Genomic DNA, 72,089 nt, shown 5'->3' on the forward strand with positions numbered 1-72,089 from the left:
AAAAAGTTTTTCTGTGCAAAACAAATCAGTGATTCCATGCCAAGATTTAGATTTTCCCCTTCTAGAGAAATGTTATGCAATAATTAAGACATTTTTTTCTGAGGACTAAGAGATGATGGTTTAAATTACTGCAGGCAGGAGTATTTGAGCTGTGGTCTTTCACATTGTGCCTGAGCATTGTATGTAACCAGGGAAGTAGTGAACAAAAAGAGGAGGCTAGCAGATCCCTCTGATGTTTTGTGTGACCGGACATAGCCTTACAGGTGTGCTGACTGGGTTATGGTGTATAAATGGGCTTGAAACTTCAACAGCCTGACAGCACTTCTCCAGGTTTACAGCAGAGGCTCTCAGTTAATGACATGCTGAACAGCGATGGCCAGTCAGGAAAATGTATAAGCTCACACATTGCTGGCTTGAGGGGTGGACAATAGGTTACAACCAGTGTTTCAGGAATCTTAATACCAGCTGTTGCTTTGGTCTCTTTAAAAATATCAATAAGTAAGAGCATCAGGAAAAGGAAAGAAAAAAGTTTCTAAAAATTTTTAAGTTAAAAGTGCATCTGAAACACTTGATCCTAAATGGTTGAAAAGTAGACTTAGATAATTTTAAACTAGGATTTAGAAGGTTTTGGACTATGAGAGGGTTTTTTTTTTTTAAATTTATCAGTAGATTTAGTGGGGACCCGAAGACTTCCTAAGGCCTTCCCGTGCCCGTATTCCTGTAAATATCTTAGAGGTGTATTGAAATGAATATAACAGGAACCATTTGCTTTTAATGTATTAATCCAGGCTTCTATATATTGAAATGATAATTTAGAAAAAATATACAAATCTGTATGATCTAGCCCTTACAGGATCTAGTAAAAAAAGAATGGCTAATAAATCACCCTCGTTAATCCTGATAGTCCACTATGTTATTAGATGCCATAACCTCACTGCTATTGCCGTGTAGGCATCATGTGTGGTTCTTGTGAACATATTGGGGTCTAGTAATGCCTGAAATTTTGACCTTGACATGAGCATTTTTAATAAATAATAGAGCCTAACTTACACATTCTATACTTAATTGCACAGAGATTGTATGTTCTGAAAGCTAAACTAGTGTGCAGAACTACAGAGCTCCTACAAACTCTCATTGAACTGAAAAACAGATAAGAAGTTAGTTCTGGCAGAATTGAAGGGGATAACACTGAATTATTCAGACTATATCCTGAAGAGGTTCTGGGAATTTAATTTGAATTTGTAGAGTACCCGAGAGAATGAGACCACCATTCTCAGTGAAAATTCTACTTATGAAGTAAACTGGATAGGGTTTCTTTTGTACCCTCTAGCTAAACGGTTTGTAAATGAAACATGAAATTAGGCTGGAAGCCTGAGTTCTTTAGCTGGTTGGCAGACGCAGGAGTTTTGTTCTCTTTTGTTGGAACACGAGACAGCAGCTCTTATCTCTAGTTAATATCCTTTCTTAATCTTCTTCCAGAGAGACTATATGCATCAAATTGAGGCCAGAGTGATTCAGAGTTAAAAGAATGTATGTAATAGAGATGTGTCATGTTTAAATCCACTCCTTAGGAACACAAAACTTGATTAGGAGTATGGTCTGGCAGACAGTGTAGAAAAGGATAGTGAAGAAATTAACTTCTACTAAATTAACCAGAACTTCATCAAAACACAACGTGTAGTTTAACTCTAAATATGGTGTAAACAACTTGTGAAAAGGAAAGTTTATTTGGGGTACAAGTTTTTTGCCTGGACAGGGGAAGCTAATATACTGTACAGAAGTGATAAAACACAAGTGGAGATAAGATTTAAAATATGACTCAGAGAAAAATATCAGATATGTTATATGGGGTTTTCTCCCTCAAAATTTTCATGTATTGAGAGAAAAAGAACAAAACAAAACAAAACACCACCAGAAACAAAACAGATTTGAGAAAAATATTTTCAGAAGCCACAGCCTTTTTTTTTTTTTAATAAAACCAGAAGACATTTATAATGATTAAACAAAAAATAGCTTTCAGTGAAGGATGTGTTGTCAGAAGATGTGTGGATCTGAAAAATATTACAGCACTTTGTTCCACCACCTTTTTCTTTTGCGAGGTAATCCTCAAATCTTCCCTAACCTTCAGAAGGTAACAACAGCTTTAAAGCATTATTGTGCTTGCTGAGAGTCAGAAAGACATGGTGATGCTGAGAGCATAGTTTCCTTTCACCACTGCTTCCCCTTGCTGTTTGGTCCTGCTTAGGCTGACCACACCTTGCCCAACTTCAGGACAAGCAGCCTGTCTCTATGCCATCTGTACATTCCTCTATAGTGAAGTGATTCTCCTGCAGCTGTCTTCAACACTTCTCAGTAATAATACTACAGCATGCCATGAGTCCAGTGGAGGTTCACAGCATTTTCACTAAGAGCAGAATGGGGCATTGGGAGCACAGTCCTGCTCCCTGTGTGTGCCTGAGTGGAGAAGGGAGAAAGTAGGCAGGAGGGAGGGCAGAGGTTTGAACTACAGCTGAATAAACTGTGGCTGCATGGAGACTTTATTCACTGTTTACACCTCATGTTTGCAATTTCCATTGTTCTCATAAGTGTATTTGCTGTGGTTGTTTAGACAAACCAGAATAACTAGCTATTGGTATTTCTTCGAAGTATTTAAGTCTTATGCAAAAAAGATTCTGAAGTAGTCATGATTTTGAAAAGCTTTTATCTCAAGTATAAGAAAACAAGAACTCTATTGTGATACTTTGAAAAAGGCTACAAAAGTAAGTCCAGTAGGCTGAAAGAAAATTCAGAGGGAGAAGCCTTTTCTACATTCACCAATAGAAATGAAACCACTGCCACACTGGAGATCTGTCTTGATGAGTCTATTTGTTTCCACCCCTATCTTTTTCTTCATTTCCACTTTATCACAAAAATAATTTACCCTCACACTGTACGCCTAGACAAAATGGCAAAGAGTCAAAACTCATATATACAGGGCTGAAGTATTGAATATTAGCCACTTCAAATTAAAAATAGCTCAAATAACATTCTTTTGCTATTTATTCACCTCATGCTCACCCAGCTTTAAAGCAGAATGGCCTAAGTGCACAGACCTGGAGTGGAATCAGCTCACTCAACGTAGCTATCCAGAAGTTATGAATCTGTTCCAAGCACTTGCCCTGAATTCCATCTGCTATCACTGGGGAGTGGTAGGTGTGTTCCAGGGAAAACTTATGCCAAGCTACAATAGACACCTAAGATAAGAGAAATGTGGGACTATATGAGACAACTAATATTTTTGACAGCTGAGATGAACCCTATTTTTGGTAAAATAACAGTTGCATCAAAATACATAAATTTAGGCTGAGGCAAACTATTGGTTTGCTATATGAAAGCCCAGTTAAATGTTTTTGTGCCAAAATCCTCAGTATGCCATGGGAAACAAGGCAATCCCTGCTATTCCAATCTACAAGGCTAGGGACCAGGGTGCATGAAACACCCTGTAATAACTGTTTTAATTTAGAACAGTTTATAGTTGTCTTAAAGTGAAAAGTGAAAATAAAGGTACAGACTAATATCTTCACAGAAATGCAAAGGTTACTTTTCTTAAAGTACGCTGGATGTGATTTAGAGTACATTTCATGTACTGCCTGTCTTCTCTATGGCTTTTTCACCTCGAAGTTCACAACTGAAAGAAGCATCTAGGACTGCCCACCAAACTATTATATAACCCTTATTTCAATCACAGGTTTTGGTAGTTGATATAGTACTGATTGAATTAAATTTTGTGGTTTGCAGCCAAGCAGAGGAGCACATTATTTAAGCACATTAGTCTTCTTTCAAATCTGTAGTTCTGTTATATAGCTAGTGGTTGAAAAGGATCCTAATGGATCAAAACAAGACACATACATATATATGTATAGATATTTGTATAGTTACCGATATCTATTAGTTGCTTAGCGCTCAAATGAAGGCACACGGGAAAGGAAGAAGGATTCCTTCATCAGAGATAGAAGTTGATATGGTAGAAAGGTCCATACCTGCCATTCTGCAGATACACAACCAAAAACTTTCAATGTGCCTCTGAAACTTTAAATCTGGAAACAGACCTTGGTTATGTGAATCTTTTTGGCACAAGATTTCTGATAATTAGGAATTTTAAATGATAAACTCATTCTGGTAGCACTGTTCTCTGTTCCTAATTATCCTTGATTTTGGGGAGACTTTTGAAATCCCACTAGACATCAGTCTTCATTTTTTAATATTAAAATACTCCTTAAAAGCTTAAGGACTTACTAGAGTTGCAGTACGGAATACATTAAAAATTGAAAATGTGGTTCTTAATTTCATGTTTCTAAAATGGAATATTCCCTTATTCAGTGAAGCGTAGAAAACATAAATTCATGTTTATGAGACACAGAGATATATTATTATCACTAGCTTTGCATTAGGAATTAAATGTGAAACAATAGGTTGACTTCCTGAGAAAATAACCTGAAGTGAGAACTTCAAAGTCCCCAGACTATTTGATTACTCTAGTATGTACGCAAAGAAAAAAAGAATTGCTAGCATGAACGTGACAAAACTCTAAAGAACTGTAAAATTTCCACCTGATATACTAGTTTAAGTACTCAGAATTACTGTTCTTTAATCAAGTAGAAACTAGAACTCAATTTTTGCACTTTTTATTTCTTAAAAAATACCTGTACCTTCTATGATTTAGAGAAGATTTTTCTTCTGTCAGGACTTTTATCAGAGTGTCCCCAGGAGAGGATCGACCCCACTGCTCCCAAGTAGGGCAGGATGCATGAGAGGTGATGGTGAACCTGTGCCTGTGGTGCCACTACTCGGCTGCTTGGCGTTGCAGGAGCATCCCAAAAAGGAACAAGGCAATTTCAGACCAGGCAGTAGACTTAACTGGGGCAGCTTTTTCTCTCTTCACCTGGTATGTAGGTGTTTAGGAAATGTACAGTGCTAGAAGGCAACAGTTTATTAGAACTGAACAGGAAAACTAAATGGTCTTAGCATTGTAATACTGGAAATCGAAGTAATGCATTCTCTGAAAGATTAGACACTGATAGCGTGAAGCAAATGTGCTCTGTGATAAGGGAAAAGAAATGGTTTTATTTTTTTAGTAACAATACATTTTTTTTTTCCTAATCTTCAGCTTCTTTTCAGCCAGTCCAGAGCCTTGTAGTTACAACTGATCACATCTGCATGCATCTTTGCCTTAGCCACTCTGGTTGCCTTTCAGGAACACTCATACAATTTATAGTACAGTCTCTGCAAAACAATTCAGTTTCTGGCTATTGTCTTATATGGCTATGTTTTGGCTGGTCTGTGGGGTGGATATTAAGGATATTTGCTCTCTAATAATCTGAATTTAGAACCTGTGTTGCTGAGTTTAATTTTCCATCCACAGCACGGAACAAGGCAGAGGAGCAAATGCATGCTGGATCTCATTCTGCCATGGAGTCTGACTACTGTTCACACTTGAACTGCAAGCATTTAAATTCTTCCCACAGGTCAGTTAGACACAGCCATAGGGACCAGTTTCCATGTGCTATATGTACCTTTGAAGAGACATTTATATAGCATAAATTGTACCTGTGATTTGAAGAGAGGTGATTCACAGTTTTCTCCCACGTAGGCTTAGCCCATGTTATTAACTACATATACAATAATCATGTATCACAAGGGAATGGACTTAAGGCTGACACAAGGCTTTCAATAACCTCAGCAAAACACAGAGTATTGCATGCTGTACATACACATTCCTCAGTAAGAACTCAATACTGTAATTTCCAGTGAAGTAATTCTTGTGGTTAATAGTGCCAATATACTGTTTTAGACCACTGTGTGCCCTGCAGTGTGTAAAACAACTCTTCAGTGATATTGCTGCTGCTTGAACACTTTGCTAATTTTGGTTCCTGATACTTGTAGTCTGAGCCACCCAGCCTGGGCTGCCACATCTCCTGTCCCAGTCCAGCCATTCTTCTTGTACTCAGACAACAGGCTGCAATAATATCTTCTCCAACTTATCTGTCTTGAGGACGATATACTAACCTAAAGTCATCCAATGTCAACTCATTTTCTCTTCTTGGTTTTGAAGTAGTGACAGCTCTCTGCAGCAAAATGTCATCAAAAACCTGGCAACCTTTTGTCTTGGAAATAACAGGTCTCTTTACAGTGAAAAAATGTCATTTCACACCATGTTCTGGGTTTTGTTTTGTTTTTTTCCCAAAAAGTGTACAATGAGGGAGGGACAGGAAAGATCCCAGCAGAAGCTTCAAAGAGTGGGTCCAGGAAGTGCATACAGTGGTGTCGAAAAAATGGTTGTGGATCTAATTGGAGCTTTTCTGTGGAGTCAAACAAGGAGGTAGAAAGGGATCTGTACTATCTTAGAGTGTTTCATTATATATTGTAAGCATAAATAATAATTCAGATTTTCTATGCAGTTCTTTCTCAATCAACTGATTGTTAGTATTCAAACTACGGGATTAGTAGTTGCAGGTTGGAACTCCCATATTTTCTTAAACAGTTCAAGTTTCCATTGCCATTTATTTCTTCCAAATAGTAAAATAAAACTAGATTGTGCTTCAAAATGTTACTTTCCCTTTGTTACAAAATAAACCTTTAAAGAAAGTGGTATTTATTACTGGTTTTCTTGAAAATGAAAATAGGTGTCAACATTCTTTTTGTGACTGTGTTTTGAAAATGGGAAAGAACTACATGCTAAAGAGCTATCAACGGCAAAACCCGAAGTTTTGTAAAAATAAGTGGAAAATAGTGTTGACTCTTGCTTCTCATGGAAGCACTGCAAGCATTTAATTCCCCTAGGTCTTACGTCACATTTTGTGATGTCAGATGACAGCTAATGAAGCTGATGTTTTCTGAGGGAATAAAGGGTGAAGAAAAAACCATGTTTATTTTTCATTGATAAAGCTTTATTTTAAAGTTGAGTTTCCAAAACTTTCTCTCCCTTCCATAGAAAGCTATGTTTTCTAGTCTATTATTTCCCATTTCGTGCACTTTGGGAGAGAGAATGTTTACATTTACTAGAGATTGTCAATTTTATATATTTTTTCCATTTTTTTCAGAGAAATAAAAAGAAATTTGTGAGGTTTTCAACAAAACCCAAAGCCATTTCACTGAGACCCTATGTGTTTTTTATTGAATTTCCTCCAAATCAGATTATTATTATTATTATTATTATTGTTGTTGTTGTTGTTGTTGTTGTTGAATTAGTCAAAGTTGTAATTTTAACCAATGAATGATGAAATTTTTATTTCATCTTTACTATTATTTGCCTGCTCTGTGTAGCTAGTCTGGCTAATTGAAAACTAGATGGTACTTATATTTTTTTGGCAAATTTGTATTCTCAAATCATAGCTGATTTGGATTCCACACATATATTCTTATATCTAATTCAAAGCCACATATCCATGACACATGAAAAATATCTTTGACAGGAAGCCCAATAAAATGTGTTTTAAATTGCAAAGATATCAGTAGAAAGTACTTTTTTTTTTTTTTTTTTCTCATGGTGAACATCTGCTAGCAGCCAAATTTATAGCTTATTCCCACGGTGCACATCAAAGAAGTACAATGGTCAAGCAGCAATTTTTTAAGACTTTGAGTTAACAGTATCTTTTGTTACACCCTCAGATATCAAGTTGCTGGATACTTGTAGATACCACGACAGAATCAGGGGAAACTATGCTGATATTTTCAACAAGAAAACGGATAAGGACCACAATAGAATTGTCAGAAGAGCAGAACTGAAAGTTTTGTTATAGGAAGACAAAAATATTAACATACTAACCACAGGGATTCATTTGAATAGAAGCGATGGAATTATCAGGTCAAGCTCATTTCTTTTGTCTCCCCTAAATAATATTACAAGTAAAAGCAGGTGAAGTGTTTTTGTCTTCTCCTAGGAACATGATGTGAGCATAAACTTTTAATATTTGTGTGTTTTTCCTTATAGAAATCCATAAACAAAGGATTTCACCACTCTAAAGGTTACACAGATTTTCAACAATAGGTTTAGTTGATTTGAATAGCCTTTTGGCGTGTTGATTTATGCTATAAGAGTGGCCAAGGTTTTTAACAGTTTAAACAGGATAATGGAGTAGAGAAAGCATGCTGAGCAAAATGCATTCCAAGATTTAAGGACTTAAAATGTCTGAATTAAACTAAACTGACATGTATTCATTCTTAGCAAATTTACTGTAATTATATCTGGAAATTCTGAAAGAAGGCTGAGACCACCTGCCAGTTGATCTGGGGGGATACTGGTTCCCATTATAGGAAATACATTTCAAGCTGTTGGCCACATACCTAGACATTAAGTAAATGGTGCAATATCTCAGTTAGAATAAAAGTGTTTCAGAACTGAGGCCATTTCAGCTTTGACCAATCTTTGCTGAAGATACAGGTGGGCATATATAAAAAATTATAATAAAAAAATAAGTAGACAAAACCAAAACATGCTAAGTAACACAAAAACATGTTACTGAATTAACCTGTAATCAGTACAATAAGATGGTGCAATCATGCATTAATCGTGCTTGTTGCTATATGCTTTTATAACGAAGTCACTCACTTAAATATCTGAGAAAGTCTCAGAATTCTGAGAAAAGAAATATTTGTTCAATGGATAAATATAAACAGCTATAAAAGAAATGACTTTGTATTTTAACCAGCGTTTTATTGCCCTCTGACTTGAACAATCAGTAAAAGTTCGGTAAAGCTCTATTAAATCTGGGTCATCTGGAAAGCTATTTCTCTTCATAATCTCATCCCATGTCCTCTGTTAACATTTTTCATGATCTCTGTTGTTTTCCTCTTCAGAGAAATTTGGTGATCTCCAAAATTCTTCTTCCTGCAGCATCTTTTAGGAAACAACCCATAAGGAGTTCAGATCTGTTGTAACAAGATGTTTCACTACTCTGCACTGGGACATTAATAATGCAGGGACTAACCCAAGATGCTATGAGAGAAATCGCTTCAGGAAATGGGCTGGAATTTCTCAGGTTTCTCAGTACAAACCATGTTTAATTTTTTATCTTGTATATGACTCCCAGGTGAGTCAAAGCTGTATGAACTATATGGTAATGTGTGACATGCTACTTACATGTTGATGGTTTCTCTTGTCTCCTCTTCCTATGGTCCCTGGCTGTTTCAGTAGCAGCAGAGATCCCTTGGTATTTAACAGACTTGATTTATTCTTCTGTAATGCTTACAGTTCTACAGATAAATTGCTCCCGTTTTTGAGGATGGGAGCTGTAAATTGCTAAAAGTTTGCATACGATGCAGGATTTAGCAGCAAGGGCACGGAGAAAGATTCTTATGTTTGACATTTCCAATACTAGACACCTAAATCCTCACTCAGACTCTGAAGTATATGGCCTCTTTGTTGAGCAGCTGCTGTTCTAGCTGACATCAGTTGACACTATCGGTGAAAAAGAGCTTGAGATATTGGAATCTCTAAAAATTGAGGGAAAAAAATAAAAGAATAAATGAAGGTGTACTTTTAGCAAGTATAAAACATTGTGGTTAGGACTAACAAAACAAAACTTTTTTTTTTTTTTCCTTTTTTTTAGTAAGAGGTTGGATTTTCAGCTTAAGGGAGATTTTTATGAGGATGCATCTCTCCTGACTTTATTCACTAGGCAAGCCTGGCTGACCGGCCACAGATATCAGGTTGACCTGCTGTATGAAGGAAGACTTTGGTACTGTGCCTCCAATAGGCGAGATAAAGTTTGATTACTGGGTGGTGAGATACAAACAAATTCCAAATCCCTGTCACTTAGTGCAAGAGTTGACAAGACTGGAAACAGATGAACTCTCAAATTTTGAAATATCAGTATTAATATATCACTATGAAATCTCCTATTGATTCCATTTTTCTTTTTTCACAGCTTTTTTTTTTTTGTATGTGTTTGTGTATGCATCTAGGTATGACATCCCTCACAGTGTCCACAGCCTTGCATTTAATGCAATGTAATGGCTTCCTTGCATTTAATGCAATGTAATGACTTCTTTTTAATCAGCAAGGAAACCATGTCATCTCCACTTAGAGTCTGCTGCAGGTTGTGAGTGCTGTCCCGTTGGGGATCCAACCGTCCCTTCCAGGAGAGCCCCATTTCTCAGAAGGTATTTGAACTAATACTCATCACGAGTCAGTATCCTACAGACTTTGAAGGTTTTGTTCTACGGATTAAATATTTCATTTTATTTACGCATGCATGCAAACTGACATTTTAGTTCAAGATGAACCTGAGTCCTGTTTCTCTGCTTGATGATAAACCATCAGATCTGTTCTAGTCAACTTTCCTAGGCACCTGCTATTGGACAGTGTCAGAGACCTGGTGGGCACATGGGAATAGACAGTACCAGTGTGGTTGTCCTTATGCTCTTTGCTGGCAAAGTGACTGAGGAGGAGAGTTTGCACAAATCCATTAGGGCACATATGAACACCTTTGCAGAAAAGAACAAACCTGAAGAGACTCTCCTACAATCTCTGTTAGAAGCTTATTTACGTGGATAAGAAGCTGCAGTTTTTATCATTGCCTCTGTCAGATCTTTAAGTGTCTCACCTGCTGGATTCAAGTTGGATTAAAACAGCTTCCTTTAGAGTACTGCACCAGAGAAATCCAGCAGAGCTGAATGGCCAATATATTGCTATTCAGACTTGGAATGGAGCCCTAACCATGATTTTTTTTTCTTTTTTTTTTTTTCACTTCTAGTTTCTCCAGTATTAAACTTCTAGCTCCATTGTTAACATCCCTCCTAATTCCCTTCAAATTAATAAAATATACCTGTATATGTATCTGTACACCTAGTACTTTTTTTCCTTTTGCCATGACTGCATCTGTCTTATTTAGATAAATATTTTTTCTTATTTTGTGCTTTGCCAATTGTCACAAATACATACCATTTTTCTACTCTATGTTTCTGAATAGCAAACAGAGCTGGAAAGGATTCCACACTGTGATACTCTTTCAAAACAACTTAGCTACTTTGAATGTAAATTTGGCGTAAGCAAGCAGCACTGACATAGCCACTGTACAGCTTGCAAAGCTTTGGGCAAGTGCAAATGAATTCACTTTGTCTGGAGAACTTACATCCAGTGGAGAGCTCTTAGAGGCAGCCTGCATGAGATGGAGCAGCTTCCTTCCCACCTTAGACAAATGCTCATACTGAATTATCAAGACAAAGTTCTGCTGCAGGACCCACTTAACTCTGATGAGCAAATGCAGAAGTACTAACTGATGGGTTTGGGGAATTCAAGTCTGCTAAAGATAAGTCCTTTAACTCTTGAAAAAAAAAAAACAAACCAGTTTTCAGATCTATTTTTCTGGCTTATAGAAATTAAATATACTTGTAGACCAGTGACAAAAAGTTATTAATGTGAGAAAATCCTGAAAATGGAAGTTATTTATGGTGAACTTCTTTTAAAATTAAAGACTGGCTGTATGTCTCTGATATAAGTGTTAGAAAGATGTATATTTTCATGATGTTGCTTGATGTGCAAATATTGAGAAAAGGAAAAAAAAAAGTCATTAGTTCTTCATTTCAAATGGAGAAAATAAATACCCTGAATTTTATAAGGCTTTACTTCTAGGTACATTTGCCAACTAATTCTAACTTAGTTTTAGCTTTTTTTTTTTTTTTCCTAAACGTGTTATTTCTTTTCTACTGACAGGTTGCAAACTCCTTTCCTATTTCTTCTCTTATTTTCCATTTTCTTAACTCCTCTGTTATTTGCCAGTCACTGTTTACTATTTGTTTCTCTCTAATATCTCCCTCATTATTCTTTTTGGTGCCTGTCTCTCATATTCCCTGTCCTGTAGATGTGGGTTTCTTTACGATTTCAAAGTTAAATCAATGAATAGCTGTGCCTTCCTTGACAAACACATTGGAACACCAATCCACTGGGTGCTAAGCTTGCTGCAGCTTCTCCACCACCACTCTTTGTCTAATAGAATATTCTCGTTTTTCTTTCTTTTTCTTTTTTTTTTTTCCTACTCAGCTCCCTGTACAGAAACCAATGTTCTGCTACACTGACTAGAGTGACAGTAATGCAGGAGACACCAGTCCCACTACTTGATGCACAATGAACTGTTCTCCAAAAATTCCTCTCTGCTGAAAAGCAAGGAGGGAGAAGTCACACTTGATTTCCTCCAGAGTAGCAATTCCATTTTTTTTTTCTGGTTCCTGTGTCTCTTCTTCCCCCACCTCCAAAACCAAAAGTGAACAGCTCAAGCTTACAGGATACTAGAAAGGGCTTAAAAACTGTTCCTTCTTTACTATATCATAATCTGATACAAGAGCCCAAAGCGTAAATACCGCTGCTCTCTTAAAGGCAAAGAGAGGCTATTAGTGGGGCCAGAGAAATCTTTTGGGGGATTAGTGGTTTTTTTCCTCAGATTAGGAGACATTAAAAAAAAAAATTCTTGAATCTTTGACAGTATTTCCCTGAGTTAATCTCCTGTGGCTGTTGGGATTTGCAGTGTCTACCAATGTCGGTCACTCCTGGTTATGCCACGCAATAGGATGTGTTGTGAAACAACCTACACTCTGATCATTCAGGAGAGTAAAATTATACTCCAGTGCTAGAAAAGGTGGGTGGCAATGGATTTTATTTTCAACTGATTAGAGATGAGAGATGATATACATCTGCTCCCAGTGAATTCACAATATTCCTCTTCACAAATTATCCATCAGTAGGTCCTGTTTTTTCTGCCGTTTTTTCTTTATTTGACCTTTGATTTTATTCCCCCCCCACAACCCATGAAATAATTTTTAAAAAAGTAAAATCACTGGTTTCCAGGCTGTTCGTATGGGCATTATTGATACTGAAAATCTCAGGTTGTTTTGCTTAATTTTTCATGCTGAAATATCATCGGGTTTGTTTCCTGATGGGTGAAGGTAACTAGTGGGCTCAGAGTTGCTGCTGGGGTAAGTATTTGAAATTCCACTGAGAAGACCAGTCAGGAGCCTGTTTAAACAATCACAGTATTTGACCCGCAGAATCAGGTTAAACAGAACATACTGGATTTCCAAATGGGTTTTGTTAGAAAATTGGTTAAATATTATGTGGGGATGGATAAAGGGAGATTTTGATTTGCTTGCTGAAGTGGTTCATCTAACACTGTGCAAGACTTATGTTTCACACTTGGTTTTCTCTCCTATCTTTTTACAAATACATTTGATCTGAGAAAACGGAAGATAGAGGAAAAAGCAGACATTTTAAGAGGCTTACTGGCCTCACAGGAGGGTTAGACAGCTATCTGTGTTGCATTTTTGCCAATGTGACCCAATGAACTACTTGAAAGCAATCTGTTCCATGGAAGTTTGATTTCAAAATATTTACCAATGTTTCATTTTTTTCTACTTGCTGTAATAGTACTTCACCATGGACAAGTATAGAACTTCACTTGTACCAGGAAAAGTATAAAAATAAATTATTTTAGTTGCCTTATTCTATGTTGCTTCTGAATGAAAACTTAAGCTTCAATATTTTGGAGCTGTTGTTTTTCTTTTCCCAATCTTATTTTCCTTGTGTTTGAAAAACACTTACTGTAACAACACTAAGCAACAATAGTGCTTTTCATTTTCAAAGCATTAAACAAGGAATGACTAATTACATTAGCTGTTTGGCACAGGCACAATTCAGCCTTGATCCTTCATTCAATTAGAGCTTGCTTTGAATTTTGTGAGGTCAGATTTCATCCCAGTTACGTGTTATGACTCACATCATGTCCTACCCATATTTTTACAATTACTAAAGTAACACTAAGAACTTTTGACAAATGAGGTACATTTCATTAGGTCTGTTTAGCAGACAGGGAAAGCAAGTAATGACAAAATGATGTAACTCAAAAGCAAGTGGCAAAATCAGTCCCTGTGAAAATTGAATTTGTAAGCCATTTGGTATGGGAGGAACAAAAATGAAAAGGATTTCAGCTCCCTTGTTCAAGCACATTCCTAGTCTTGCTTGGAGGGAGGAGGTACCAGAAACTCGTGTACCCTAATTTGGCACAGGTGACATAAGCATGAGTCTGGACGTTCCCATGGGAGCCCTTTCTTATTCTCTGCTCACAGACACACACTCAGATGTACATATGTCTATATCTATGGAAAAACTCCAGTTCATAACAGAAGGAACAGACATCCATATTTTAGCAGAGAAGTAGCAAATTATTTAGTAAAGTGAAACAACTACTACCTTCTCCTGACTACTTCCTGTAGTCCATTCATAATGACAGTCCCACTTCAACACCTTGTCCAGATCTTCCAGTCAGCTCAACTATGTATCCCAGTTCCTGTATCTCATGCATTGAACCTGCACTAGTCTGCCCTCTGGCATAAGGACTTCCAAGTTCTGTTCAGAAATGAGCCTACCTAAAATCGAGATCCAAAACTTATTTTCTGCTCAAATTCAGAGCCCGCCTCTGAATGCACAGTTGGTAACAGGTCTCGATGCAGGTGGTCCCACACCTAGTATTTGTCAGCTGCCCTAGAGGGTAGAGTAGCCTGGAGTATTTGGAAATTCTCAGGGATAAAATGAATGATATCAGATTATCACAAACTTGTATGCAAAGGGTTATTAATCTGTAAATGGGATCTAGCTCTTATAACAGGAAGGAATGAGACAGGTGCAGAGGTCTCTGCGTGTTAAGTATACGAGTAGTGTGGGAACACACACCAGTAGGGAAAATTTAAATCTTCCCGGTGCAGTCATGCATGGCACTAAAATATTCTCGGAGAATAAGCAGAGCAGGTACAAAGATGAAATTCCCCTACTTTGGGGAACAGCAGGAGAAGAAATTAAAATAGGATGCTGGATGATCAGTGAGTCTACCCATGAGAAGGCATCTCAGATTTCAGTGTACAACACTACATCAAACCCAATAGCAATGGACAGGAAGTTTTGTGCCTCTGAAAGATTGGACCGCTGGTACAATTTTACCTTAGTACAAGTCTGTTTTTGTAGTCTGCCTCTGGGCTCACAGGGATGTCAGACTATGATTTAAATTCAAAATAGATGTTGCTGAGCCTAGCACAACAATATCCACAACTCCTCACTTAACACCTGCCCCGACTGTAAAGATAAGAAAATTCTGTCCCCATAAATTTCTGGAATTGGATCATATGTGATCCAAAATACAGGCCAGCAACAAATGTTATTTAATCCATCGTGGTCCCTCAAACAAATTGAACTATCAATGTAGAAAAATATCTCTGCAATTAAACCAATCTGTGGACCATTATGAGGTGTGTCATATGCGGGGTGGTTAGTGTGGTTACATGGGTGGTCTCTTACCCCTTCGAAGTGAGCAAGAAGGGATGTAATTGGTATCTTAGGGACAGCATTGGGAGTTGTAAACAGCGTAGATGCTGAAGTGCTTGTAAATAAACTTAGAGAGGTCATACAAGATCTGAACAAATTAGAACCTAAACGGGAAGGGCCATACACTGTCTTATTGTGTTCTCGTTTTGCTGTTAAACCTAGGGAAAAGAAATTTCCTTAACAGTCTGGCCAGAGAGACGCGGTGCCGGCTGGTGCGCTCGGCCCTGATGCCGCTGACCGCACCGGCGAGGGAGGGAGGAGCGAATGTCCGCCGGCAGCTGTCCCCTTCTCCCCTTCGTTGTGTCCCCGTTCTCCCACGCGATGGCAGCATTCCTGAGCAATCCCGCCGGCAGCGGGCGGGGAAGGAGGGTAGCAGGGCAGGGCCGGAGGAGCCTGGCCGCGGGCCGGCGGGGCTGAGGAGGAAGGAAAGAGGAAGAGCAGCGGTAACGCGGCTCCTCGCTCAAGGACACGACTCTTGACTGCACAACCTGACCTCTGGCAGCGCGCCGGGGAGACTGGTTACCCCCGGGAGTGTTTCGGGTAGGGGAAGCTTAAACTCAGTGTTCCCGGGACCTCCCGAGAGCCGTCCTCCTGCGCAGTTCCGCTGCCGCAGTCCCCGTCGGAAGCGTGTGCTGCCTGCGGAGAGGGCAGAGGGACGGTTTAAGCTTTTCGGAAGTTGCCCTGTTCCCGGATAGAATTTGTCAACCTCTTTGGAAGATGAGGATTAGGTGGGCGGTGGGAGGGGAAGGGCGGGGCAGGGGGGCAGGGAGGGAAGTAGGAGCCCAGCGCACTGCAAGGTGGTGCTTTTCCCGAAATTGCTGTAGGACATGCAAATTCAAGTTAGACTTGAGAAAAAAAAAAACAACGTGTTTTTTCTGACCTGTTCGGCATCTCTAGCCTTATTCTTACCTGAGGACACTTTCAGACCTTCAGCTATGAAGTGGGGAGCCTGAAGTACATCTGTCAATGATGACTTCAAAATTAGTCTGCATCTTCTTTTGAAATGCACGGGTGATCTATCATTTTTCAACCATTTTTCTCCCCAACTTGGCAAGACCAAACGTATTTTTACTGTGTTGATGTGTAAGACTTTCATGATACTAAAGTAATTTATGAAGATGGAACTGGACTAAAGTCTTTTATACCATTCTTGAATAGTGGGGTAAATATATTTTGCTGGAATACAGTTTTATGGTGTGCTATAAAATACTCTATAACCTATTTGATAGAGTGGAAAAATTAATTTTTCAGCATCACCTTTATGTTGCCACAATCTACCTTTTTGTATGTTATCTGACTCCTTATGATTCACATTCAGCAAGGGACCGCTCATTTTGCATAGCTCTACATACACCGATACTTCCAACCAAGTTGGAGCAACAGATTGCAAATACTAAACTATTCTTGTTAATTGTGAAGACTAAGTTTAGAAACCATCAGGGAAGCTAGGTATCCTATACAAAGTCTGTATGTTTGTCTCAATGTAATCTTGATGAAGAAAATTTGATATATGAAAAAAAAAGGGGGTTTTTTTAGGCATGTCTAAATAAACTCTTGCCTAGAGTTTTGATTTGGAGACTCAAAATTTGTTATATTGCTTGAAGTGTAATCCTGGAAAGATGCAAATCATGTTTTACCTTTCTATAAAAAAAAGACAATGCTCTGCTCTGAATCTCTGCTCTGAATTGGCCTGGCCTGAATATCCCAAAGTTGACCTTCTACTTAAATGATGATGAACTCTTCTCTGTGGAAAAAAAAAAACAACCTTCATGCCACTACTAATCTTTGCATTCTGCTTGGACATCTGAAGGTTCAAAATTCACATAAGACTATATGGGTAGAATTAACCAATGTGTTGGTGAGCTCTGTATTTGTGCTTATTACAGTTCAATGTTATACATGGACAGATATGCATGCATGCATTGTGTAGGGGTTGTTCAGTTGGTGATGTAGCACTCCCTTTGAAATAAAATCCGCCTTGATTAACCTGAAAGGGTAACACTAGGTTTCAACTATTATACCCTGTGTAAGGCTGTGGCATTGAACTGGCAACATGACCAATACAGGTCAAAGATCTTTGTAACAATTATGTTTAAATTCACCAATATCCAGTCTCTGCAGCTTCGAAGTATTTTTGGCCATCATAGCAAATAATACTTTTTGTCATCCTTTATGTCTCCAGAAGGGACAATTAAAAAGACAACATGAAGCATTTGAGTGTGTGGGTAGAGCATCAGATTTTTTTATGAAGTAAGCTATAGACATTATGTCCCTTCAGTCTCAACACCTATTTGTCTTAAGGTTGGTAATAATCTCAGGTTTCGTATATCACCTTTCCATTCTCCACTCTTCAAAGCAATTTATTAAAGTCTATCTTTTTAGCCTACCAAGCACTGCAAGGGGACATATGAATGTACAAATCGTACTTTGTAGCAGCAGGACTGAGCTTTTAAAGGCAATGGTGTTTGACAAGCTGCAAAGGTGGCCTAAATAATAATTGTGCAAAGAGTTACCATGTGTTAGATTATTTAGAATTTATTATTTTGAATTTGTCTCAAGTATACATGTCCTGCTTCAGAGCGGAGCTGGAAGCTGTGGCTCAGTTCAGTGACATTCACTATTGCTCGTGAGCTAAGCAGGATTCTGAGCTAGGAAATGCCAGTCTTAGGGTGTAGTGTACTGTCAAGGCCATCCAAAGTTTGAACGTGTTCTGTGTCACTTTGTGCTGGGGGTTGAAAGGTAGAACATCATCCTCTGTTACGTGAAGGAGATTTAGTTTGCCAGTAAATCTTAGAGTAATACCAATTTTAGTCCTGTGAGCAGCAGAATTCTTTTGAACTCCCGTTGGATACAGGGATCGCAGGGATCAATCAGACTACTGCAGCAGGATGTGTTCATTCAGTAGCAGCAGCTTTGGCACCAAAAGAGGATTGTTAGAGCCTATTTTCCTTTTAGCAGCAGGAGTAAGTACTGTAAAGAAACAGGACTCAGTGAGATTGCATGATGCATAAACAGTGTGTAATCCTCTGAATGTGCAGGGAATTATACACGAATGAGGAACAAGAACAAAAATCCAGTTGTTGCTCTTGCAAATGCCTGGTGCTGAATATCCAAGTTTGAATTGTCGGTCAGGGATGCCTTTGTCTTCAGAGAGGAACTCTGAAACCATATCGCACTTTCTAATTCTTCCTTTGGGATTTAATCAGAGAAGTCCAGAAGGTAAATGGATCTGTATTCAGTGGTTTCAGCTCCACAGGTTTCTGTTTTGGAAATCAGATAAAATGCATTCCTTTTTACATTAACAGAATAGTCTGAGGGAAATAGTATTTATTGGATAGGTTTCTATAAACAATCATGGAATAAAACCTGGGGCTTTAGTAACTAGAAGCCAGAAGGGAAAGAAAATGAAGAACAAATCTGATATGCACTTTCCTGAAAGTTACACTACAGAATAGCAAATGGTATGCAATCAGAAAATGATAAGAATTCAGATCTATTGCAGACACAGGGCTATAACAATATTCAGCCTGTTGTTTTGGGTTTTTTTTTTCTCTTTTCTTTCCTCTCCTTAGGAATGCTTGTATATACACAAAGAAAACAGAAACACCATTTTAATAAATCAATCATCATATGCATTTATTTTTTCTAGATTTGTTTTTCTCACTTTCATGGAGACACTTTTTGCAAAGCAGTCAAAAGCTATAATAAATGGATTTAAAGACATCTGCACACAGGTATATATGCACACACATACATACATACATACTATACCTTGGGTTGCAAATTTCTGTTGATTATTTTGAGAAAATAAATTAAGTATAAGAAACAGAAGCTGAAAGATCAGTAGCAGAAGGATTTTGACAAAGATAATACCTAGAACTGCATTTCTGTTTCTATGAGAGATTTGATTTGACATCCACTCATGTTAGCATTTGGAATAGAATAAGGCTTGGCATATGCTACTATGTATTTTCCTCCTACAGAGGACAGAAGTGGCAGGCACCCTGCTATACTTTTTAAATCGTTCCCTTATTGCACAAATTGAAAGAGAAATATTTAAACATACTTCAAAAGTTAATTTATAACAATTAGTTTCTCTCTTTAAAGGCACATTTGTTTCCTATCGTTTGAAATCTGTAAAAATACAAACCACAAGGGACCAGTAAACCTTTCTAATTCCCTAAAAAAAAAAAAAATACAAGCTTTCTTAAGGAACCAGCTGTACCCAATGCCTGAAGAAGTATATCAAATGTCTATGCCTTTTCTTCTCAGGAAAATAGAGATGGAACCATCTCAGCTACATATTAAGACATAAACTGCAGCATGCAGGAGTTGTTGAAAATAGAAGTTTTATTCCAGTTATTACCTCTAAATGTGTAAGATGCTGATGGCCTCAACTGCAGAGGCTGTTGAAGTTATACAGACACATTATTTATTAAGCTGATATCAATGATATTGTCTAACAGCAAGCAACAGGAAGATGGACAGACTCCAACAGAAAACAGGGTGTGATTTTTAACAGTGAGGGACAGCTATTTGTCAGCTACGCAGAGCTGTGCAGAGGTCCCCATCACTGAGCTCCAAGCCAAGCCTGCTTATCTATTGAAATAATGCTTTCTAGCTCAGCAAGAGGTTTTAGGGCTTAGTGCAGGATTGATGTAGGGATTCCTATGGTCTTTGTTACAGGTCAGATGAGCTTATGTAACCGTCTCGTCTGGTTCTTGGCCCCGTGAATCTTTCGTGAGCTGAATGCTGGGGTTGGTATATGCACCCAAAAAAGATACCTCTCATTCTCCTCTCACTGCTCTCAGAGTCTCAGCTCTGAAGGGTTGTGATGCAAAGTTGTACTCCAGAGTATAGGTATGCTGCTATGTGAACTTAATTTATCTCAGCTTTTAAGCACTGTCATGCTGCAAGTGAGAAGACAGCATGTTTTCCATGGTTTTGTTCAGCTTAATTGTGCAAAGTTGTGTCAAATGTCTGCAATATAAAACAAGCTACTGTGACGTGGTGGTTAATTATTCTGAACCCCTGTTTTGGAGCAGCCAAAGTTCATCAGTACTCACTGGGATAGGCGACTCCAGATTAACTGCAGACCTATTCTGACTACAGAATACTTCAACAAAATGTCACACTCTGCGTGCAGGAACCAATTTGTGTGTTTCAGGGAAAGGAGAGGAAACATAGTGTTTTGTAATATACTCTGAGATCTTACTTACAAAAGAACATACTGAGTTTGAATTATGTCATACTTTATTATTTTTATTATTTTAAAAATGTTTTCTCCAGTGCAACAATGACACTATACAGAACAAGGAGCTCAATTTAAATAAAATTCAGCATCCTGATTTAAAGCTGGTTCAAAATTCCCATGTTGAATTCAAGGAACTTTGGATCATCATCGTTTGATTTGTCAGCATTTAGTGTAATTTGTCCTGTAGAAGAGCTCCTGTATGGAACGTGTGAGGAAAAAACGTAAGAAATTTCAGAGTGTTGGTCACTCACATCTCCTTCGATAATGACTAGGGGGATATAACAGACCAAGTAAGAAATAGCCAGATGCTCATGGAAATGTGCAGAATATTTTGCAAAAAGACTTGGTGTCTCCTCGGAGGAAAAGAGACAACTTTGGTTGACTATATGTTAGCCATTTAAACATGTGTGGTCATGGACAGTAAGCTTGCCCATGATGAGCTCAGCTATCACTACAGTGACGGAAAACTCTCCAGGCAGACAGAGAGAGGAAAAAAAATTAAGAGGTTTAACAGTCTTGTTTCCCAACAAAGCAATCAAGGTTACTCATGCTCAGGCTGAAAGACTCAATTATCAGAATTTATACTTCTACACAGATTTTTTTCTGTTTTCACTGAGGCCAGGCATTTATTGTTATTGTTATTTGACCAAGGAGATTATCTGCACTCTATAGTTTCTGTCTCTGGTTGAGTATTAGTTTTGCCACTTTTATTTCATTCAGAATCACCAGTGACTTGTGTTTTCCAGCTCTTAATGTGACAGATAACAAGGACAATGGAAAGTGCTCTGTGACAGATGCAACCTTGTTGGCATCTGCAGGTGCAAACATATTTTCAGTTTAGCATGCTAAAGGGCATCAGTTCAGAGCCTTAGGTGGTTTGGAGCATATGCTGCTGATGAAAATACTATGAAATAGAAGTATTTTGAAGACAGTTGTGCAGGTGAGTGTGTGTGGAGCATTTAACTCTCTGAACACTAAGAAGAAATGTCTAGACTGTTTCAAACTAATGAAATGCCTGTGATGATAAAAATAATCCTGCTAGAAGTCCTCTTGGTAGCAAAGTGCATTAGTGTTCTTGTATACAGCTGCAGCACTTAATGTTTTCAGTTGTAGCTTGCTTAGAATAGAATTGCCCTTGATATCACGGTGATATTTCAACACTTCGTTATGGGCTCTACCCAGACCCCTATTATTAAGCATTTTTTCTTCATTAATAATTGATGCCTGTGTTTAAGGCTTCCATTTGAAAATATCTCTCAAATCTACTTTATTAGATTTTGAGTAAATGTTCCCCAAATCTCCTCAGCATTTTGTTAAAAATGAATGTCATATATCTTCTGATAAAACCTACAGAGTTAAGTGCCTAATAAAATACTACATGACTAAAATTACTATTAATATTTTAGCATTATGCTGAAGTATGAGTGTTCTCCCGGCTAAGGTATGAATCACTGGTTTTTCATTTCTTTAATTCTTTATTAATTGGTACTTGAGGCAATAAACCATAACATATAACTTTGGCTTCAGATAAGGTTTAATGAGTGCCTGACCTTTGCTTGGATAATTTTCTGTCAGTGAACCAATTCAGGAAAGCCCTTTGAAGCTTGAATTCCTGTACTGAATGATACTTGCTTTTCACTGTCCTTGACTTAAATGGACAGTACTGAAAGTTGGATTTCTAGCTAAAAAGGCTTCCATAAGAAAGCTTGCTTTTAAATGACTGATTTAGTGGATTATTTTTTTCTCTCTGTTGCATTAATTATTATACAATAGAAGAATAGAAGAGAAATCTGATTGTAGCTGGAACTGAGGACCACCTATCCTAACATAAATGAGTTATATAGCCTACTAAGCTGTCATAATCTGCACAATGGCCCTTCCACCTAAATGTACATCATGCATATGGATATGCAGTAAAAAATCCAACAAATTCAGTCCTAATTCTTTTAGAGTCCCATAGAGCATGGCAGGAGACATCAGAAAGTTATTACTTAAATGAAATTGTACATTAGACAGGAGACCTGAACAGGTTTGATACCTTTCAGGTAATTCTAAAAAAAAATGCAGATACCTAGCTAGTATAGGCTCAAAACTTGGCTGAAGTCTCCTGAGAACAGGTTTCCCCAAGAGGATCTCCAGTACTTTCTAGTTCTGGTTGGATTTGAAATACTATGAGAGCAACCACTCATGCTTTAAATTGGGATTTGTGTTTTCTCTTCCTCTCCAAATCCCAAAGTGCAGCTAGGCATGAAGAAATGTGAAAATGACCCAACTTATTCTGACTCTAAAAATATTTAATGGCTTCAGACACTAATGAAACATTAGGCAATGTATTCTGTACCTTAAAATATCTTATTTCTGGGGGAGTTTCTGAGTATCATGTCTAGTGATAGCATCATGTCTAAAATTTGTTTTTGGAAAAAAGCTGAACTTCATTAAAATAAAAAAAAAAAGGGTAAAAAGCTGCCAAATCTTTTAGCAAAAGTAGTCTTGTTATTTGACACTGAGCATACAAGAGGAAGATTAAATTAAATACCTTGTCTGATCTTTGGCAAGTATATAAATTAAGGCCAGAAACATGAGTACTTTACACTCTGGCTAGCGTGACCAGTGTGTACATTATATTTTCTATTAGAGAACTGTTTCTGGGTATATGAAATACATAATATCCACTGGAGCAGGGTTTGGAACTTGAGTCTTATGCTTTTGAGCCATTTTAACCTCCAACAACGAACAGCTAGTAACTGAATGCAAAATATAGCAGCTTCACTTCAAAATGCCTTATATTGGCAGTGTTTTAAATATATTCAGGGACTCAATTCCAGTGTTCGATAAGAAAAGCTGAAACTAACTGTAAAGAATGAACAGACAAGGGAGAGCTTATCCCTGTCCTTTTGTGCAAGCAGATAATTAACATATATTGAAACAAAATAACCAATCTATAAGGTATCAGATTATATCAGTAAATCTAGCTTGAATATTATAATATTTCTATTTGTCAGATTCAATGCAACTTGGGGGTTTTGTTTTGGGTTTTGTTTTAGTTTTGTGTTTGTTTGGTTGGCTTTTTTTTTTTTTAATTTTATACTTATCTAATACTATTTGTTGCAAATAATTTACATCTTTATGCATTCACAAATAATTTAATTAATTACAATTGCATTCTTCAGTAAAACACTCTGAAAATAGCTAGTGCTAATTATATGCTTAAATAAACATGTGCTTCAGCGCTTTACTAAAACTTGTGCCTCGGGCCCTGGTTTTATCATTTGCATATGTTGATTCGAAAGATTTGAGAATTTTTACCTGCAAAATCTGCCAGTTTCCTTGTGGAGTCACACTCAATTCTGTACGAAGATTTGGACTCATTCTTCACACTGAACGTGCCATTTGCAAAGACAGGATATCATGGCTAACAGGAGCAACCTAGAAAGGAAAAAGAGATCTGGCTGCTTACAGCTAATAGCATAAACCTATGGAATAAAGCTGCCTCACCATGGTTAAGAGACTTCACTCCAGTGAACAGAATTAATTAAGTTCATTTCCACGCAGGACTGCCCTTGGTCCACAGAGAGTCAAAGGGCAGTTGAAGAGTATAATTACTTGTGTTAAAGAGAAAATGGCAATGGGAGTTAGCCCAGTCTCACAATGTGATTTAAAAGAACAGCATGCCTTTATTGTATTTTTAGTTTGATGTGGGTGAATTACAAAGCAGGGGGAAAAAAGCTCCATGTGAAACAGTACTTACCAGATATAAATGGAAACACTCATTCAAATTCTTCATTCGAAGTAGTGAAGAGGGAGGAAAAGGAAAAAAAAAAGCTAGCCTTCTGATAATATGTCCAGCAGTAGGAACGAACGTCATCAGTTATGGTTTGCTTGAAATTGTCACGAGAATAAAAAGCAACTGCCAAGTAAGGATTACTAATTTTCTACCTTATTAGCAAATATTAGATGTTCTGTCCAGACCCTTTCATTCAGTATGCACTAAGATTTTTTCGATTTACCGCTGCTCTCTACTGTACCACTCATCAAATTGTTACAGATATTTTAACAATCTAACTTTGACCACAGACACTGTATCCCTCCAGGCCTTTTCAAAATGTCTGTTGCAACATATATTTTTTTTGTTGCCATCTTCCAGATTATTATTATTGCCAAGTTTCTGTGGAACCTTTTTTTTTTTTTTCCCCTACTCATAGTTGCATTTGGAGTAATTTATTACAATTTGAGATTACATTTTTACCTCAACCAAATGATGTGAATGTGGTGAGAGTTAGTTATTCTTCTTTCATTTGTACCAGTCAATTAAACCAGGCACATGGGAAGGAAGGAGCTGTGGCTGTGTTATCCATTCCATTTCAATAACCTGTTATTCCCTCTTTTTCCCCTGCCTCATGTTGGAACAATTCAAATAGATGGGAGTTTCTCAGAGACAGGCATAATGCCATTGTTCCCTTTACTGATATATCCATTTACCATTACAACCTAACAGTATTTCAGTGCCACAAGCATCTCTAAGAAGTGTTATCTCTTCTTGTAAACTTTTGTTCTTGCTTGAACAGATCTCGTTGTGTGGGAGAGTACACAAAGATGATGCTGGATGAAAGGAAAGGGCAGGGCAGGCTGCACCTCTATGTTACAGGACTAGTAAAGCTGTAATATCCTACCAAGCTTAGAGAAAAGAACGTGGTGAACGTCATCTCATATCAACAAAGGAATAACCATACAGGTTAGGTGCTGGAAGAACCTTCTCTAATTTGCATTCCTAATTTATAATTTAGAATAATCATAAAAAAAAGATGCAGAATATACAGAAGAAAGCTCTCAAAATTTTCCAATATGTGGGCGGCAAATGAGAGCCATATTCTTTCCTCCTAGACACCCAGGTTTCTCTGTTACTTTCGCCCTTTTTCTATAGTATATCTGAATATTTTTGAATCTAATAATATCTAGCTGCAATTCAAATCTCCTCAAAGGATATGGCCAGCTTGAAAACACAGGCAAAGATGTTGAAGTAATCACATATTGCTGTAGTTGTGGTAGTTTCACTGTCTCTGCCTCTGCTAACATCAACAGGTCCTCCTGGAGAAACAGGCATTTTAACAGCTGTCCAAAACGTTTCTTTGAATCTCTGTTGACTTGTTACTTTGTTGTTGTGGTGGTTGTTTGGGTTTTTTTGGTTTGGTTGGTTTGGGTTGGGGTTTTTTTGTGTTTTTGTTTGGTTGGTTGATTTTGTTTGTTTTGTTTCACTTCCAAAGAGATATTCTTTCCATAAAATGAAAATTTTAAAACCCCCTGAAATATAAACTGTATCAACATGCAGCCTCTTGTGGTCCTGCTGTTGTAGTAGACGGACAGCTACCATGGGTAAGGATTGTGGTTATGTCCTGTTGGTGAAGTGTAAATACAATGTCGTGAAAGGACTGAAAGTCATCTGTTTGGTTTGAGGTCAGGCAGCCATAAGCTGAAGTAGTGCTGTCTCCAGCCTATTGTGTTACCACTCTAGTGCAGACATTTGAGGGTACAACTGTGTCCGGACTCAAAATTCAAATTCAAGACTTTTTCTTTCAGAATAAGTCTTACCTAAATTAGCTCCCCTATTAATTTCATAAAAGACTGTGTATATGAAGAACTCCCTAAAGTGCCTTACTTCGGTCCCTGCTCTTTCATGAGATGTATTTATGTTAGATGTTGCTCACTGAAAATGTGTTGGCAAAGCTGATTGATACTATAAAGTGAGAAATTGGATAAAAGTGCAAGCCTGCATCAGGATTGCATGCAATACTGAATTCTAGTTTGTTGAGCTACACTGACCCGCCCCTGCCCCCCACACCACCCCCCAAAAAATAAAAAAGTCGAGAAGTAATTTAAAAAAAAGAAAAAAAAAAGAAAGAGAGTACTACTTTGAGTAGAAGTCACTGTTCTCGTTGACTTGGACTGAACTTCTTGTTCTATTTCATTTGTATATGATTCAGCACGAAAGCTGAAATAGTGAGGAAACAATGTTAATTGCTGAATTAGCTGTGTAGTAAAAAATCAGAGAGCTCAAAGCAGCCTTCAAAAAACTCACAGTGATTTTAAAAATATGAAAAGGAGGACATAGAAAAATAAATGAAACATGAAACTTGCACTTTGAAATGCACAAATGCATAAGAAAAAGGGTAGCAACAATGTAATGATATGTAATTATGTGACAATATTCATAGACTAGAGCAGTATAAAACAAAATTGATGAGACAATTCACAAACATAAAACACAGCTATTCTGTTTTTTTTGGATCAGGTCCACTTTGTAGAGAGGAAGGAAGGAATTTGAAAGGATTTTCATGATGGGAAAAAGACAGGGCTGTTTGTCCAATTGCTTATATAGTACTATATAACGGCTAAAGTGCTTGTGTGATTTAGCGTATTTGGATAGCAGATGCTAAGAAACATGATTAGGAGAAGACAGACCTGCCATGCATAGGAAAGATTTATATAACTCATTGCAGTTTAATAGGCTTGGGCGTTCGATCTCATGTCATCTGGAGTGTCAATGACCAGTTCAACAATATTGCAAAGAAGCAGAGAAAAACTTCCTGTACTTCAGCCCAGCTTCTAGTTCTTTGCAGTGAACCTGGGTGTGTTTATTATGATAGTAGTGAGCAGGAGACTACTATATACTCCTCCATTTGTCATGCTTACCAGATTTATTGTTTAGGAACACAGTTAGCATTGATGCCTGATACCATCAACAGAGGAAGCTCTGGATGGACCTCCAGACAACTGAGATATATTTTATGGGCCAGATAAACCTCTCAGAGGCCTGTCTCTTTTCACTGTCTATACAGGGAAGCCATCGACAGCAGGAGTTCTAACTTTGATGGCTCAGGACAGATGACGCTAGTCTCACTCACACTGGGTAAATGTGTAACAGAGAACTTTCTGCAGTGAAGGAAAGCTACAAATGAATGAAAAAAACCCCAACCCTCTCCATCTAGAAATCCAAGGTAAACCATAACCTGTATTTTCCCTGTGTGATATTCTATATACATTTCAACCATTGCATTTCAGCTGCTCAGTTTAGGACATTGTTGGATCGATGTTCTTCACAGTTCCTTGCTGTGGCTTTTGCATGTTCTCAAAGACATCTTTCAGTCACTCCCATTATCTATGAAGTTTTCTGCCCACCTTCTTTCACTCTAATGTCTGATATTCCTGGTTATCAACTGCAGAAATATGTGGTTTTTTAAATTTTCATAATTCTAATAAAATACAAAGATGACTGAGCAGTACATTTAAACTGTCAGAATTTCTTTTTAATTTTCTAATAAAAATCTAGGGAAAAAAAAAGAAAAAAGGTATAAACGGCAGGTGATACAATAGTAACCCTTAAGATTAGAGAAGAAATATGGATGTAATGTCTGGAATTTCTTATATTATGAATTATTTCATTTTGCAGGGTTGGAATCCTGGAGAGAAATAGATACCCAAAGAAAGGGTTTGTATTCGTCTTTTCATTTTGTTTATCTAGTTATATCGAGATAAGCTTTACTATAGATTTCCAGCTTCTCCTTTGACAGTAGCAATATCACCTGTTTCTATCTGAGAGTTTCTTCAGGATCAAGTCTGTAGTGGGAAATAGCACGATATTTCTGTACTATCACTATCTGAACAAGATGTCTTTTCAACCTATTTCCTAATCTTAAAGATACCAGCAAACTCAGATCCATTTTATGTCTCAAAACCCCTACAATCTTACATCAAGTATATGAAGTCCAGAATTGAAACTCTACAGTTAGTGATAAGAGACATTTTGCCTAGCAGGTATGTCAGCTCACTGCAAGTTTTCACATACCTGATTTGTCTTAGTCTCAGAAAATATTTCAGACTCATGCTCCTGGAGGCTGATGAGCTATTCACTGTTATTTCCGTCAGGATTTCAGATTATATCCTGAAATGTCTCTAAAAAAAATTAAATCCCTAGTGATTACAACTAATTTTTTGAAATTGGGTCATTCTGTCTTCCCGTGCCCTGGGATAAACAATTAAAGAGGGAAAAACAGAAGAACCAGAAGAAATCCCCAAAACTCTGAGATCACCAGCTTGTCATCTATCTTCAACAGCATCAATTTAATTTTTCATGGTGAAAACTTAGTATCTTGGGACTCTTCATAATAGTCTTGACACAGTTTTAAAAATCAACAGCTCTAGCTGTTTTTATTTTTGTTGATTGTCACAAGAAGATGATAGGACAGCTGTATTGCAACAGTGATACGTTACAAGGTCTTTCAAAAAGATGGACCAAATTTCAGAGATATAATGATTTCAAACTGGGTCCATCTTTTTGAAACACCTTGTACAACAGAAAAAATATGCACCTTCGTATAAGAAAAAATTTGGAAGCATGTAACTGAATTTCAAAATTTATTCCTGAATTTCTTGAGGAACTATAATTATGACAGAAATACATTTGCATCTGATGAAAGCATTTTCTAGGAAGGATGCTCTTTTGTTGAAATTCATTAATACATAGATTGGAAATTGCTTTTCAAAACTGCATTTTGGCAAAATAAATACATATTATTTTGCACACAATGTAACAAGTTACTATTTTAACCATTTCTTCCCCAAGAAAATAGTTTAGTATTTCAAAATCATTGCATCCTATCTTGGATTTTATAATATATTATTTTTTGTTACAATATAGAAATATAAAAGGACAGATGTGAACTGTAATGTTTTCTTTTGATGAAATGGAAAGTTTGTATCAATAACTACAGTATTCACCCAAGAGTGGTAAAAGAATTAGTTTAAGAGATGTATGTTAATTATCTTGAAAATCATGTATGTTAATTTCCAGTAGATATTGGAATAGGAAGAGGACTCCAGAATGCTGAGACAAGTTTGAGAGTGAACCAGTGTACATGGGAATGAACATGAGTTGTCAGCAAAATAATGGACAAGGTATCATGGGATTAATTTTTTAAAGGACTAAAGGATATATTAATATATATAATTAACGTTAGTCAACATGATATCTAGTACTCATAACTAGAAGCTGTGAGAAGGATGGATGCATGTGTTGTAGGGAGGTATTAGGAAGAGTCATGAATGTTGGAAGTCATGGATATGTGAATATTATATGTACCTGGATTGTCAAACTGGCCTTTACTGGGCAAACAATTTGCAAGTGCAGTTAACTTCAGGCTTGATTTCGCTAATTTAAACATCTAAGTAGGAATTTTATATTTGTGTCAGATCCCTTGACATCTGAACGACTTAAATTGGGGTGCAAATAATAGTAGAAGAAAAGGAATTGTGCCTGTGATTTACAAAAATTAAAGCTGTAATAAAATTGATACCCTGAAACAAACTGTAACATGTGTCTCGTCTTTAGATTATGATAGAAAAATTTTCCTCACAAATGTTTTGCTGTGTCCATATACATTTTCCTATTTCATGCATTGTTGTCCCATTGAGATGTATGGTGCACACTCAGGTTCCTGTCTCAGCAGCTGTGGCTGTCCAGGCTCTTTTGCAAAGGATGCTGTGAGCATCCCACATGTCCCAGAGGGACAATGGCTATCAAAGCAGGGGCAGGCACAGAGCCAGGACCTTGAAAGAGAAGGGAAGGAGAAGACACTGACTGAGAAAGTGTCCAAAGAAGAGCAGCAAAGCTGGTGAAGGATCTAGAGAGCAAGTCTGATGAGGAGCAGCTGAGGGAACTGGGGCTGTTTAGTCTGGAGAAAAACAGGCTCAAGGAAGACCTTGTTGCTCTCTACAACTACATGAAAGAAAGTTGTAGTGAGGTGTGTGTTGGCCTCTGTTCCCAAGTAAAAAGTGATAGAATAAGAGGAAATGGCCTCAAGTTGTGTCAGGGGAGGTTTAGATTGGATGTTAGGAAAGATATCTTCACCAAAAGGATTGTCAGGCATTGGAACAGGCTGCCCAGGGAGGTGGTTGAGCCACCATGCCTGGAAGTGTTTAAAATACCTGTAGATGTCGTGATTAGGGGTACCGTTTAATGGTGGTCTTGGTAGTGGTAGGTTAACAGTTGGACCCAAGGATCTTAAGGGTCTTTTTCAACCTAAATGATTCTAAAGTATATGAGAAATGCTTCCAACAAGCACTAAGGTACTAATACAGGACTTGCTGCTTTCCATAGCCACTGCATTTCTCCAATGTTGACTCTGAAATCTCATTACTAACAGTTGCTCTGAATCTATAATTTTTTTTTTTCCATTGATAATTCTATGACTGAGTTTTTCTTGTAGTTATTCCTCACCAGGACCTCCTGGGGTGTCAAATAGTTGATCGCTTTTGAATAAACAATAACCTCACTCACTCAGTTCATTCCTAATGCTAACACTAATCTTCTATATAAGGAAATCTCTCTCAGAAACCTTTATTTAAACTTATTTAAATTCAACGCTCATTAGAGTTAATGCTCATTAGAATTAATAACTAAGATAATAAGCTATAAACCTACCCAAATATAAATATTAGGACTCTAGTTTTGTTCATTTATTGTCTTTGATTTTCTAATTGTCTGAAAGTCCAGAAAACAAAGGCATCTCTTGACTGAATTGGTGTCACTGTGAACACCAGCTACTCTAGCAAATTTTATCACAAAAAGATCATCTGTGTTTCTTTTTCCTGGCTTTGAAGAAGAATGTGGAAAAAAGTGTTACTGTTATCGTGATTTGGTTACCACAGTAAGTAGTTGGGTTAGTAATCTAAAGAAAAAATTCATTAGGAATTGAATGAGAGGAAGATGTAACAGACCTTAATTAAAAGTTTAAGAGTTCACTGTGTACCTGAATCCAGACTGAATTCTCACTCTGTGCACATTACCTTAGAATAGATGGAGATAATGACCTTTTTTCTCACTTTGTTGAAGGTGGAACTAACACTCTGAGGAAACCAGACTAATTTGTGCATGGATAGGCTCAATGATTAGAACAAGGATGGAGTCGATTGTGGGGGAAAGAGATAGTTGCTATGATCAGGGAAAGCCCAAACCAAGAATTAGTGTTACACCCGGTGGAGAATGAAAGATTTTAAAAAATGACAGGGCTAAAGGATGAACAAAACTGATGGGCTGAGGAGAAGTATGGTCAGATGATGTCCAAAACTTCTAAGGAAACTAAGGAGTTTATGCTGGAAAGTGTTTCTTTCAAAATAAGGAAGAGGTTTTGATCAAACCTAAATAAAAATATATTTATTTGGGCTATTTAAATTGACAATAAAATTCAAAGAAATACAAATTTAAAGGTAAACAGTATCCTACAGGAACAAAATATTTTGGGGGCACTTGATGGATAAGCAAAATAAAGGTAGGGGTAGATATATTAAAACTTGGTGGAGGTAGTATTCTTTTATGTAAGAAAAGCCCAAAGTTTAATATATCCACCTGAATGTAAGCAATCTACATACATTCCTTTTTCCCATTTGAAAGCATTTGGACCTACATAGCCAGAGGTACTCTATATTCTGAGGCAACAGAACTGGCTTCTTGCTGAGGGAGGTATTATCATTTTGTCTGTCTAAACATGAAAACACTGAAAGGTAAACAAACTCAGAGAATCACTTGGTTTTCCCATTTAATAAAAATCCCTTGTTCACCTCAAATGTTGTTCCAGTTGCTCAAACTTGAGTATGCATTGAGTCAGAAAGAAAATAAGGGAAAGTCACACACCAAAGAACAATTTTCTAGCCAGGTATATAGGACATGCATATGGGACAAGGTATGTAGGATATGCATTTGGAAAAGGTTTCCGATGAATATTTAACTATTTGTGCAAATTGGCATGGCATTGGTAGGTCAGACTAAAAGCATCACAACTAAGATTATCCTAGGATGTGCTAATTAGTGTTGTGCAGCATGGAAGGGGTTCCTCCTCCCTTAAGTGAAGGCTTGACCCTGCAGGCTGCCTCCTGTGAGGCATGGTAACCACATTCTTACTAGACAGAAGTAAATGACTCTTCCTCCTGCAGTCTGAAGGGTGGGCCCAACCTTGAAAAACTGCTTGAGATTGTCTGATGTCTTCAGCCAAAATTCACAAAATATTTTTCAATAAATAAAACAATGTTTTTAGTAAATAAAATACTTGTGAAAAAATTGTCTGGCTTAAATTACGATATTTGTTGTGGAACAGACAATGCTATACATGAGACTGCATATTTTCCTGGAAAGCACATCTAGAAGGAGTATTGTGTTTATAATCTTTAAGAATATCAGTATGATTTTTTTCTTAGTTAAGGATGTATTGCTTCCTATACTATCAATGAAATACATCAACTGTTCCTTGTTAAAGCCAAACGTGTATTACAAAGCAATTCTACAGAAAAGTTCCAGGACTTTATTAATTAGAACAGTGACAGTTCTAGTACCTTAGAAAGTTATGTCTTTAGAAACACAGAATCATGGAATGGTTTGGGTTGGAAAAGAGCTTTAAAGATCATCTAATTTCAATTCCCCTGCCATAGGAAGAAACACCTTTTACTAGATCAGGTTGCTCAAAGCCCCATCCAACCTGGCCTTCAAAACTTTCAGGGATGGGGCATCCACAACTTCTCTGGGCAAGCTGTTCCAGTGACTCACCTCCCTCATAATGAAGAATTTCTTCCTTATATCTAATCTAAATCTATGCTCTTTCAGTTTAAAGCCATTACGCCTTATCCTATCACTACATGCCCTTGTAAATAGCCCTTCTCCAGCTTTCTTGTAGGTCCCCTTTAGGTAGTGGAAAGTCTTCTCAGAGCCTTGTCTTCTCCAGGCTGATGAACCCCAACTCGCTCTGCTTGTCTTCACAGGAGAGGTGCTCCAGCCCCCTGATCCTCTTTGTAGCCTCCTCTGGACTCACTCTAACAGGTCCATGTCCTTCTTATGTTGGGTCCCCCAAAGCTGGACATGGTACTCCAGGTGTGGTCTCACAAGAGTAGAGTAGAGAAGGAGAATCACCTTCCTTGACCTGTTGGCCATGCTTCTTTTGATGCAGCCTGGGATACAGTTGAAAGTCAAGGAAATCGCAGACTTCTGGGATCAGTTGGCGGGCTGAGACGACTTCTCCCCAAAAGGATCCTTTTGGGTAAGATTTGCACACTTGGTTATACCAAGTGTTTTCCTGGGACACTTTGACTTCAAGCTTGTATTTGTAATCATATTAATAATGCTATAGAGTTATCTTAGAATGTAGGTTTGGTACCAAAAGGTATTTTGCAACTGAATTGTATTTTTGCAACTAAATTGCATTTTTGCAGATAGTGTATTCTATCAACAGCAATCTAAAAGATCTTGTACCTGTTGCTTTAATAAACCTCATTATTTGTAGAACTAGTAGTAAGAATTTCTCATTGGATACACTCAGACTTATAGTAAGTATTATGCAATTCATGAATCTGTGCAAGCATGTAAATTCAAGAAGCACAACCTGACCCTGCACTATTGGTGAATCCATAATCAGGTGAATTCAACATAACGCTGGACTGGTTGTTGAGCACGATCAGACTCGTAGTGCCAACTTGAGGTCATTTGTTGCTGGTTGGGCATCACTCAGGAGTTAAGCTCAGATGCCCCCAGCTCCCAGAGAAATACTGAGGACAAGCTGGAACCCAAGGGAGTTCAACTTCTGCTAAATTAACCCTCTTAACACAACATGATGGTACAAAATATTTCATTGACCAACCAGGATGTCAGTCTAGGTACTGTCTCATTATCTCCCTCCCAGCTAATATTTTGCACCTGCAGCTGGACGGCTGAAAAAGTCCTTGATCACCCTGGCAACAACCAAAATATCAGTGAGTTCTTACATTCTTTTCATACCAACTCCAAAACACAGCTTGGCTACTGAGAACAAAACATTAACTCTGTTTCAGTCAAAAGTAATGTAAAGTGAACTCAATTTTAGCTAACCCATCACACAAAGAACAATTTAACTTTTTTTTTTTTTAAATTAACACTTAAAACATCAAAAGAAAACATAATATAACAATATCTTAAAAATCTTATTGAATGCTGACAATGCATAATGTATGTTCAGTCAACAATCTTGTAGGCTATTAAAGTAGGAACATGAATGAGTTAGCAAATAAATAGAGTCTAACATATTCATTACTTTGTACTCACAAATGGAAATAACATAATATTTTAAAATTATAAAAGCAGTTGATTGAAAAGCTTTCTATAAGAAATAAACCTTGGGCTTAAGTTTTTTCCTCTGTTGCTGGGCAAATCCAGCCCAGTTTGTGTATATATCAGGTATGTGATCTTTATCTGTTAAAGGGCATAGTTTAAAGAAAAGGTATCTAGAGCTGGCTAACAAGGATGAGACACAAAAGGAAACTGCATTGAAAAGTTGACTGTTTGTCTGATTGTGAGTGGTGACCGACAAGTTTAGCACATGGGTCATGCCCATACATGACCTAGAAAAAGGCTGCAAGACAGAAAGATTGTTCTTTGGTGCCTGCTTATTGCTAAATTGGCCGTTAACGAGTGACAGGAGTGGAAAATAGTGAACTTCATTTAGAACAGATATTTGTTTGATTATTTGGAAACTAACACATTTATTTTTAAAATGTGAGTTGATTTTAAATGAAAAATATTCTTTGAAATGGAAAAGTTGGGATTTCTAGAATGGAACATGTTCTGTAAATACACTGGACTTTATTTTTTTTTTTTTTCCTCCAAAGTCAACTATAGCTTTACCTACAGTGTAATTATTTCTGTTCTTCATTCATATGTTTAGCTTGTAACATTTTGAGGCCATTGGGCTGACATCTCCAAACACTTTTGTCACACATAAAGAGCATACAACAGAGGTTTAAAAATTGTTTAAAAATAATACTATCATAATTTATAAAGTCTAGAGAGAAAAAAGCAGCATTACATGTGATAACTGAACTAAGTGACTTAAAGTGCATAATGGAAGTTTCAACCTCTGGCAAAAAAAAAAGAACTTTCCTCTAGGACCAGAAAAAGGTGAGGCAGATAGGCCTCTATATGGACACTGCACCTGTAAAATGTGCCTTTAAAAGAAAATTTCTTTGGGTTAGAGTCTGATATTACATCCCAATTTTAAGTCAAAATACTGTTCTGAGTTGAGTCACTGTGTAGTAAACCATAAACACGAAATTATAAGCATCTGTTGGTGCAATATTAGCAGCTGAACCATAAGATGTTTCCCTGTGTGTGTGTCTCACTGAATGTGTGGTGTGACTGGAGTTTCTTGTGTGAATTTCAGCTTTTCACTAGATTTTCTTTTATGATATTTTAGCTAGCTTTCAGCTGCAAGGCAGCTGAGATCTGTTGATTGATCTGTGATTTATAAGCTTCTAATCTGAAAATTACTAAAAGAGGATAGACTCCATTTGCCTATGGTATACCTCAGTAAATCCCCATGATACTAGTTTATCACTGAAGAGTGGCTCACCAAGCTGCTGAACCTGTTGGAACAAGCTGTGACTAGTCAACTAGCTTTGTCAGGATTTGCTAGCTAATCTTTTTAAACTGCATGCTTTTTAGTCCTCAGATTGTTTTAAAGATGATGGAAGAGTGCCCTATGTCCTGCTACTATTTTTGAAGGCCAATATATTGCAGAGTTTGAGTGCTTGGTTGTGTAAAACCCATTTAATTTATTTCCAAAACGTGCCAAAGAAACAGTTTCTCAGGCATCTCCACCAGCCCTGAAAAAATAGCTTTTCTGTCCAAAAGATCACACATGCATATAGCCTTCATGTTTTCAACCACTTTAGTGTGCCTGTGTAACTTGGATATTGTTTTCCTCAGCTCCAATTTTTTAGCATTTCAACAGTAGCTGAAAAAGCTGCCAAAGGAGGGTTTATATCGCTCCCCTTTATAGCTCCTATTCTTTGCTGAACACTAGCAAAGAGTCATCAGTGCCACACCACTCTCTTCTTTCAAAGAAACCTTGCTGGTGCTTAATTTTCTCCCCAAGAACAGACAAAGTAGATATTATGTAGTAAAATTTCTTTTCCTTTTGTTCTTCTGATCAGTTCTATGCATAAAAATTGAGTTCTCTCTTAATCTCTCGTGTATATACCGTGGCAGTTTTTCAGGCTCTCTGAGAAAGCACGGGAGCTGGAGTTCTGCTGTGAAATGACATCTAGACACTGTCTTCTTGTCTCTCCTGTTCATAAAAAACTATTTCAGCATCTGTGAAGTGGGTATTGTTTCAAAATAAAAAGAACTGCAGTGACACAGCAGGCTGGAGGCTTTGTTTATAATGAAGAATAACATCTTGGGAGGGTCCTGGAACACAGGTTTTCCCATGAAGAAAGACAGAAATCCGATGGAAGATACTTTGTACTGTGCTATTTTCGAGACACAGTGCCTGATAGAGTAACACAGAATTTTTCCCCACCTCGACAGCAATGTGGGTGGGTCAGGTGATACACAAATTATTTGTCACTTTGGTTGAGCCCTTTGAAATGTTGACACAGAAATCCCTCCTTGAATGAAAAACAAGGGAACGAGCCCTAATCAGACCCTGAGGTAAGTCACTGGTAGTCTTCTTGGTAACTCTTGAAATAACTCCTCAGGAAGTAACTGTGATGCTATAAAGCATATAAAAGGATATCAGATCTTTCCCAATAGTATACACAGCTGAAGGCCTCAAGACAACAAATCTGTATGTGTTCAACTGCAGACTCATTAGCTTTCTGCTGACCTGTGAACTACTCCTGTCTTTCTTCCCATGAAAATCAATACAGCATTTCTTATGCCAAAAGATAATGCATTTATACACAGGAGTTTGTCACTCTCTATTCCCACCTGGATCTTTTGATTTAGACCCTTGAAGGCTGAAGGCTAAGGAACTACTAGAAAGTAAAAAAAAAAAAAAAAATTACTCTACATGACTGTGGAGGTCTTTGTTTAGGGTTGATGCCTAATTTAAGAAGAAACACATCTCAGAGTCACAAAGAAGGGGAAAATAGAGAGAAACAGATGAATGCATCAACAATAAGAAAATCATCGAATTAATTATCTGTCTACATAACCTACTGGCTTCAAATAAATTCATAAACTTATAAATATATTATATAAATATATATAAATATGTATTTGTAACAGTCCTTTGGGGTCCTTTTTTAAACCTTAACAATTATCAATACTCTCTAAGGAAAATTAATATGAATCAGGGATATATATTATGTTTTATAAAGGAAAAATTAAATACACTGCTGTGATTTCATTTCTCTCCTCCTCCATCTGATTTCATTCCTTCTGGGTTTCCTGAGATATTTTCACACTCTCTAGGTCAAGTTTTTGCTATGGCTCCCATTACCAGCTTTACCAAAGAAGAGATTTCAGAATTTGATTTTCTGCTGACATAGTTACTTCTCCTCAGACAGAAATTCCCTTCTATTCCCTTCACTTTCCCCTTCCCTTTTCCCCCTTTTCTCTTTCCTCTTCTTCCTTCTCCTTTTTCCCTCCTTTTTCTTTCATTATTATATTATTATAAAATTGTCCTCTTACCAAGGCACGTTCATCTTTTCCATTTTGGTCATTTACACTGATGCAACATGTAAAACACCATTATTTTGATTTGGTCATAGTTCATATCTGTGAGATGCAGGTGTGATCAGCTGCAGCCCTGGGAGACATTGATGAATGAGATCTTTAGAGCTTAACTTTACATTTCAAGAAAAAGAGCCTAAAGGAGAGAGAAACTAAATATGTGGCATAGCGGTTGTCTCAGAAAGCAAGAACATTAAATCCATGTATGCAGACTTGGTTCAGCAAACATGAGAATTCTAGAGAATACAAAGTAGTTCGTGGTTTAGCCATAAGGCAGTTGGATGAATCTGAGATTCAGGGTGGCAGAACATATGGTTTGTGCTGTAGAACATATCACAGGTGTCCCAGTAATCTCATTTTGCTATTTAAGCTAGTGTTCAAGGGCTTGATTTCTCCCTCAATGAAGAACAATTTTCCCTAAAGATTGGCAAGTAAATTCTTATAAGACAAATAACTGGAAGTTACAATATAGCATTTCAATCACACCTGGTTGGGCTTACGTCCAGAGGTTCCTGTCCTTAACCTCTAGTCCAATTTTTCTTGATCCATTTCAGACTCATATATAATTTTTTCACAAAAGTAGATTATGCAAAAAATTAAATCCCCCCTCCCCAACATTGTATTCAAGACTACAGAAGGATATTCAGTATCAAAAGATTATGCTTTAAGTATACAAATTGCAATGGAAAAATTGTGTTGCTGTATTGTAATCCAAAATTTCAATCAAAAAAGCAAACTTCATGCAATATTGTTAAGGCCGGTATTAAAAAAAGGATTTGCTAAATACTGAATAGACAATCAATCAAACATTTTATTGCAAAATGACATCTTAAGTAGAGCTTTTTCTAAAACACTAGATATTTTATTTGGCATAGTTTCTTTTTTTTTTTTTTTTTTTTTTCCTTCCCTGCTTTCTCTTATGTGCTGCACACATCATTTAAATATCATTGTGCTTAAACAAAAAAAATACCTTAACTTTGAAGCTTCATCTGGAAGTTAAATTATAGTGGCAAATGCATCACTTGACAAAATTTTTCAAACATAGTCCAAGTATAGTAATAATGTTTAAGATATAATTTTTCATAGTTATGTCCCATCTGCTCAATACTGATAAGGAGTTAAAAAACAAGCTATAAAAATCAATGCTACTAAATGTTTATTAATTATATTGAAACTTGTTTAGCTTACTGAGAACATTTAATAACCTGAATTCATATTCCAAGACATATATGCAAATTTTAGAAGATACATTTTAAGTAAAGTTAGACTGCAAAAAGTTTGTAAGCATTATACTAATTATTTTATTTAATCTGATTCTACACTGAGATGATGATTTCATTTCAAGTAAAGTACATAATTTCTGCCTGGGGAAAAAAAAAAAAGTCATTGCAATTAAATGTCAGTGGAGCATAGCAGGTAAAGCTGCATACAACCTGCTTCCATCATTTAAAAAAAAATGATCAGTAAATTTAAGACTTATACCTAATTTTCTCAGACATTATTTTTAACTCCACTAGCATCATGAATTGATTTAACCAGCCAGTGTGCATGAGGCATTTCAGTTAATTAGATTGGCACAAGAATGTTTCATGGTTTTTCTCAGATCCAGCCTCACAAAAGACATTGTACAGAGATTAACTGCATTAATGATGATTTTTTGGACACAGATATTCATGGCTGCAGGAGGAATCATCAAGAAAAACAAAGCTTACAATATTGAAGCAGCAAGCCATAGACTAGTGAAAGTGGCAGAGTAGGAATGACTTAATTAGAGGCTTTATGAGCACCTTATTGGTAGGTGTGTGTATAGTCTTTATTACTCTAAATCTTATTTTGGCAGAAGTAGACACACTCAAGAATAAATACGGTCAGTACCATAGACAGTTCAAAATGATGGACCATAAATTAATTTCTGCCTTCAGCAGCACAGCCAGAACTTGATCCTTCCTCTACAGACTCATCACAATTTTTTTTATATGTCTGTACCACAAAGGCTTGCTGCCTTCCAGAGCAGATACACTCCAGAGAGAGCAGATATACTTCCAGAGAGATACACTCCGTCTTCTGTTTCCTTTCTTTTCGCTTTGTCATTTCCAGTAGGATAGGAACAAACACATGGGAAATGTGTTTTGGCACATGGAGGTTGAAGGCATGCAGATACCTTTGCCTGTGATACAGAGGGAAGATAAGTGAATGTTATTCTCAGGACTGTCTTCACATACGTTGGGCATAGGATGTGTATCTTACCGATAAATGCAGCTTGAGGTCAAGCAAAATTTAATCAGCACAACTATGAATAGAAAGGCCTCACTTTGTTCAAAGCTATTCAAGTTATTTTCTAAACCTTTGGAAAGAAAAATTAAAATAACCCTGTCCAACATACCCCAATTGATTCCTCTTTGCAGGCTGCAGTCATACTTATTTAAAAACCTCTGCAGACTTTGTTCTAATTTATGCTGGTTTTTATTAAAAAACCATGGTTTTTAATAATATTTTATTTTTGTAAAACATTTTCTATTACATTGCTCTTCTTATGGATTAAAACGTTCTGCCACCCATACGGGAATGAAAACTATTAGCCTTATTTTAGAGCAACACGTTGCAACCACCATGTTCCACTGCCTAAACTGCAGTAATATAGATTAGCAGTTTAATCAATGATGATAAAAGCTTTTGTAGAAGAGAGAGATCTGAAAAAAATCAAAATGAAGTAAGCTTATAAGCCACATTATGTCATTTATATCTAACACTAACATCTACTGAGATTCGTTGGCTGTCTGTAAGAGGCAGAGACTACGTATCAGCCCTTATTAAAAGCTGTGAAGCCATGTGAAACTATGATAATAGTGCATGATGAACTGAATGTGTGGTTTTCCATTTAGCAGTTAAGAAAATTGCCATAATATAGCCAAACTTCCTTTATATGCAAATGTACAATCTTTACTGTTGTATTTGCTTAAATATAAAAGCTCATCTTGATTTGAAAATGTCAGTATAACCTTTGATAAAGGATTCATCTGGCTTAGTCAAGATTTTGCAATTTACAGTTAACCTAAATTCCAAGTAAGCTCCAAATTCCAGACTTTGGATCTTAAGGTTTTTTCTTATAGGTTCACCTCTTAACCAAACTCAAAGATTTTTATTTCTTTTATAGATGATTGTGAAAACAGCCATGCAATCGTGATAGGTTGGTAGAGATTCTAAAAAGCTTTGTGGAGGGAAAATAGAATGCCTGTTATGCAGCAAAAGAGAATGGAAGAACAGATTTCACATATATAGTTTTTGCCATGTAAGCTTGTACTATATTGCAGTGTTCTCAGTAGCATATCCTTAAGTGCCAATTCTGATTACTTTTGATCTTAAAAAGAATTTTGTGACTACTGCTTCCTCTTCTGTAGAAAAAAAATAAAGGGATTAGAGTCATTACTTGTGTCAATAAGGCAAGAACAGTGCTTCTTTAGATATAATGAATTCAAACTGCATAGTTTAAAATAACAAACATATAAGAGACACACAAAAAATTTTATGTCTCATTATTATCCCTAGAGACAAAATTTTAAGATGCTTGTGTTTGGTTATCTGCAGGCAAATTATACTTCAACCTGAACATCAGGGAGACTGAAAGTAAATGCGAAATATCAAATCCAGTGCCTCAAGTAAACTACAGCAGATAGATTTTTGAGTATTTTATATTCTATTCTTACTAAGTCTGTCAATGCATTGATACATTAACCTTCTGGAGAAACCATATTGCTACTTCTTTTTCCTCAAACTCAAATCCTAGATACCAGGAAACCAAGAGTTTGGAATACTTAGGATATTTTATTGAGTAGATGGTAAGCAAAATAGATTATGATTCCCTTGTTAGTTGAAAAGCAGACATTTTTAGAGCCACAGATGAAGCCCCAATAGCATAGAGATATTTGGGTTCCAGGGTCAAGTGCTGGTTTCAAAACCCAGTTTGACCCTCGCCACTTAAAAAGAGCTTCTGAAATTAATATTTCACCTTCTAGTCCAAAATCTAGTTTATTAATTGTGAAATGGAAGACAAATAGAAAATGGATACTGGGGTTAGTAGTCTGTTGACAATTTCAGATAAATGCTTAATTAAGTCTTAGCATTATAAAATAGTGCAGATTCCCCCAGGCCATCTCTTCTCCAGGCTGAACAAGTCCAGTTCCCTCAGCCTCTCCTCACAGGACATGTACTCTAGCTCCTGGCCATCTTGGTGGCCCTCTGCTGTAATTGCTTTAGTTTATTGATGTCTTTCTTGTATTGAGGAGGCTGAAAGCTGGACACAGCATCCAGTTGTGGCCAAATGAGCATTGAGTAGAAGGGGATAATCACTCCTATCAAACTGATGGTCATGCTTCTTTCCATATAACACAGGTTTCTGCTGGCTTGCTTTACTGGAAGGCTAATACTCAGCTCATTCTCTGCCACCAGCCCTTCTAGTCCTTTTCAGAAGAGCTGCTCCCCAGCTCAGCAGCCCTCAACTTGTATTGTTGCAAGGGGGGTTCTTCTGTCATTGGTGCAAGGCTTTGCATGTCTCCTTTTCCATTTTCATCAGGCATTTGTTGACCCATTCTTCCGGTTTGGATGGCAGCCCTATGCTTGAGTATGTTTCCTGCTCTTCCTAATTTGGTGTCATCTGCAAACGTGATGACTCCATCACCTATTCTGCAGCTTCAGCTCTGGAGATGGAGAAAGAACCCTTCATGTCCTGTGGGAGTCACAGACCTTCAGCCTTGACCCTCTTGTGAGACACCATTTACCATTCAAACAAGTACAATGTAAGTTAAGACCTGTGATGTGGCAGGGTATTTAGTTCAGTCTTCGTCATTCTTCTCATCCTCCTTGTTCCCCCTGTCACTACAGCAACAATAGAGGCACAACATGGATGATTTGGGGTCCATCTGTTCTGAACATATCCAAGATTTGTAGTGATAGAACAAGGGGTAATGGTTTTAGATTAAAAGAGGGTAGATTCATGTTAGATATAAGGAGGAAATTTTTCATTATATGGGTGGTGAAACACTGGAATGGGTTGCCCAGACAGGTAGTAGGTGCCACATCCATGGAAACATTCAAGGTCAGGTTGAAGATGTTTTGCAATGCAGGGGAGTTGGACTAGATGACCTTTAAAGGTCTTTTCCAACCCAAAGGCTTCTGATTCTATGACTCAAGACCAACCTTCATCAGTTAAACCAGGCTCAGATTTGTTAATGCAGTCTCAGATGGAAGACTTTGCATAAATTTCAGTTGGAATGATTAACTTTTATTCTGTTTAACACACAGAGTTTGCTGAAGTCTCCAGTATACCTTTTTTGCCTTGTCAGTTGAGGTAGATCACTCTTAAAATCAGTTATCAAGTTCTGGAAAGATATCTTAGTGCATGGTCTGAAAGGTCTGGTTTTGTTGTTCTTTTTTTTTTCACCCATATATGCTTTGCTGACTCCCTTAGCCCTCTAAACCTAAGCTAGACCAGATATGAAACACTTTAGGTGGCTATGTGCTTTCAGACTGGTGTGAGCACCACAGTAGCTCAAGGAATTGAATCATGGTTGACTGTTACTACCCCGACCTTGAGAAGAGCAGAGACAAGGGACAAGGCCAGATGTACACATGAACAGCCCAATGTTACAATGTAGTCAGTATGACAGATGGGTACATCTGCATGTAGATTTTATTGGATATTTTTTAATCCACGTGTTTGAAAAAAACGAAGTTTAGGCAAGCATTATTCAAGATGACTTGATTTAGTATTGGGGTGAAAATAACTCGTCCTTTGAAGCCTGGAGCTTTGAAGCCTGAAGCTGTGCATTTTGGCAGTATAATGTGTGTGGTAGCAAGATCTTTACTAACTTTGAAGAAGTACAAATTCACAAGTTTTGTTTGTGATGTTTGTTTTACGTACTTTCTTCAGTTTCAGAAAGATGCAATTCCTTGAATCTCTTCATGCTGCCATATTTGATAATGGAGGAAAGAGGCAGGTTGGGCTACTGCTGGTCAGGCTACTATAGTGTGTCTATGGTGATAAATCCAGTTTTCAAGCTCATAATGTTGTGAACTGAAAAGCAGCAGACAAAGTCAGAAAGCCAAATGAGATGAAGCTTGTGCAAAAGAAAGTATGGCAGGTCAAAAGTGGAAAAAACATATTGTGCCTAGTTAAAACCCTTCTGCATTTCTTAGCAAACATTTCTGTTTCAATGATTGTAGCACAATTTGTTAGCATGAGTGCTAAACATTAAAAAGGTCTGCTGAAAAAAAAAGAAAAAGTGATAAAAAGTCCCCAGCTGCACTCATATTATGACTAACATTTGAAGGCATCAACAATAAATTGACGGTGGGGTATGTGAAGCCCAAAAATAAACTTTTCCTGTTGTATCTTTCAGTTTAACATTTTTTTAAAAATGCATTTTACTCCTCCCTTTGTGTCTTCACATCTTCTCAGTTAACTACCTTTATGGTTGTGCATTTTTTTCTTGATCTTACATTTTAGTCATTTGGAAACTTGTCAGTCATGGTTCCCACAGGTATCCAGAAAATTCTGAACTGGTATTTCTTAAAGTAATATTCTTAAAATATCTTAAAATTTTCTTGAATTTAGTCTTTCAAATTGAGTTCCCTTATCACTCCTGATACAGGTTTTATGGAATCAACCTACATTCACAGCAAGATTCTCTCTTGAAAAGAAAACTGATATACAATCTAGTGTGATTTAAGTTTATATTCTTGAGAACTCTCCCTTGGTCCTTGATCATTGTCCTTCCTCTCTATTTATTTTACTATTTCATAATGAGATGATGCTTAAAAATAATAAAATATCAAAATATCTTAAAATTTTAGAATGACAGTTTAATGATTTTTTTTTTTTTTTGTAAATTTTGTTTTCTTTCTATTAAACCTGAAGCTTAAAATACGGTTTTAAATCCTTAGGTTTGTGGGTTTCCAGCCACATTTACTGAATATGTTAACTCTGCTTAATTCTATTAACTGTCTTAATCATCTTTTAAGGCTTGTTGGTTTTGTTTGTTTGTTTGTTTGTTTGTTTAGTGGGGAGAGCTTCTCTTTTTAGAGAGGCCTACACAGGTTCATTTATGTAATATTGCATACTTAGCATAGACCTTGAATCTTTAGGGCAGGTGAAAGAATCTCAACTTGTTTTAGACTTGTTTTAACTTCTTGGCTATGCAGAAATCATTGGAAACGTGAACTGCATGGAAACAATGCACTGATGTTGCCTAGGACTTTGGAAATTGCTACGTTATTTGACTATTGAAAATATTATGTCATCTATTTTTTGCAGCTGTAACTACTTCCTATCAGCTGGTTTGGAATGTAACATTCTACTACAACTGCATAAATTAGTAATTGATTAATATAATAGTATGTTCCTGTTCATAAAAAATAGGATTTAAAAATCTTACATACATTACTTATCTTAATTGATTATTGCATATTTCAGTGATAAAAATGTATGTTTCTCATTAAAAAATGTACGTATTCTTTTTCCAAGCTTTTGACATGATTAGACAGAAAAATTAGACAGGAAAAAGTAGCATTCTAGTATTTATACATATCTAGAGTTTTATGGAGAAAGTACTAAGATACTGATTAAGTTTTTAAAGGTCAGGGCAATATATAAACTCAGAAAACTTTTTGAGACTCCTTTTTTCCTTTTCCTTTTAAGAACAATTGGCTCATTTAGGAATAATTGGTATTCACAAAGGAAATGCACATGTTCTGAAACCTAGTAATTTCCAATTGCCAAGATACCTAATGAGTTGTCTTAACAAGATTACCAAACATATAAAAGGAACTAATTGCATTGCATTTAATTCTGAAATCACAACTAGATGCAAAATAGGTTTTGCAGCTGGCATTTTGCTGGCAATGCAAGATGAAAATGAGGAGGTAGCTAGAGATCAAGGGATCATCCTGCTTAGTTTTCAGGAAAAGTCACTCCTTCCTCCCCAAATAGACACCAAAATTATAAACCATTATTGCTTGAAGAGAGAAACATTTTAACAATCTGTGACATGACAAAGGATTACACAAACACATTCATTCTCCAGAAACGTCTTTAATTAACTGTTTTTCATTTATTTATTCACATTGTGATCTACTATTCAAATAGCAACAGACAGGTATTGTTTCAGAACATAATTTGGGGATTATATTTTTCATCCACCTTTTTATCTATGACTTATCATACTGTTTGCAGATAAGAACTGTTGCTTATACTCTGCAGTACTCACTTCTTGAAAGTCTTCCTTAATTACCCATAAAAGTAATATTTGCATTATTGCTTTTAAATATGAATACATTATTTTTATTCTCCAAAACAGATAAGAAAGTTTATTATCCTTAATGACACATCCATTGCATTATCACATGATTTCTAGAATTAGATTCTTCTTGTATTTTCAGAGAACACTGTCCACCCTGACGTGAAATAACAAATAATTTTTCTTTTCTTACCTCTGCATTGTAGTTATTATTATCAATCTTCCTATTTTCAATGTGTTGCGTAGTTTTATTCAATAAATCAAAACACAATAAATATAAATATTCTATTTTTGCTTTGATTTTCAAATAATTTTAAATTCTATTCATGATTTTAGTGTTATGATAATTGCTTTAAAGTCCTCAGAATTGTCTCAATGGTCTGGTTAGTTTATAGTCTTAATGAAACATTATTTGTTAAAAATTATTTTATTATGATGATAAGGGGGCTGTAGCACCTCTCTCATCAAGACAAGGTGAGAGAGCTGGAATTGTTCAGCCTGGAGAAGAGAAATATTCTTTATAGATGTTTTCCACATTGTAGTCGTCTTCCTCTGCAAGCTATGTATGAAGCAGTTATATTCTTCTTCAAAAATACTAATTGTTCAAGATCACCCGCAAGAGGTTCAGTAAATTATTTGCAGGCACTAAGGCCTTTTTAACATAACATTCTTCTGATCACTGATCATGCAACAATGGTTAGTGTTGCATGATTATCTACCTGGATCACAAATAATTCCTTCTGTTTTATATATATATATAAATATAATGACAAATAACAAGCACATGTCCAACTTGGGAAAAATAATCACATCTGATTATTGTATCTTCCACTAAAAGACCTAGAAACATCAAATGAAGCTATTAGGATTTGGATTCCAAGAAAAACAGAAGAATGGAATTCTTTTACCTTCATCGCATGACCTGTGAAATTCGCTCTGAAAGGAAGCGTTGCATGACAGAATTTCAAGGAGAGAAAAGACAAGCTACTGGAATCCTTTGGGATCTTGAAATGTGTAGAAGAAACAAACATTCAAAAAATATACAACACAAAATTAGTTAGAGTTCATAGATTAGTATCATATATGTTTGATCAATTTTTATACTTCCCCAAATATATGATCATTCTTCTGGTTAAAGAAAGACTACTGGCTTAGACTGACCTTGGTCTCACCCAGTATGGATCTTCTGTTTTTCCAGTAATGCCAGTGAAATCTTTGTGGTCCATGAACATTTTCACCAGTGTCTTGCATGTACAGTTCCAGTCTTTCAAATCATTCAGGCCATGACCACGGGAGTCACAGGAAATCTAAATCAGCCCTTTTACTCACAAATGAGATTTTTGCTATTCAGCCAGCTCTAAGTGCTTCTATTGTTAAGGTCTTATATCAATTTCACTTTCAATTTCTGTTCCAAATAGGTACGGGGAGAAAATAATGTTGCAAAGGAATAACCAACAGCAGAATTTAACCTGATAATATCTTTCTTTATCTCATATTCTTATTAAATGGTATTCCATAAGAATGACCTTAACTACTGTAGCTGTTGTAAACTGAGATGGGCATATTGTGAAGTCCATGCATAATCCTTCTTCAAGCAAAACAGAATGCATTTTTATACCTCTTGACAAGATGTGTGCCATATTTTCTGTAAATACACAAGACTTTTCTTCATCTAAAAATTGAAAACCTAAAGTGAATCATGCTTGTAAAATTTTACTATCATATTATTGCTCTGCACATCTGTTTGAGACTCTGTTGTGCTTGACTGAAAGGCTTGAGTAAAAATAGGAAAACAGGCACAGCTGCAAGTGAAAGAAAAAAGAAGCAAACAGTAAAAGACAAATGATGTAATGTATAAACTCCTCTATCTCACATTTACACACTCAAATTCCAGTATTGAATTTTTTCTATTTCAACAATATTCAACAATTTCCCTGATCAGTAGTCTGTGCTTCCTTCCTTCTCTGTTGACTGGCTGATTGTAGTGTATGACAGAGGGGGAATGTTGCAGAGGCCCTGAACCGAACAAAATTTCCTTTGTCTTGAAAGAGTTTCTGAAGACAGAATATTTCTTTCCTGATCCTTTTGAGGCAGTTAGCAGAGCTACTCTAGTCTCCTTCCCTTATCTTGCCATTTATACCTCTGCTTCTTTAAATGTTACTTGTCCATTTTGGACAATGCTAGTGATCATGCCTAGACATTGTCTTAGCAATAATACTTTACAAAGGAGAGACAGAAAAAGCAACTCTTCCATACATCCCTTTGAGGAGCCTTTTAACACAACAATAGTCTTGGCAGAGGAAGGCACACAAGTACATCCATTCACTTTGATACCCAGGCGCCTCTCAGGCGTGATGTTCTGCAGAACTGGAACAGAACAGGCAAGATAAAAGGCATTTCTAAGCCTTAAGGTTAGAGAGTTTTATATCTTGGTCTCCTTATCTTCAAACTTGTGTGCACTGAAGAAACATAACTTGATCCCTTTTCCAGGGTGGTGAACCAGCTGTGTGCTGTCTGCTATCTCTGAAGTGGCTGAGTACCTGACTACTGACAAATGAGGCTGTGACACGCATTTGCACACTGCAACCAACATTATCAAAAATGTTGTTCAAAACTTTAATCTTTTGGGCTGGTATCTACATTTTATGATTATAGAAACTGAAGAGATATAAGAATATATGTTGGAACATTATTACAATTAAAAACTCCAAGCAATACATTTGTATGAACAATAGGTTGGCACTGTCTCTTTTAATCACAACAAATCTGTTGAGCTATTATTTAATTTTCTAATTAAGTAATGTTCTCAAAACACTAATTCTTAGCCTTTGCAGAACCCCAATAGAAGAATGTCCTGAAACTATAAAGATAAAGGTACTTCAGAATTTCTGGGAAACAGAAAGCATTTGACTTGTCAGTCAACTTCCAGCACATAAAAGTACCATAAGCAAAAAACCTTATGCATGATAAAATGACATCTACTCCTACAGTCTAAATGCAGGAGAAAATTAGATAATATGCTAGACTTCCTAGACTATACAGCTAGGAAACATACAATAAAACTGATTGTAATGCACCCCCAGATCTCCTATTAATGTGTATCTAGCTATAATTAGGAAAAATCCCAAACCAAACCGAACCAAACCAAACCAAACCAACCAAACAAAAAGCCTTTTCTATACTGAGAAAGAAAGAAAATGCGAACATTGTTATCCGAAAGCAAGAATGCAAAGGAGCCACCGCATACTTTTCATATTGGCACTCGCACAGTGTGCACTGTCAGATGGTTAGTGGGAGGATGGTGAGACAATGAAAGGAGTAAAGCAGATTTCTTTTTTCTCTGTTCAAACTGGATAGAAAGAACACTTTCTGCAGGGCCACCAGACTAGTTACCATGCCACAATATTAATAATGCTGTAAAATTCAGATACTTCTCTTTAAGTCACTTGATGAGAACTGCTATCTTCAGGGGGAATTAAAGAAAAAAGAAAAAATATCCAAATAAATAAAACAGACACATTTTTTCTAAGCATATATGCATATGATAAGATTAAGTAATTTACAATGTTTGTGAGAAGACAAAACAAAAAATGAGCTTATAATGTTAAAACAAATCATCGAAGAAATAATCTGTACTCATGCATATGAACTTTCTAGTCTTTGTCCTATCTTTATGTAATTAGAGGTGCAAAGATGTCTTGCTAGCATTTTCTCCAAAACCCTTTTAAATTTAAGTAAAATGAATGTTAATGAATCAAGCTTTTTCTGACAAATATGATAAACATTTTTAGATACATTTCTTTGTATTAAGTGAGTCCTATAGTTCTAGCAGCTTTTTAACTGTCTACTTTGAACAGATTAAAAAATAAGTTAATTTTCCAATTCATGTTACAGTCCAGAGACTGAAGTGTTGTGATTACAAATGAGTTGAATGCTGCATCCAAGTGTTTGTGAACATTTGTTTGAATACAATCATGAATTTGTTTGGGAGAAGGTTAGTCTTGAGGCACCTCAAATGATTTTTTTTTTTTCACCTAAGAAGTTCTTAAAATGGAAATATTCATTCTGAAAGCTTCGTGTGTGATATCTATCAGCTTGGCTAGAAAACCAAGAGTGGCTTCTAGTCCTTAGTGTCTGCTAATCTGCACTGAACTTGAAGTTCTGTATTGCCAAACTGTAATAAAATAATGTGTTTTGTGAACCACCTATAGAGGAAAATACCAAAGACTTAAAGCCCCAGCACTTTATTGCTAATTTTAGGAGAAAGAAACGAGTTTTGAGCATGTGAGCTTTATAATGCTTCTAATACAGCTATCTTTGCTGGTATACCAGTAACACTTATGTGCATAAACCTGAATGGACATAGGCAGGCTGTGGTAGGCTGAATTAGTTTATATTGTATGACATTTAACAAAAAGAACTAAAAGTCATATGATTAAGGAAGTTTACACTTGAGCACATGTTCATACTATCTGCGTGACCTCTGAGTATATTTTATTTCCCTCTTAGATGTATGGGGTTTTCTTTGCTGTAACTCCTACAGTTTACTGCACTAAGTTACAAATGTCTCTACCTGGGTTTGCATCAGCATATGAATTAAACCTGTTCATGTCCTAAAGCTGGCTTCAGTCTGCTTGTGATCTGCAACACTTTCTCCAGGGAATGGTCACAGGAGCACTTCTGATGGATGAGGATTCCAGATTAGGGTCAAGAGGCAGAAATTGTGGAGACCGATATATTTAAAAACGGAAGTCTCTGTGTAGAACAGTTGAGTAGAGAAAAGCAAGACAAAACCTAAAGACAGCATATGTCCTGAATAGGAAAGGAGAACCTGTAGTTTGCTTTATATTTCAGGTGTGGGACCAAGCCATAGATCACACAGTCATCCAGCAAAGTGATATAAAATTGTGACAGCTATTGGAGTGGTTTTTGCCATTAGCGATGTTAATTAGCAATACAGTCTTTGTCTATTCTTTATAACAACATCTGGCTGAACATCCATTGTACTATATAATGTAAATTATGTTTAAAAACATATAGCACCTGTGCTGCTTACATGAGGAAAGTGATTCTCTCAAGACTTCTTGGCATGTTTAGATTTAAGTTCTGAAGCCTTTTTGACAAGTTTATAATTTAGCTTTTTTTACCTGAAGTATTGGGTAGGAAATCAAGCTGATCTGATTATAAATGCGTGCAAAAGCTGTTTTAGCAAGACACTGGGTCAAACTAAGACCAAGGTGTTTACATTGCTCATATGCATCCAGCATGAACTTATGATTCTTAAACACTAATGTTTGTACAATATATATATAGGTAATATACATAGCTATATGTATATGTACCTCTATATACAGATATATAGATATATTCTATATTCATCTACATGTCTACATATAGATATATATGTGGAATATATGTAGAATATATATTCTGGTTTTTGTTTCAGTGGCACTGATGCTAAGATTAAATTCCTCTGTTAATTTTTAAAGTAGTACACAGCAGAATTTATTCTGATTTTTCCAACAGATACAAGAGAAAAACTTGTTTCGTGTGATTATTGTCAATACTTTCATAGAAGAAACAGGCTCATGCTATTATTCTGCAAAAGTTCATCCAGAAGCAATTATGTTGTTACTGGTTTAGTTAGGTGAATTATATTTTCCTGAAGAACTAAATTAGAAGGAATTTATTAGATGCAGTGCAAAAGCATAAAGAAAAATAAAAATAGTCTAAACTAGACATTATTGTATGTCTTTGTAGATGCTGTAAGTAATATTCTGGTGCTGAATTTCAACTTGCAAGCTGGCACCAACTGAAGTCCAAATTTGCATCAGGAAATTACATCCAAATCTTGTACACAGAATTGCTTTCTCTCATTTATGTCAAACAGAGGTGCAGTGCATCAGTGTTATATTTTTTGCTTTACAATGATTTGAAAGAAGGAGAAAGACCTGTTGAAGTGGAGAAGGTGTAGTCTTGTCTGTGAGCAATGCTGTTTTATCACCTGACAGCACTTCTTTCAGTCTTGACAGCTTCTTGCTATTACCTTTAATATTATTCGTAAAGTTATGCTCAAATACTCCAGCTATCATTAATTGTGTCAAACAAGTCTTCTCAGAGATTCTAGTAGTAGCATTAGCTTTACCGTATTAAAAGTCTCCTTTAACTAAGTGATGCATACAGAAAGAACTCTGTTTTGAGAAGTTTCCTTGATGGACAAAAGAATCAGGTGCGCATATATGCTTATGTCACATTACTCTGACTCTGACTTTGTGACAATAAATGGGAAAAGAATAAAAAAGTTGGACTCACAGAACAATATTCCTAACACATTTTATCTTGACTGTTTAATTTTATTTTGTTGTTTCTAAAAACTGGAGTAGGTCAACATTTTCAGGGAAAAAAAAATGTTTCTGTACCCACTTACACTGGAGAACAGCTTGCACAAAGAATGAATAAACAGGAGCAGGTCAGGTTCATCCTTTTCTCCAGTCAGAGGACATACTGAGACGGACTAGAATTCCAATAATAATAATAATAATAATAATAATAATAATAATAATTTATCTTGCTTTCAGAGACAATTTTTACTTTGGGAACACCTTGCCAGACAAGCATAGATATCATGTTCAAATGTGGAGAGATGTATGTAGAAGAGAGAACCTCTCTCTAATTAGCAGTTTTCAGTTAAATTAATTCGGTTTTTCTTCCCAGCAAGAGAGACTGATGCTGTTGACCTTTAATGTGAAAGAGATGTAAAACTCTTACAGAAAACAAAGCCAAAAGAACTAGAATAGTCATTAATGGACTGTTATATAGATTAAAGGGTGCAGGACTGAACACTTTGCCAAAAGTAAGAAAAAGGGAGGGAAATTGCTGATCATCATGTTGTTTAACACCTGTCACATTACGTGGGTGACATTAGTGTATTATGACTTGATCTCTTTGGCAGATGCATAAAGAAAAAGTCTTCAAGATACAGCTGGTATGAACCATTTGTGAACCCTTACTTGGAGAAGGTAAGCATATGAAAGGATAACAATGCATATTCTGCTCTTCTGTTGAAAGTCTGTATCTATTTGACAGTGTGTTTCTTGTTACTGTGAGATAGGAATTGAAATTTCCATGAAATACAAGTTTTCTAACTGATGTCATTTATTATAATTGATTTTGGTTGCTCAAGCATATGTGTTGAAAGATCTCTGAAACTGGGGACTATGTGACTTTTCAGAAATAGTACATCCTTAGAGTTCCTAGAGTTTTTATGAAAGTTGTTTGGGGTTTTTTTTGAGATGGAAGTGCTCTTCTGTAAGACAGAAAATTTCTGAAGTGATTCTGTTTGAAGGGCAAGCAGTCTTTTGAAGAGAAACATGAGTATCTTCAGTTCAATAAACTTGAAACCCAACAAAAAAAAAAAAAAAAAAAAGTTCTTTCTGAATAGGACTCATAGGACTCCTCTTCGTTTTCACAGTAAGGTCACCTAAGGGTACAGCTCTGAGATACCTGAGGAAGACTTTAAGATTTTGCCTTAAAGTTCTAATAATTCCAAAAGTGAGAGGAACCTTTTATTTTTATTATTTTTTAATGACTTTCGTCTTCTCGAAGCTCTAGTAGGCAAAAAAGCTGTTCCTGGATCACTCAAAATCTATCTATGATCCTTTCTCTTTTGCATTCATCAAGCTCTGGAGGAATATTCCCTAATTGCTGAAGACTAACAGTAGATGATCGACTCTTTTTTGTGGATTTTCCAATTGTCTTCTAGAAATATCTTGTAAACTAGTGATTAATTACTCCACATTGTCAAAACATACATGTAAAAATCTAGAAATCTAGACCCCCAAATTAAGATGGAAATCTAAATCCCAAATAAGTACGTTCTTGTTTCTAGTTATCAAAGAACAGTTATTTGCCTAAATTGAATTATAAAAAGTACAACTCTAGTTAATTTTCCTTGATCGATGAATGTACCATTTTTTTTTTAAAATTTCACTTTTTAGTTTTCTTTTTCATATAGCTGTAATGCACTTTGATAGCTAACCAATCTTGCTCTCCTAATTCCTATGCCACTGAAATCAGTGGGCCATTTCTGTGCATATAGCATTTGACCCTTTGAAAAATGCTGAATTATACCTTTTTCAATAAATAGTAGAGTTGTGGAAAACATGCATCATTAGTGTATTCATTCAACATATAGTATTATACCCTTAAAACGTACGTTATGTGAATATGTTGGATTTGTAGCTTTGCTCAAACAATATTATGCTTTTTAACAGCTCTGTGTAATCTTCCATTCTGAACTACTGGACACCTTACAGTTGATCCCTGTTTTCATATGTACTTACATTTCTTCTTCTCATTCATTTGCATAGAGAATACTGGAAAACGTACTTCAATCAAGGTTCTCCCCAGGAGTTGAAAGTGAATAAGCAGGACTAAAAAAGCAAGTAAGTGAAGTCCATTCACTTAATAATTTTCAGAATACAGGTCTTTTTGCCTTCAGTCCCATTGAAGTCAATAAAGTGCTGTGTATTATAATTATCCACAGTGGTTGCTTTAAAAATTCATCAACTTACATTTTTTAGAAAGTAACAAATTCCAAACACTAAGTGAGAGGGCTTCTTTGGAAACTAGGTGACCTTTTTGATTATTTCCATACTCCTATAACTGCTTCTCTAAAATCAACTAGGATCACTTGTTTGGAGAGATGGTCTTTCATTTTGCACCCATTTTTTAAAAGCTGAATAACAGTAGCAGAGAAAGTCTATGATTTTGTCTTCATGTAAGCTTTTACTAGAAGTTGTACAACATGTTAAAAAAACGTGTCAACATAATAAAGCCTAAGACTTGGAAATGATATCAGTGTTCTAAAGACAGAGGCCATGGACCTGTTCCTTAGAGCTTGCCACTGTCATTTAGTGAATGGATTAATCAGACTGCAGGACACTGCAAGTCTTGTCTTTTCCTCATCTCAGCATGGACTTCAGCAAGTCCTGATAGATAATGGCTGATTTTCTCAGTCTCAGGCAAACAACAAGGAAAATGCTGCTGTTGTCCCACCTATTGTCTTTATCTTTAAAATAATTTAGGCTGTAGATTCATTGTAATCCTATTCTGGTTACTTATCTGCAGGAGGTTGTAAACAGGCTGGAGGTACTCCACTTTTCCTCTCAGTAACTTGTCCAAAATGGGCAGGTTTTTTGTTTCTTTTTGTATTCTTCTGTTTCAGTCCTGCTCAGCCCTTCCATGCCCACTGAATGGCAAATTGTTGATGATTGACATTAAAAAATCACAAACTTGTAAATGGTTCTGTGTTTTTCTCAAGACAAAATGTTTCTTTTCTTCCCTACTGGTTGAACCACCACACTTATTAACAGCGTTAAGCAGCCCAGAGTACTGCAAATAACATAATGTCTGGTGAGTCATATAAACTAATGCTTAGAAACCCATATCTTGGTTTTATTCACTTATAAAATACAGAATCGTAAAAACAAACAAGTTGGCACACAGAAGTGCCAGCTTCAGCCTGCATTTCCAGCAGACTATGTAATTAAAATAACTAGTACAAAAATATGTCTGCAGAAGAATATTTGCTTAGTCAAAGCAGTTAATATGAAAAAGGCCCATATTGATGAAAACAATATTAAAGCATTTAATAGTCTGAGTTTTATTAAGCCAACCGTTTCCTTCTTCTTCCAAAAATCTCTCTCGGTGTGCCAAATCCTTTCTTTCTCTGTAAAAGATTTCCTACTGTATATAATAATTTCTTTTCAGACAGTGCTGTCCTCAGGGACAGGGATGTTTCTTCCCTTTTCGGAGGGTGCCGCTCAGCTTTCTGTTACTATAGTAATATAAACAATTCATAAAAATATTTCAGTGTTATCAGGAAAACGTGCACATTTTTTTCACTAATGCAGTTTACCTTATTTTACTTACAGCACAGAAACTCATAGAGTATTTGGAGATAAAAAGGTATAAACTTTTTTCTTCAATTTTTTCATGCTATTGTTTAACGTTATCATTGGGTCAATGGAAATTATGCAACGTGCATTCAGTTTCAAACTGGAATATTGGGCTTTCTGCTTATTCTAGAATTTCAAGTTGTTTGTTGAGAGTAGGATAAAGAAAGGGTAAGGAAGACCAGTAAGAAATACTACAAACTATTCTGTATCTTCCACCTTTATGCCTCTGGATATTATCTGTTGATTACAGGCAGAATACAGACATCCAAATCACACCATTCTTGCTGTCTAGAAAAGTACCTTGATGTGATTGGGAGTATGATGAGATGCAAAACTTGTGCTGTTCCTCTGATTGAAAGTCATTGATCAAAAGGAATGGTCAGGTTTATTATCTTTGTGCAAGGCATAACAACGGGTATTCCTAGTTTTGTAGTAAAAGAACATACAAAGTCATCCATTACATTTCAGTGGGAGCGGCATAAAACTCTTACTACAACTCATCATCCTGGGGGACTTCCTACAGATAGGGTAGTGGCTGACATACTCTATTTATACTTGCCTGACCCAAAGCTGTTCTTACTTGTACTAGTGTAAGACACAGGTGATGACACAGAAATTAAGCTCGCATAAAGCAGCCAGAGGAAAGATAACTATGATGTCTTTGAAGCTGAAGAAGAAGAATTAGAAGAGTAGAGGGTGGGGAATTACCCTTTCCAACGTTACCCACTCCTTGCCTGGGTGTTTAGTTCTCCATGAGCTTTATTTATGAATTTTGTTTTTAATTAACTACAAATCTGAAGCAAAAAATATTTTAATCACTGCAGAAAACTATATTTAAAAAAAGAAATAAATATTAAGGGTGATGTAAATGTCATGAAACCTTGCATTTGAGTGCCAGACATTACATTTGCTTCTATCAAAAATTTGTTTTACTAATGTAACAGAATGCACCCACCTTCAGCTGAAGACTCACATTCAGTCCTTACTGAAATTTGCTTATCTGCATGCACACAGTAGAAAGAGAAATTTCTCTGTTTCTCTTCCTTCCCTCCAGTATATTTGGTCGTGTGCAGTACACTATGTAAGAAGTTTGCCTTAATCAGTTACCCTGCCAGTTAGCACTGTGACCTTCACAAGATTTCCTTGGATTTTTGTGAGAGGCAGATGTCAGTATCATTGGTTAACTGTGTTATATGATTCTTCCTTGGAAGACAGCCAAACTGTATAAACTGTTCTTCAGAGTGAATATATCTGTTACATCACTTCACTCATCAAAGCCCGCAGCATATGTCAATAACGATTAGGTTACCTTAGGTGCTGAAGCCTTCTGACTCAGGATTTATTAGAAGGTAAAAAATAAAATCTACCTCTAACCTATGCAATTTTTTTAAAAAGTGAAAAATTACTTTGAATATAGAAAAAATATTATGACACTCATAAGCATTCTCACCTCTAATAAAATTTGCCATCCAGTTTCGACAAAGCATTTAATTTTGCAAACCATATTTAATTGTAAGTTCTGGGGTGTACTTACCATGAATCTTATGACTAAATAAAATTATTTAGAATACAACTAAGGAACAATGATTAAGGAAACAATAAAATGTCACATTTTTATTATTGTTTTGTTACATGACTATAATATAGATTTTAGCATCTTCAGTAACATAAACTGAATTATCAGTGATTATATTACACCAGGTGTATGATTTCTTGCAATGTGAATGTGACATAGCAGAAAGTTACTGTAAAAGAGCTATTTCACTGCTACATAAAAGATGTGGAAATACAAATTACAATCCACTGAGATCTGATTTCTTGAGTTTTCAGGAATTGCCTCTTTTTCTTCAGGGGAAAACAGTAGCTTTAGTAGCTTTTAATTAAAACAGTTAAAACTAACAGATTTTAATGACTAAAGTGTGTAATAAAGTTATTTCTCAGATGCATCTAAAGCAGAAATCCTACACGTCAAACCACCATCTTCCTAGTAAAGATAAAATCCTAGAGGTCTATGAAGCTTGTCAAAATGAAATTCAACACTGAGCATCTTACAGAGTTTACAAATCACATGACTATAGCGAGTGGCAGGGAGAACGGTGATATAATTAATGCTCCAGGGCTCCGAGGAAGTCAGACTCTTTTGCATCTCTGTGCAGAAGCTCTGTAATGTGAGCTCTCAGGTTCCCCCAAAACCAAGTCTTCATGTCTGTACCCATCCAGTGGCACAGTCCAAGGGCACAGTTCAGGTTTTTGAGAAACCAGATGACTTGCCAGCAATCAGTACCCACACTCCAAGCAAATGGATAGCTGTTATCATGATGCAGGATCAAGGCAATTAGTTTTTCATTTTTCCAATGTAGCGTAAAGTCACAGCTGCAGCAATTCTAAAACAGTGTCTCACTGACTACCTCTTAAGTACAAAAGTTTAATTTCCAGTTTACTCCCAAGCTCCTTATCTCTTTGGGATTTCTGGGGTATGTGGCTACCCAGCCATTTTACCATCTGTGTCTGCAAACTGGGGACCCTGGTCAGGGCTTCACCAGAACTGGGAAAAGTGTGTTTCTAAGAGCATCACAGTGTACAATGTCTAGGAAGTTGGATGGTGTTAGCGGTAGTATGCAACCTCCAAGCTACTGTACCTGTTTTCCTGACCTGTATGACTAGTCTTTTCTTGCCACATTTTTCACATTTTCTGCTCCTAAAAGAAGCTACTGAAGACCCCTGGTCAGCTGGAACGTTCTGCTCGAAGTCCATGTTTAAAAAGATATTCTGTTTGTTAGGCATAAAATGTGGACCAAAAAGAGGTCATACTGGTTCATGGTAACACTTCTAATACTTACAGTCCTTCTGAGATAAAATAATGTCATCCCTCAGTGCCATGTCTTAGTCTGGTGCATCCGTGTATCCCTTTCACAGCCAGAGAGCCCTGGGGACTTCAGTGTGGAAACTGACTGCTTGGAAATGTCCCTAAATGGAGATCAACCCTATATTTTCATTACTATACTCCTCTTTAGAATTTTCATACCTTGCCAATTACTAGTAATATTTTTTTTTTTTGTTGTTTTTAGTGTGGACTATTCTGACTCCAAAAATTGTCTGTCAAACTATCTAGTGGCTACAGCAAACCATGACTGTCCTACCAACTTTGTATTGTGGTTGGAGTACCTAAGAACTTATATATTCTGTTATTCAAAGATAAAGCACCAAATAAAAGTTATCATTTCATAATTCTATCCTCTTATGCATAGGTTGTTTTAAAGAGGCATTTTCTGAAATCTAATTTGGATTGAGGTAATGATTAGTGTTCCTCAGTATTGCTGATTAAATACAGTAAATTAACTGTTTTAGATGAGATCAGTGTATTATTTGTAGATAGCCAAGACTATTCATCACCATAATGATTCAATAGCCTTCAGTATTTTAAATTCAACTACTTTTCCCTTTGTGACTAGTCATTTTACATAATGTGCTTTCACTTTATTTTAACGATTCTAAGTGACCATTTGTCTCCCAAGCATCCTGTCAGGTATACTGAAGATATTTCTTTGTATGCAGCATTATAAAAAAATCATTATACAGAGATATAAATGAAATTTCAGGTACATAACTTCAATGCTGTGACACAAAGTGACACAAGATCTGAAATTCAAAGCTGAAGCTTTGAGCCAATCAGGGAGCTAAACCAACATGAACAAAAAAAGTGCAGTAACTGAAGGAATCTGTGTCAACCTAAAGGTTGGCTACCTGTCTTTTGCCAACTGAGCAATGATCCAAACAGTGATTTTAAACTTAGGGCTTTTGCTGTTGTTGTTTGTTTGTTTTTTGCCTGCAGAAATTTTCTTTGTTACATTAAAGGCTGGGACTGAAAGGAAACAAATTTTCAGTGATGTCAATAAATACAGATCACGTGAAAGCTTGGCATGAACCTTTCCATTGACTTAGCTGGATGCAATTTGATGCAGTTCTGTTTTAGGAAAGGAGTCTGAGTGTTCTCTAGAAGGTATTCAGGATTCTTGCTAATGAAGCTCCAACTCACATTTCTTATGCTAAAATATCATGGAGACAGTAGTTGGAACAAAAATAGGTCTGCAAGGAGATCTCTACAACTAACATATAATGGATATGTTTGTTTTCGTGTTTTTCCTTGTACTTCAGGTGAATTTCCAGCACATTCCAATGAACAATATGATCATAAGGCACAGTGAGCAAGACCATTTCTGAAGAGAATCAGTACTCTTTAGTGGCTTTGGATTCCTGGCAGTGAGGTCTTATTTTGTGAGACACTCATAATAGTTTTGACTGTCTTGGGGACCTGGTAATATGGATTCCTGTTGTTGATGTACCTCTACACAGAGGCACCATATTGGGAGGCACTATGGCAACTGGCAAGGGATAATGTTTGCCAGTAGTGGAGACAAAGTCTATTTTCACGTGTAGTTCATGGACAAATGATCTTGTCTCATGTAATTAAACAGAACCATGCTGTTCAGAAATTGCATGGAGATCTGCTTCATTCGTTGCTTGAGTTGTACCTGATTACATCTCACAGCATGAAGCTCAGCAAAAAGACCCGGTTTCAGCAGAGCTTTCAGAATCCCAATTGCCCACAAAAATAAGCTAAATATTAATCCAAATTATATTTTATTTTATTAAATATTACATATAGAAACATATGTACGTATGCTTTCAGTAGTATTTCAATGGGCAGCACTTCTGTCTGTATAGAACAATGTGAACAAAACATACATCTGTAGACAAAATGTGAAAAAGGAAAATATAATCCAGATGATCTTTCAAATATCATTAAATAATTTACTGCAATTTGATTTCCAGATAAGGAGGAAATTCAGTATGATGATATTGAAGAAGAATGTCAAAATTAGACAATTAATAGTGCAGCCAGCTCTGCTATAAACACATGGCAGATCATTTAAAAGAGGTACATCTATTCCTGTGCTTGTGTTTATTTATTTATATTTGTGTCTATTTGTGTTTATGCTTTTCAGAAGCTTTTGTAGTGCTTCATGGAACACTGCAGAGAATGAAATAGTGAAAGATCTTGTCTTCTTTTCAATAAATCAGTTCCTCAGTGTCGTAAATATAGTTAGAAGAACAAATACTACATTGTTTCTGCTTGTAAATGTCTCCAGATAGTAAAAAGTAGGAAAAACAAAACAAAACAGAATGACAAGTACTAAAATATTCAGTCCTGAAATGCACAGTTCTGAGCGATGGGTAATCTGGAGAAGAGTTTTTATTGTAGTGAAAGTTGTGGTTATTCTTTGTAGTGCAATATCTGACCATTACTGTAGATGAACTTAACTCTTTTAATATACTTGCGTTTCAGCTGTGCCAGTAATACTAAATCGATATTGTTGCTACAAAAAATGATTACATCGAGTAAAAAAGCATAAGAAAAAAGTTATATTTTTCCATGTGGAACCCTTTATTCACATTGAACAATGTTGATAATCATACAAACATGATAGTTTTTCACTTTTTCCATTGCCTTCAGTATTCAGTAGGCACTGAATGTGGCCTATCATAACCCAAGTGCAAATTAGGCATATACATTTGAGAACACTTCACATCGAAACTTGCAGCTGAGGGTGATTTTTTTGTTGTTTAGTGGTAAATCTTTGGAAAATAAGGTTTATAATTAAAGTGCTGACACAGCTATGACTGTAGAGGCATAAACAGTGTGGCTATAAATAGTGCAGTAACTGCAGTGACAGACTTTGTCGAGTGGTTTGGATGGGACAGCTAGGCTGAGGCAGCTGATATCATGGGAGAAATTATGTTGACATCTGCTGATCAATTCCTTTATGACGTTATTGCTAAATCTTCTTCTGTAGCAAGAACTGGTGTTAACTTTGTATTCTGTTGTGGGGACATTGCTTGAAATGGTCAATCTCAATTTAACTAAAACACATATCTAAATTTCACTAAAAGAACAAATTATACCTGACAGACATTGGCCTGGACATTTAACATTACACCATAGTTGATTATTGTCATGGAGGCACCCCGAGGTTAGTTTAAGGGACAACAGGGTCCAAAACAACTTTTATTAAACTGGTGAGAAACAGGGTTTTAGCACTCCAAAAGTGACTTAAATACAGGTTCCGATATCAGTTAAGGAAAATTATTAAGAGGCAGCAACTAGTACAACAGGCGGTCCACAGAGTGCATGCACATGGCTTCACCAAAACAATGCCAGAACCGTCTCTGAGTCCGGGAGGAGTACACACTTGCCTAAACATGGTGCAGGATTATTTTTAAAGAGATACACATACTCGTAGTGAGTACGGAAAGTGTACACTCGCGATTCAGCGAGGGTAAATTTATTATACACTCGCAATCCTGCGAGGGTTAATTTACTTACACGTGCAAATGCGCATGGAATATTACACGTGCTTATGTGGAAGCATGGGAAGAAAATACACTCGCGATTGTGCGAGGAAATAATTTAAAGTACATGTGCAAATGTGCACGGGAAGTACACGTGCTTGTATTAAGCATGGAAAGTACACGTGCAAATGTGCACAGAAAGTTACTCATGCTTGTATTAAGCATGGGAAGTTACACGTGCTTATGTGGAAGCATGGAGAAAAATACACCCGTGATTATGCAAGGATTAATTTTACACATGCTCATATTGAGCATGGAAAGTTACATGTGCATATGTGCACGGAAAAGATAAATACACTCGCAATTCTGCGAGAAGTTTTACTCACGCCCGTGGTGGCAAGGCAAGCGGAGTCTCCATCCCGGGGAGGGGGGCTCTCGGCGGTAGCATCTTGCTCGTGCTCCAAGAGACCTGTGACAATGGGCAGAGTCTCGACGAGAATCCCGGTTTTATACTGGCTGATCAGACTTGATTATAGGCATTCTAGAAGCTTCTCTGCACCCCCACACCGGCTGTGGGTTGCCCCTGAAACCTCCAAACATCCCCTACACCGGCCGCAGGCACCCAGCGGCTCACTGGCACATCGGCACTCCCTTCTTCTAATGGCCCTGGCCAGGGTGCTCTGGGGCCAAACAAAAGAAGCTGTTAGCCTCAAACAGCAGAGAGAGAGGGAGATGTGCCTACTCCTTCCATACTGAAGGGGGGGGAAGGCGGAAAGAGGCGGGGTTTGCATCCTGCCACAATTATGTTCAATGGAATTTAGAAACATACAGAACTTCCAAAGGGGAGTGAATTCACTAGAGTATTCACAAAATTCAACTGGAGGTTAAGCTGAGACAAATAGTGTACTGCATAAGCATTAAAGTTCTCATGAAGAAACTAAAAAGTACATGTTAATAAATTAAAACCAGCATCTAGCACCTGCTCCGATACTCTGATATTTGACATCAATTAATATGCTGTACAGGAAGATGTATCAGCATTATTTTTCTTTTTAGAACTATTTTTTCTCCTGAAGTTGTCAAATAATTTCTGTGATCCCCTATCATGGAACATTCTGTGAGAGAAATCTGATCACTTTCTCAGTTTCCAGGCAAAATTTATTAAGGGTCCAGTGATGTGATGGTCGTCTATGATACCGTATTTCCTCTTACCTAGACAACACAGCACTAAAGGCACTTCAGGACCAAATTTACCCTGCTTTTCTGCCTTTCTGTCATCCTACCTACCATCTTCCTTTGCCTTAAGAGGACAATCGGTGGGGCTTGGTTGGCTGTGTCTACACCAGCAAACTAGGCAAGGCTTGAGCACCAGTGTAGGATCATCTGTACTGTTTAATTGTTAAAACTTATCTTGATGCCATTGTGGCTTGGGTATAGTTTTAAACATAATGCAGGCCAGCGGTTGATCCCCACAGACAATATATAAAAAGCCATACTGTCTCATAGGGAAGGAAATTAAACCATGAATGTCTGTCATGTAACTAGGCTTAAGTTGCAAGAGCAGACCCTGCCTATTTTAGTTAAAGGAGACCCAGCTGGATCTAGGGGAAAAAAACATCCGGATTCAAACATTGGTACAGAAATTGATTAAATACCTGTGTTTAGGGCAGTTCTTTACACTAATTTCATAATTCATTAAACTGTTCATAGAGTCATAGAATGTCCTCAATTGGAAGGGACCCACAAGGATCATGAAGTCCAACTCCTATCCCTGCATATGACAATCCCACAGTTCACACCATGTGTTTGAGGTCATTGTCCAGTCTCTTCTTGAACACTGTCAGGCTGGGGAGCCTGTTCCAGTGCTCCACCACCCTCTGGGTGAAGAACCTTTTCCTAATGCCCAACCTAAACCTCCCTGGCACACCTTCCTGCCATTCCCTCAGGTTCTGTCAGTGATCACTAAAGAGACGAGTTTGGCACCCGCCCCTCCTCCTCCCCATGTGAGGAAGCTGTAGAACACCATGAAGTCTCCCCTCAGTCTTCTCCAAGTTAAACAAACCAAGTGACTTTAGCTGCTCCTCACACAGCTTCCTCTCCAAACCCTTCACCAACTACGTAGCCCTCTTCTGGACACTCTCTAGCAGCTTAATATCTTTTTTATACTGTGATGCCCAGAACTGCACACAGTGCTCCAGGTGAGGTCGCAACAGTGCAGAGCAGAGCAGGAGAATCACCTCTTTAGAGCAGCTGGCAATGCTGTGCTGATGCACCCAGGACACAGTTGGCCCTCTTGGCTGCACATATATAGATGATCCCATCCACGTAAGAAGACATAAGAAACTTCAAATTCAGTTCCACATGCTCCTAAATAAGATTTGCACAAATTCCCTTACAAACAATAGTCTGAGCAATTTAATATCTGGGTTACTTGATGGACACTATAAAAATTGGAATAAAATTAAGTCTGCTGCATTGGACCAAAGCAAATTCAGTTGTGTTGATCTCTATAATGACCTAAGATTCATTTACACTGAGGATACTATTCTGACCTCTGATTGCATGTGCATGACATGAATTACCTCGGTGCAGTGATTAATCTCTTACTAGTTAGAGAAACTGATATTTTAGTGCAGAGCACCCACTTAATTATGTATTGAAAAAAGAGAGACAGTGGAAGGAAAAACAGGAGTTTTCAAGGCAATGAATTTGATTGTTGTAAAAAAAAAAAAAAAGTCAGAGAAATTATAGCACTTGGACTTTAACCTAAAAGAGTTTTAAATGCGGCATGGATTGTACGCATGGATTGTACTTGTGGTTTCAAGTAATGGTTGCTATGGGTGACCCAGAAATGAAACCAATCATGGCATTGTAATTTAAAACTAAAACAGCTGGCAAAATATTTCCCCTCAGCCTGTTGTCTCTGAAGTAGATGAAAAGGTTGGAAGACTTTCTATTTACTTCTGAGACAACATGGACTGCTTGAACTAGGGAACATATTAATGTTTTCACCACATTCTATTAGATGTCAGGAACTCCATTCCAGGATATCACACTGGAGGTGATGAAAAAAGACAGATGATAGAATGAAACGTTTGGGTCTAACACAAAATAATCAACCATCTTTATATTTCCACTTTACATTATATCAGGAGTCTGGATTGCATTCTATAGGTGCTGGTATTTCACCTAAAAATAACAGCTTCTGAAAAGTACATGACTGTCCACACACTTACAGTTCAGAATGTTAAGGATTTGCATGTAGATCTATAAGCCAGTCAGAACAAACTTCCATTTTTTCTATTGAAATAAACAATGGTAAGCTTGGCCAGACACATACAATTTGTGATTAACATTCACCAAAAGCTCCAGGTTTAGAGAGTTGGGAAAGGGTTTTTTTAAAAAATGTTCCATGTTTAGCAGGAATTCCTGTAAGAAGCAATATGGTCACAGCAGCAGCGTCATTACTAAGGAAATGTTCAACAAACAGTGGTCTCCTGTGTGGTCATCCCTGACACTGGACACAGTTTTGGAAGAACTGCGAGGAAGAATTATATTTACATCAGATACCTTAATTAAGCATGTATGAATCTTACTGCTTTCTTTGCATGATGCTTAAAATTACAAACATCTTTGGCAGACTTTGCTTAATGATTCATACATTATTATTGTGTCTTTACTTAATAAATTAATTTTGGTAAGTTTGTTGCACTTTTCCTAGTATTTAAATTGTAACAACAAATATAGTGTTAAAGAAAAACAGTTTCCCAGTGCGGTCAGTTGAAAAGAAAAAAAGTAAAGGCACAAAGGAAAACACCCTCAGAAACAGAAATCAGTGGACACCTGTTTTTTTTTTTTTTCTAAAAGAGGATTTTTGCTTTTTAATTTTTTATTAAAACAAAGGAAAAATTACAGGAATGCACAGGCGTCTTCACAATGCATCTTCATTAAGACCTTGATTTTGCCGAGTCCCTGACAAAGGACGCTTGAGGAGTTAGTGGATTTCGGAAACATGCTGTCATGGCTTAACCCCAGCCAGCAAAACACCATCACTCTGAACGTCCTCCCCTTCCTTCTTCTTCCCTCGGTTTTATAGATTCATCATTATGTCATTTGTTATTGAATATCCCTTTTGTCACCTGGGGTCAGCTGTGTGCCTTTCCAAATTCTTGTGCACCCCCAGCCTACTCGTTGGTGGTGTGGTGTGAGAAGCCAAAAAGGCTTTGACTGTGCAAGCACTGTTCAGCAGTAACTAAAATATGCCTGTGTTGTCAACACTGTTTCCAGCATAAATCCAAAACACAGCACTATACCAGCTACTATGGAGAAAATTAACTCTATCCCAGCCAAAATGAGCACACATGCAAAGAGACACATGAAATAGCCTGAACTAAGCCAACCAAAGTTTTAAATAAGGAAGAACCTGAAGTCATTGGAACTGTGAAACTTACCAATCAAACAGCAGGGAGATCCTTCACCAGTAATTATTTTAACATTAGCCACAATCAGGGATAAAATAGCAGAAAGTGCTTTTCTTCACAGCTATTACTTCCAAGATCCACTGCTGTGTGATCTTTCTTCCAAAATTTAATACAAAACGTGACGATAAATGGCATCCATTGCTAATGTTTTTACGATCACCAAGATTAGAAGGTGGTGTTTCTCACTAAAAACTTTGTGGTATGCTGTATAAGATCAGAACGTGTGGAATGGAAAAAAAAAAAAGAAAAGAATAAAGAAAAAAAAGTAAAGGAACCGCTGTCTTTGGGAGATGCTTTCTAAGCCACAAATACCGATGTTTCTTACCTTTGATTCTTTGTAGTCTCACAGCTAAAAAGCAGGGGCCAAAGCTAATTCTCTGTCTCTATTATTTCCTCTTTTATTGAATTGCTATGCATTTGTTGATTTTATGTGCCCAGTGTGGTAAACAAAGGATTTAGTACCTCCTTATCCTTTTACACATATTACATGTGTTAGCTGTATTCTTAACTAAAAATTTGTGGAAATAGCTAAATATGAAAGTGAGATATATAAATTTTACTGCTCTTTATATGACCCCATGGTGCATTTAACCAACCTCATAACAGATTACTTTAGCTATAGGAAATTATTTCCAACAACAGCAGGATCTCTTGGGAAGCCGTGCCTGATTTTCCAGGTATGACATGATTTAGCTTACCACAATGCAAGTTGAAATGACATTTTTCTGTAGTAGTTTCTTATTTCGAACAGTTGCTTTGGAGGAAGCTTACGGAGGAAAATGAAAATAGCAAGTAAGAGAATCACATGCCTACATCTGTAGGCAGCTCTCATACCTGATGTTTTATTTTACATGGAATTCAGTGTATTTCCACAGTTAAGACTTGATTTCTCAAGAGCTTATCTGGTCATGTTGTTTGTTTTCTGTGTGATGTTACAATTTTCTCTTTAAGGCTTCATAGAAGTTTCAGAAGCAAGAAATGAGACTCTAAGCTATCTAGACACTGGAATGCAGGCACTGGATTTTTGTTTCTGTATAAATGCTGACAACAATGATTGACACAAAATGAAAACCAGGGAGCACAAAATGCAGATTGGGAATCCTTCTTCTTAATTTTAGGAGTTTCCAGTGGGTACCTAAGTGAAAACTGAAACATATATGGATATATTATAAAATGCTGAATGACACTTGTAGGAAAATTTTGGTAGTATAGGTATGAGCTCCACTGTGCTGTCTGGGGTTTTTTTTGTGAAAGGTTGAAACTATACCATAGGAACTTTTTCTGAGAGGAAGAGGTCTGTTTTAATATTGTTATGAACCTACAGAGACCTTAAAAGGCCCCATATGCTACCACAAAGCAGCTGACATTTCACTAATACAGATTTTCATGGAGATGAATAATACGAGTCAAGCAACATAAAGCAGTTTCAAATAGCTCAGAAAGTGAATCAGAAATTCAAACCATGCTGAATAGCACCCTTCTGGGCTAACTTCATTTCTAAGCCAAAAGTTCATCTCTGCTTTAATGGTCAGAATTGAGCCTAATGCTCTGGAAAAAAAAAAAAAAAAAAAAAAAATCAGTAGACCCGTTCTTCTAACTGCATTGCCAGACAGGATTTGAGGGTTTTTTAAAGATCTGGAAAACTTGATGCCTCTTGTGGTTTACAGAACCAGAAACTCCATTCCACTCCCTTAAACAGCAATAAGATCAATTAAATCTAACGTGTCCCTGTTTATAACCGAACTCTGCAGCTAAAAGGAATTATTTCATAAATCAGAGTCGTGGCCAACCTTTTTGTTTGTTTGTTTGTTTGTGGTTTTTTTTGTTGTTTTGTTTTGTTTTTTGGTTTGGTTTGGTTTGGTTTGGGTTTTTTTTTTGGTGATTTCGTATATTCCTAAAGTGGAGCAGGGATCCAAACTTCCTCTTCCATTTTTTTTCTGTAAACTCTTTTCTTCAATGTCAATGACTCAAGTATTAAATGCCCAGCTCTGCTTCCAGTCACTTCTTTCAACAGGAACCATGCTTCTGAATAAGGTCACCATCTTTTTCAGGTCCATTTTTAAAACTCACACTAATGCTATCCTATTTGGCCTTCATAGAATCATAGAACGGTTTGGATTGGAAGGGGTCTTTAAATGTCATCTACTCCAGTCCCCCAATGCAATAATGAGGGACATCTTCAAACAGATCAGGTTACTCAGAACCCGGTCAACCTGGCCTCGAATGTTTCCAGGGATGGAGCATCTACTGCTTCTATGGGCAACCTGTTCCAGTTTTTCACTGCCCTCGTTGTTAAAAAAATTTTCTTCCTTAAGTCTTGTCAGAATCTACCTGTTGTCCTATCACTATATGCCCTTGTAAAAGATGCCTCTCCACCTTTCTTGTAGGCTCACTTTAGGTGATGCTGTAAGGTCTCCCAGGAGCCTTCTCTTCTCTGGGCTGAACAACCCCAACTCTCTTAGCCTTTCCTCATGGGAGAGAAGTTCCATCACTTTAATCATATCCATGTCTTTCCTGTGCTGAGGACTCCATAGCTGGATTCAGTGCATCAGGTGGGGTCTCACCAGTGTGGAGTACAGGGTGAGAATCGTCTTTCTCAGCCTGCTGACCACGTTTCTTTTGATGCAGCCCAGGATACTGTTGGTTTTCTGGGCTGTGAGCACACATTGCTGGCTCATGTCCAGCTTTTCATTCACCAGTACCTCAAAGTCATTCTCGACAGGGCTGCTCTCAATCCCTTCATCCCCCAGCCTGTATTGATACTGGAAGTTGCCCTGACCCAGGTGCAGCAGCTTGCACTTGGCTTTGTTGAACATCATGAGGTTCACATAGGTCTGTTTCTCCAGCTTGTCCAGGTCCCTCTGAATGGCATAATGAATGACTTGGTGGAATAGAAATTTAGACAATTCATTTAGAACCTAAGAAATCTTGATGTAATCATTTATGAAAATTTCAGTCTGTTGTTTCCTTTTGAAAATCTTTCAAGTTCTCAGTGTTGCCAAAATATTTTGTTCATGAAACATTTATGCAAGCAAGTTCCCTTCATGTTTCTACTAGTTTACTAGACCTCAGCAGTCAAAGATGGACTCGTTATTGTCCAGTATGATTATAGGAAGAAGCAAACACTGTCAGTTCAGGAGTGTGCACCCCTGTGTTTTTCTTCACTAACCTCATCCAGCTATCTTTCATCTGCCCACATAGCTTCCAGAATCCTTCAGATCCACACAGATCCCACATGCATTACATGTTCATCTGGCCTTGCTCCTTCACAGTTCTGCACTCTCACAGGCCACCTCCTGAAGAGGAAGAGCACAGGTAGCACAAATCATCTGAGCCTACTTGTATGGGAAAAAAGCCTGTACAATGAAACTCCTGATATTTCATCTGCCTTTTGGTTCTCATTTTGGCAAAAGTCGAGTGACTGTGTTTTCCTTATGTGTTCTGCTCAGTGCAATAAAAAGCCACAGATATAAAAAAACTCGCTTTGTTAGGCTCGGGTGCACAAGCAGGCAGATATAGGAGCACGTTGATTTCCTCAGAATAATGGAAATCACTAAAATGTTGGAAAATAAGACTTTGATTAGGGAAGCTAGCTAAATGAGTCAAGGAGCTTCCTTTCTAATCTAACCAGTCTGAGTGGATGCTGGAAAGCCCTAGGCATAATTTTCTTATGTCCCTAAGGATTACTATTGTGACTCCACATAGGACTTGTCTTAGTTAAAGATTATAGTGGGCCAATGCATATCACACCAAGACTGGATAAACTGCATTATTGTCCTGCAGCAGAAGAGATTTCTTTCCAGACAAAGAAATGCTAGAACTAATTTGAAGAATATGAAGTCAATTAAGAGAAATGTATTCTATCATTCACTGCCACATAAGGTGTCTCATCCATTGGGTTCAGCTTTTACAACAAAATTCTTACGGCTGAAAAACTGACTTTTAAAGCCCAGAAAAAAATCATAGCTGGAAAGAGAAAGGAGGTGGTATGTTATGTAGGTTCACTTAGCATAAGGTTAGATCAGATATGCCACCTCATTCTTCTGCCTATATTTTAAGTTGCACCTTACCATGTCATTTTTATTTCATCAAGCGCAAGGTTCTCTTTCATTCTTTAAATTGAGAGACAGGTCAGTTAATCTTCTTTTCAGTGCACTGGGGGAGAGGTGAAGTATACTCTTTTCCACATATCTTGATACCACATTACTGCCAGCCTATCCTATTCCTTTGGGAAACCCTACTGTTCAGGAGATCAGCCCCCTGAATGCAAGCTAGTGTCAAATATTAACACTGAATTAAAACTGCAGGTAAAAATGGCGACAGCAGCACATTCCTGTCACTGGGCTTGACAGGAAATTTATTTTGCTATAGCTGAAAAGTAATTAACCTCCACTGTGAGAAATTCTGTTACTAGTAGCTATTCTGCCAGGCAAAGTACACTACATGGAAATGTTACAGGCCATCAAGCAGAAAAGGCAGATTTGTCTGCATTTTAAACTAAAGCTGCCCCCACCCCCACTTTCATTTCTTATTCTCTCTCTCCCCTCACTCTGTCTTCATTGAAGCCAGAAATTGAGATGCATACGTGGTAGAAAGAAAATGGTATAAGGCATAAGGGTTTTTCATAAGGTATTTACAAGAGTTAATTTCTGTGTCTATGTGATAGCAGGACTGTGCTCCTTTTAACAAACCCAGGCTCTTTATGGGAAGAATTTAGCAATGATCTAGACTGTCTTTCAAATCAGAATAACTTTGTTGCAGACAAGTATGGGAAAATGTCAATGTATCAGCTGACAGGTCTCCTCTCATCTTGGTCTCCCTTACACTCTGCTGCTGGTGGTAAAAAGTACAATCATCCTCTTTTGAAAAGGGACAAAAAACCCTCT

The 72,089-nt window shown here is 36.9% G+C and overlaps 2 long non-coding RNA genes across 2 annotated transcripts; both read left to right on the top strand.

Moving 5' to 3' along the window:
• The first annotated feature begins 15,719 nt into the window (after nucleotides 1-15,719).
• LOC139827440 (uncharacterized) lies at nucleotides 15,720-29,935 on the top strand. The gene is made up of 4 exons (XR_011737978.1): nucleotides 15,720-15,883; nucleotides 27,431-27,589; nucleotides 28,042-28,080; nucleotides 29,443-29,935. It is a non-coding gene; the product is annotated as an uncharacterized lncRNA (long non-coding RNA).
• Nucleotides 29,936-33,546: 3,611 nt separating this feature from the next.
• On the top strand, nucleotides 33,547-54,856 carry LOC139827441 (uncharacterized). Its single transcript, XR_011737979.1, has 3 exons — nucleotides 33,547-33,673; nucleotides 53,365-53,431; nucleotides 54,782-54,856. It is a non-coding gene; the product is annotated as an uncharacterized lncRNA (long non-coding RNA).
• Nucleotides 54,857-72,089: the final 17,233 nt, after the last annotated feature.

This window comes from Patagioenas fasciata, chromosome 2, assembly GCF_037038585.1.
Source record: "Patagioenas fasciata isolate bPatFas1 chromosome 2, bPatFas1.hap1, whole genome shotgun sequence".
In the NCBI taxonomy this organism is placed as follows: Eukaryota; Metazoa; Chordata; class Aves; order Columbiformes; family Columbidae; genus Patagioenas; species Patagioenas fasciata.